Genomic DNA, 72089 nt, shown 5'->3' on the forward strand with positions numbered 1-72089 from the left:
ACAAGGACCGCTCAGCGAGGCCCAAAGCAAGCAAAATATGTGCTATGAAGCTTGCTCAGAGAGCAAGAGGAAGGAGCAAGGAAAATTGAGGCCAAAAATTTGCTAAGTGTTGATATAGAGTGGACCTCGCCAGGCGAGGTCCAGAACAGGGAAGTCCCTCGCCATGGAGCTCGCTCGGCGAGTAGTGTTCAAGAAAGGGAAAATTTCACTAAGTCTAAAAATCATCAAGGCCTTGCCCAGCGAAACCCATGCCAAGCAATGTGCTCGTCGTGAAGCTTGCTTGGCGAGCTCTCTCTGTCGCAGGAAATATTTACTAAAGTCCTAAACGGGTTTGGATGGGTCTTGGAGGATTAATCTCAACACTATAAGTAGACCCTCTGCATGGTTTTTTCATAACTTTGGAAAGCCGGAGTTATTGGGTTTTACCTTTTCTTCTCCTTACTACTTTTTATATTTCCTTGGATGATTTTTTGTATTTCTTTCATGTCTAATGGAGGTAAACTTCATGTACTAGGGTTGTGGTATAACCATGATTATTGACGTTTGATTAGTATTTCCATCTTAGTAGTAATTTATTCAATTCCGATTGTTTCTTTACTTATATTCTTAATTGCTTGATTGTTTGGGCAACAGTTAAGTTCTATACGCTATTTAATATACATGCTTGAAAGAGATGTTAGATTAGAGAAGAAGTGAAGAGAGTGTGATCTAATTATCCCTAGACTAGGGCTAGGATTTGTGTCTAGAAAAGACGTATACATAGGCGCCGCGTTCAATTAAATACCATAAACAAAGTCCATTCTTAACAGGTCAATTCCATAGAAATATAAGTGGCGAACTGTTTCGAATAAGCAAGTAGTAGTTCGAGAGAATACTACGAGAGAACAATTCGATTAATAACAACCATGAATAAAACTGCTAGGATGAAATAATTGGATGACTCAATAGGATTGGTGAACCAACAACAACCCTGGAACATTCATCTCATTAATAGCATAAAAACCCGCTCTTCCTTGTTTGAAGTTCATTATTTATTTTCTATTATTATAATTATAACCTTCGGATTTCATCTCTAGTTTAGATAATTAACATTAATTTAATTTAGCTGGCGGTTAATCATAAGTCCATGTGGGTTCGACATCTGATTTCTGAAATCACTATATTACCTGTACAACCATGTGCGCTTCCGTGTGCATTTGGGAGCAACAAAATGTAGCAGTCTTTAAATACAAGAAAGGGTAATATTAACCTCATCCTTTGGATATTTCAAGAGAACAATAGTTAAATGATAGACAACACTACAAAATCACTACATCAATATAACCTGTTGAAGAAAGAGTAAGGGCAAGACCTCGTTTATTTGAGTAAACTAACTCAAATAGTACATTACAAAGACTCTCACAGAATATCAGTATATTTATGCTTAGGCCTGTTACATACATAAGACTGCAACTAGTTCAGAAAAAACTAGGAACAGAGCCCGACAAAATCCATGCCTAATTTGCACAATTAAGGCAAATATATTCTACAAGTCCGACAAAATTGTCATTATCATAATAGTGTACATCCATAATGTGCGCATCGTATCACTCTCCATCTATTGCAAGAGAGAGAGTGTTCTATAAGCCTTTAAATCTAACTTGAAGAAACTATTCAAATATCGAGATGTTGCGGAACAGCATAGTAGTAGAGTTGAAGTACGTCAATTATCAAAAGCTCCCGAGCTCTTCATAGAAAATCCTTCCTCACTTGGCTCTCAATACATCTTAAGCCAACAACGGACTCAACTGCATATTAAAAAGATCTGCAAGGGATCCACGTACATCCATCTGAAGTAGAACAAGACCGTTAGCAATTGGAATAACGGAAAAAAGGAGACAGTTATAATCAAAATTTGAAACTTATACTTGTGGTAGCACTTCACGACTCTATTATATTATGGGGTCTCAAAGACTGAATTAGCTGCCAACCCTAAGCTGAAAAACTTTATCCTTCTCTAATAATGGGCTGGTTCTATCCCGGCCAAGCAGCTAAAGTGGGGAACCTAGGTGGGAATAGTGAAAGAAAGAGAACGGGAAGCATTTTTCGATCTCAACCATCCAAGTCAAACCATACCTTTTACGGCATGTGTGTAAAAAGGAAACTGAGTAATCACTGGCATGAACATGACACTTAGTTAAAAGTGGGGAGTGGGAGGGAGGGAGGGTAAACCAGTCACACTTAGAAAGAAATGGCAATTATATGGAAGAGAGAATTGATTCACCTCTTCTATATATTAACATTTTAGGGAAGAGATTACCTGGTCACAGCATACAAGTTTAGTAATCAGAGGATAGAACTCTCTAAGGTGACTCCTGAATATTTGGCTGTTCATAGAGCACATACCCCTCAGCACCTGAAAGACAGTTCGGACAAAATGATGCATGAGAACCCCCACTGCAGTTCCTAAATCTCAGATAAACGACCAGAAAATGAATGTATAGAACACAGAAAAGTGACACAACCCAACACGAAGCCAAAAGTGCCATCAACGCATCAGTACCTCGTGAGTTTAAAAAAATAATGATGTAGTAGAGCAGTTGTTGCAAAGGGTCATAAGGAGAAAAGAAATCAGAATGAAACTAAAAGAGTTTCAAGTAGCATACTGAAACTTCAGTATTATTTTTGATTAGGAAGTCAGGAACAGGGTGATTCAACCAAAAGTGATCTCTGTTTTAACAATAGAACACTTTTCTGTTAGTCAAAAATGAGCAATTCGTCCAAAAGGATACAGGTACCATGAGAGACCGCGGGATTTTAAGGTTAAAATACCCCAACATCAAAAGAAATTATGCTAACAAAGACTGATGGTCAATTGGGTATAACATAATTAGTAATGTGAGCAAATCATTCAGCTTTGGTATGAGAACCAGCATCTTCCAAGTTTGTGTTGATTGGTGACTCGATCCCTTAGCAACGAGCACAAAGTTGTACATCATAAACTAAACCTTGTTGGCTTAAAAATAATGCCAAAAGCAGTGCAGCCATGTGCTGCCGTCATGGCACACATTTTCTTGTTAAATAGCGTGACCTCCTCATCCAAACGCTTAAACTGTTCGACGGGGGACACTTTCATCTATTTAATATTTCTCGAAACACCTTATCAATTTTTTATTTGATCAAGCGTGCAGAAATGCTTTTGTTAATGGTGGCGTAAGACTTGGAACCTAAAACTAAAACCGATATCTGAACTGATACCACATTGATTTATGTGACCACCTCATCTAAAAGTTTAAACTATTATGGAGGACACTCTTCTAATTACTCAATTATATCTTAACAGTATGTATCCTCTACAAATTTTAAGGGGAAGAAAAAGAGGCTTACTAGAAGTGAGCTACTAAAAATTATTTCGATGATTAATTGAAAGCAGCTTCTTTTATAACCAAGAAATCTCTGAGAACTAGTGGGTGCACAGTCCGAATATGCTTTTGTCTGTGACAGGGTTTGAACCCGTGACGTGCACCTGGCTCACACATCACGTGAACCAAAGCCCTGAGGGCACACTAGTTAAAAGCAGTTAAAAGACTATAAATAAAAAGATGGAAACTTCAAGAAATCATGCAGTCCCTACCTTAACAATGATTGGAGAACGCAGCTCCAGAACTCGATGAACATCCATATTAGCACTCTCCGCCGTGCAGGATTGGAACTCAGATGCCTCCTTCAGGACCTGTCCACAAAACGACACCAGTTTCTCTTCTGCAATTTGTTGAAACTTATCTTCTTCAGTTGATTCTTCCTTTATAGAATTGATCCCAGTTGTCGTCTTCTGTAAGATATCAAGATAGATGGAAGTCCCTGCTAATTCCTGGCGGAGAAGATTAAATGGTGGCCTGTCCAACAATAACCTAAATCAAACACAAGCTGGTAGCAATTTGAAAAATATAGGTTTAAAAGGAGGAGAGAAATGAATCTGTTGAAATAACAGAGGAAACGATCCCAACCTTTCAGCAGGTATTTGGCGCATCCGCAATCTGAGATTGGAATAAGAATTATATGATGCAGCAAACTCTAACACAGAGAACAAGATGTCCATGATAGTTATCTTGTGTGTTGGCTTCAACTTGGTCCAGTATTTCTTCTGCATGTTTGAAACACATCAAAAAGGAGATATAGGAAGAGCAGAAAAATATTTTCAAAATATCACTTTAAAGTTTGTATGATGGTTAGACTTGCAAGTGAAGCTGAAATCTTAAATCCAGAGACTCACTCCAAAACAAACTATAGGTAATAGCTACAGCTTCCCATAGGACACTCCAACAAGCTCAGAGTGTAGTTTGCACATCATCTAATTTTATTTTATTTTGAATAAGGTAACATTCGTATTCCATCCAAAGGTATGAGCACTTTTATGCTGATGTGAAACTTTACAGGTAAAGCCACCAAAAACAGTGGCCAGGAGGTAATGACGCTAGTTACAATTTACACATTGCCTAGAAAATCTACCAAATCACCTACTTCCCCCACTATATCTTTACACCAAAAATAAAAGAGACTAAGACATTTCATTTTAACTATCTGTATGGTGTTAGCTTTGTCTTCAAATTGTCTTGAGCTTCTTTCCTTCCAAATTGACCACCAAATAAAAGCTGGAATGAACTCCTTTGCCTTTCTTCCAATTTCTTTCCAGTTGCATAGTAGGATTCCAGTTTTCACATCATATAATTGCAAGATAAGAGAAGGCTTACAGTTGCTCTTCCTATTCATGTTTTGTCAAAACTCTTAGGTAGTCACTCTGTTCAAAGCTCTTCTAAGAGCCCGTTTGGATTGGCTTATAAGTTGGCTTATAAGCTGTTTTCAGCTTTTTTGAGTGTTTGGCTGGCCAGCTTAAAGTTATTTTGTGCTTAAAATAAGCTCAAAAAAATAATTGGGCCCATTTGACTTAGCTTATCTAAAGCAGCTTATAAGCTGAAAACAGCTTATAAGCCAAAAAAAATAAGTTGGACTACCCCAACTTATTTTTTTCAGCTTATAAGCTGCAAACAGCTTATAGAAATAAGCTCATCCAAACACCCTCTAAGTTGCATGCTTTTAAGTTTCTTGTTCCTTCCACTATTTCAATTGCTACTAGCAGAATTTGGGATGACAATATCAAATTTAATGATTTACCAGATTGTTTGAATGTAAAATGTCTTATCTGAATCAGTTTACGTAGTTAATGAAATAAATGATACATTGCTATCAGAAGGTTAATCAAGGTCCTAACGAGTGATCAATAAACTAAACTTTTTTCCACATCCAGACAACTAAACTCAATTTCACCCTAAAACTAGGAAATTGTGCTTTCATCATTCCTCGGGAAAAAAAGGACAAAATCTGAAAACTAATCTAACTAGAAAACCTTTACAATTCCATATACAATCAACTTTTGCCATGTAAAACAGGGTAATAGCATGTGCGCAAGCTAGCTAGCCCGGACACCACGGTTATCACTTATCACAAGAAGAAATGGGGTAACACTCTTACATCATTCCAATGTCAATCCCAAAAATAATACATGATCAAAATTTGGTTATCCCTATGTTACTCGGACTCTTCACTTTCGGTGCCGCACTCGTGTCAACACGACATGGGTGTGGGTGTGGGTGTGGGTGTGGGATCCGTACCCGATCTGGTCAACCGAGTTTGGATACTTTGACCAAAATCGAAGGAAAAATTGGGGACAGATTCAATGATTTCTTTAATCAAAACGCAAGCTAAGGTGAAATTGAAGAAAATGGATACCTTGTATCTAGAAATTTCTATGTCACTCCTTTTCCTTTTATCTCCTTCCTGGATTCTCCCCTTGATCAATATTTTTTCCTCAAGTTTTCCACATAATATCTCATAATTTAGGTTTTACAACTCTATTTTTAGATATTTGAATTTTTTTTTTAGCTGAATCCCCGCACCCGTATCCATAACTGGATTCGTATCCCCAAATCTTAAAATTTAGATCATGAAGGATCCGACCTCTAGATCCTCACCCGTGTCGTACACCCGCACCCGAGTCCGAGCAACTTAGATCCCATATGCATTTGGTTATATCTGAAAGAAAAAAATGGAAAAAGTACTCTTGATGTATTATATATCTATAGGTCCAGGCACTTTTTTGCTAACTTTTAGCATAATTTGAAGAATCTGCAGAAGATGCCACACCCATTTGATACAGGCACTTCAAGTCAAGTGAAGGAGCCATTTTAATTAGTATAAGATCATTTCCATTTAGGTATTGCCATTTTTCAGACTCCTCAAGATTAAGGATCTGTTCGATTCAGAGATGATTTATTCTCTAATTTCTTCAATAGTTCCAATTGAACACAAACCTCTATGGTTCCATATATTCGACAAAGAAGAAAAATCATTTTTATCACATTTTCTCATTTTTTGGAGAATTAGAAAACACTGTATCATTATACTTCACAAGAATTTTTCCATCCCTGTGCATTTTGACTTCCCCTGTGAAATTCGAAAATTTTATCCTTAGCTATTCACAAGTGGTCAGATTTCCAACAAAAATATAGTAAAACAGAAAATCAATATGTCTGTGCTTATCAAAATACCTAAAAGAGCTAACTGTTACAAATGAGGTACAATTATATATTGAGGGCAAATTCGAACATGGAAACTACAATTTTGAATCACGTAAGCCCCCTTTGTCATCTATAAGGCCATAATACAGAAATGACACCTAACGTTCTCTGAGCCATATAATTGTTCAGGGAAAAAAAATAAGGGCAGTAGACGACTGGTAAAGAGTAGGATACTTTACCAGATTATTGTCAACTAAGCATCAAAACATATGCCTTATCAATACCAGAAGCTATTGCAACAGCTCCAATGATTTTCTATTGGAGCACTGGACAGAGAAACTTAGCACTGCAAGTTAAAAAGCACAAGCAATACCTGAATGCTATCAATTGCACTGAGAAGTAGCAACTGTGTGATGCATTTGCTCCTAATAGTGGCCAATATTGAACTTTCATCCTCATCTTTTGCCTCAGGCTCCGCATCGTCAGCTAATAACTATACATTAGATAGAAGAGCAAGCAGAAGAAATAAATCAAAATAATAGAAAACGGTACTCAGTGGAAGTACTAAAATAGGCAACACAGCCAGTTAACTTTGCAGCTCAATAACAAATGTAACAAGATATTCACCCATTACTTTATTGAAACATCGATGATACAAGAAAGTATATCAATAAGACATCCATTATTGGAAGCATTCTCTTTTAAAAATTTGCGAAAAGAAAAAGAAATCACCTTTTGCTGGATAGTTTTGAAACGTCAGCATCATCCTCTTTTTGATAAGAAAGGATATCAATGTTAAGAATTCTCTGTTTCAAACGAATATTGTAGTTTGACTAGAAAACTAATTTTGATCAACGCAGTATATGGACAAAAGCCCTTTTGTATTATAAGAGATATTAATGAGGAAATGATGACTTATTTGCCGAATTACATAAAATTGCACTATTAACCATCAGATGATACGTCATCTTGGTATCGCATGTGAGCTTCGCATTAACAGAGACATGTTTGCATGTCCATTAACATAACAACCAAACAAAAAATGAACTGTGTACCTAATACGTTCTTTAATGTATAAAAAAAGGATTTCTTATTTGAGAATTATATTATGTTGTAGGCTCCATTGTTCACCAAATTTTGACAAATACATTTTTCCTGGGACATTTCCAATTTACATACCACAGTGAGGACAGCACACCAACCAAAAATGAGGCAATACCTTTGACGGTGAAGTTGGTAAATTATCAGAAGCCTGAATCTTTGGTTTAGAGGTGAAACTTCTGATGAAGCGGTTGTCCATCATATTTCCCATAATTTTCTGACCTATTGTTTGACTACGGTCAAGACCTTCCGGAACAGTAGGTTTGTCAAATCTCCCAGATGGTGAGGGCATACCTATAAAGACATTTCTCTATAATTATTTGCGAGCAAAACTCAACAGAAAAGAATAAAATGGTTGAATTTCCTCAACGGCAACCTCCAGTTTCCTCCAAATCAGCAGGGCGCTCCGATCCATGATTATCGTCCAGCACGTCTGATGAATGGCCACCAACAGTTGGAGATGACAAGCCACCAGCATTTCCATTTTCAGCAACATTATGCTGATTATATCCGACAACTCAATATTAGCGAAAATTTGGGATTCATTACACGCAGTAATGATCTTATTTCTTACCAGTGCAGTGTGATGCTTTGAGTTCTCAAAACCCAAATCATTGAGAAGCTCAAGGGGTTGAGTTGCGTATGAAGCATTTCTGAGACATACAACATATCAACTATATCATGAGAACAAATAGTCAACCAGAAAGAACAACGAAAGAACAGACGACTTAATAAAATTAGAATCGTACCTTATGCTTTCCAGCAAGGTGTCCCAATCATTGTAGCTAAATTGGTGCCCACCAACTTCAATAAGATGCACCAATGCACCAAGAGAAATTGCAACTACAGACTGATCAGATTTTTGGGCACAATCTAAAAGCAAACCCAGCAGTGGGGGCAGCATGAAACACACATTCTACAACCAAAATGCTCAGGAATTAGAAATTTTCAGATCTCAGAAAATAGAGTTAGCATAAAAATCACATGATCAATTCCACAATTCTTCCTCATAAGAAGAAAAAGGGCATGATAATTTTATATCATACATTCTCTATTGTGGAAGAACCAAATATAAAACATAACCTGCTGTGGAAGGCTTCTAGTAAATGAAATTGTTAGTTAAACTTCTATAAATCTTAATAAGACCACAGATTGTAATAAATTACAGATGACCGTTCACTATTGGAAATGAACTGCATTACAGAGGATTTGTATGCACAATACATGTAGCACTATACTTTCAACAAGACACTCCTAATCAAATTCCAATATTGGGAATGAACTGCAAAATAGAGCAGAGTCAGCGGCAACAATTGTGAGTTCCAATTCAGAAGTTCAACAAACTGGCATTTTAGGTGACATAACATACTACAAGTGGACCATGTGCTCAAAGTGATCTAGGGCTACCATGAGAAAACCGTGATGGGCCACAGGAGAGACCAAGGCCTGCAAAACTAACCAGCATAGATAAATGAGTTGGGAAGTAAAATGTGTTGACTAGGCACCATACTTCAGCCCAGGACTGTTGCTCTTGCAACCATGATGTATGGGCCAAGACCGCAACACTATGCTTCTGCTGGAGTTACAGGACTGTTGCTCTTGCAATCATGAAGTATGGGCCAAGACCACAACACTATGCTTCTGCTGGAGTTATTTTTCTCATAAAGGTTCTACATAGACATTAAAATTTCTAGATTTTGGATATGAGTTGTGCTATAGGGAGATACCAAAAGCAGTAGATACAAAGGCCTTTGAAGACCACAAGAGGGAGCTTGAGTACGACTAAAGCAGTCTAAATTTGGTCAGTACATGCTACCCCCAAAAAATTAGTCATCTATCGGTTAGCGAGCTCCACTAGACTATTGTCATCTAAAAGCATAAGGATGAGGGAAGTAAAAAAGCTATTAGCAAAAGCTAGGGCCATGAGAAGTGGAGAAAAAAATGCAAAAACTAGCACGCCAAAGAAAAGAGAAATAAGGGCTTAAACTAGATGAAGTGTGTTAAAGATGATTCTTAACAAGTATTGACAAAAGATAATGAGCTCAAAGAGAGATGGAGAGGCTATTTTGATCAACACTCAAATAACGAGAATAACTTTAAAAATCTCCATACAAATAAAAAATTTAGCTACACTCATAGAATTAGGTTGGTCGAAGCAATATATGCCCTGAAAAGTAGGAGGATCATAAAAGTCTGTGGTCCAGACGGCATCCTCATACAGGCCGGACGTGTCTTGGAAAGGTTAAGAGTAGAATGAGTTACCAAGCTTCAATACTATAATAAGAAGTGGTAGAATGCCCGATGGGTAGACAAAGAGTACTCTGATTCAACATATAAAAACAAAGGAGATATCCAAAGGAACTATTGTGGCATTAAACTTGTGAGCTACACGATGAAACTTTGGAAAGGAGTAATAAAGTACTTTGATTGACAAACTAGCTTTATTTCATAGACCATTAGCACACTGGGTAGCCTAGTGCAGTTGCAAATGTAACTACTCCCAATGCTGGTGAATCAGGCGACAAGCTTATCAAGCAATTCAAATAATTGATTACACCATAAAGCAAACATTAAAATTGGAGAAAGCTGGACAAAAGATACAATGCAAGTGCACGGTTATGATAGTCAAAAGGTATTAGATATTGTACAAATACTAAAGCATACTGGGAAGAGATGAAACAACGCAGACAGAATAGCGGAAATACCCCCACATAGTAAGATCTGGGGAGATGAGAAACAAGTCAGAAGATCACACGAAAAGAACAATCATACCCGTTAATCACACATAAGCAAGTCATTAAGCAAATAATTACTCATACAGAAGGTTAGGAATTGAACTTAAACACTTTGTTTTTTCAATTATTTGGACTTGAACAATTTGAATGGATCAAATCAGGAAAATTTAGCCTTCAGAAGTAGCAGCTAGTTAACACAGTCTTTATCAACCACTTCTTATACCTTGTAAAATGTGTTGAACAGGTTGCACAGCAATTGGAGTGAATGAATGCTACTTTCACGTGGCCATTCATCAGGAGAGGTCAGATTCTCTTTCCCAGCATGTCTGACATGATCAAAAATGGGAAATAGGACGCGGTGAAAAATGTTCTCCCAAAACGTGGATGAAAATTTGCCACCTCTCTCGTTCAGCAAATCGAATAAAACCTCAAGTGCACAGTTTCTAACCTCTGGTCTAGGATCAGAGGTCAGATCAGATAGACCAGCCAGCATTGGGAACCAAAAATGCTCCGTGACATCACAAGTCACATCTTCAGCGGTGTCAACTGGCTTCAAAGCACCACCAGGTATAAGGCCCTGAAATTCATTTCACACTGAATAAGATCAGCAGAAACTTATGCAATTTCTTTAGAGAATAACAGATCCTTAGATATGCAACTGAGCACCAAATAGCCAGCATGCGGATGGTTATCGAAAGTAAGAGAAGATATCTACATATGACACCTGAAAATAGTCACCTAAGTATCGCATATATCCCATTTGTCAGAATTAGATATACCTTGTTCATATAAAATTGCTAGATTATCTGAGGCACTCCATTATAGTGATTCTTACAACTTATTTTCAAATTCAAGGTTAATTTTCACAATTTCTTGGGTCCCAATACATGGAAAATCAACTGTCATAACCATAAATGAATTCATAGGAGGACAAATTGAAGATGAAATAATGAATGAAAATGACAAGGAGGGGAAGCCTCCTCAACTAAGTGAGATCAAAATGACAAGGAGGGGAAGCCTCCTCAACTAAGTGAGATCCCAGGCAACAAACCTCTGCAAGACGATCCTCGCATATACGAAGTAGTGCAATTGCCTTCAAGCTGATTCTGTGAGAAGTCTTGTTATTGGCAAATCTGATTAAGCAATTGACACAGTCCATGAAGCAATCTCCAACTACTTGATCAAAGTGCTCCAAGATAACTACAAGATTATTTCAATGTTAACACTACAACTAAGTCTTCCGCAATGGAATCTGAAAAGTGAGAAACATACAGAAGCAACAAAGCGATCCGTACCCTGTTCAACATTCTCAAAAGCACTTTCAACAATCGGCTCTAGGTCATCATCTGCGGCAGCTGTAAATATCATGAACACACTTCGCCAACCAGACTTAATACTTCCCACCTTCGACTTTATCATCTGCTACCGTGCAGGAATCAGTATATTTCCCCCAAAAAAATGCAACTCAAGAAAAAGATAAGATGCATACGTACTTGCACAATGCAATCCACAATAAGTCTCCTTATAGTTTCACTTCGACTGCTTCGCATAAGAACGACAAACGGTTTTAAAATATCATTCTGGAAGGTAAAATTGGCGAGCTCGGCACGCTCCAAATACTTCATACCAAGTTGCCGAAGAGAATCTATGGCATACATAGCAACTTTCTCTTCAGGATGGCTCCCAGCAAAAATAAAATGAGTAGCCAGAACAGACCATATTCTTGCCCAAACCTGGAATGTCATTACAGACAGCATATTAGGGAAATGAAAGGCAGTTATCATCAATGAATTAATTCACTGGGACTAACAAAAATATGCACCACCTCATACTAGTTATCAATGATAAGCTGATTCCTATTGTGCTAGAAGAGATGCAGCCCCATAGCTAAATGAACTTCAAAGAATTAGTAATACTAGTCACCCAATTAGCTATTGGAGGTGGAAACGCACCCACTTAGGTGATAAGGTTCTTTATGTGATCAAACAAATCACTAATATGGAGAAAAGGAAGTATCAGAGAAATCCATAGAAAATTTGTCACAATACACAGAATAAATTAATATAAATACTATTCATCCAATATTGGAGGTGGAGACACCCACTTAGGTGATAACGTTCTTTATGTGATCAAATAAATCAACAATATTGAGAAAAGCAAGTATCAGAGAAATCCATAGAAACATTCGTCAGAATACACAGAACAAATTGTTCTACTAAAAATCTTTCTCAAAATATGTTCTACTAATGTACCAATTGTTTAGAAACGAAAATTGATGATATACCCAGTGATATCAATAATAGCCAAAAGAAAACACTAATAAATTGAAAGAGCATAATGCCTCATTCAAGATTCAATAATAACTTTTATTTCAGATAACTTTACGCTTATTAAAAAAAGCTCCTCCGTATCATTTTTAGTTTACTTCTTTGATCCTTTAATCAAAGGAATTGCTTCAATTTCAAGTAAATTCCTAGCTAATTGTTTCAAGTTCCCATTGCCTCTACAAAACATCTTAAGAAGTGCATAGCATAAGAGTAAATTTGGCGCCATTTTAAATTTCTAAAATAAAACAGTAAATTAAACCAAATAAGAAATATGGATTGAAATTATTGATGGCCTATATTTGAGTGAGCTCCACTTTGGCACAAACATAAATGTCCTGCAAACCTGCAGGATAAAAAAACCCGAAGACACATGCAAACATCATACAATTCAAATATATATTCATTTTGAAATAAAATCTCCAGTAGGCACCGGAGTAGATCTACACTTCAAAAAAAACACTAGACATGAAAACAAATGCCTTGGGACACCTATTGAATTAGACCTTCTAAGACTAAAAAGAGTAAAACGACATTCAAAGAATAGAAGAGAACTCTTCATTGATGAGTTTATAAAATCGTTAACTTTCTTAGTTTTCCCTCTTAGTAAATCAAGTGCAAAGAGAAAATAATTCCACATGCACAATGAATTAAATATTTGTAATACATTAAGTTTGTAATTAGTATGATTATCCCTTGAGCCACAATTTAAATTTCACAAGAATTATTTGTCATAAGTGTTGTGTTGTGTAGCACTAGGCAACAAGAGGTAAAGAGATGGATAACTAAATAATACAACCAAATCATCTATCAGGTCAATGACAAAAATTTGCCCAACACTAGTATCAAATTAATGAGTGGAGCAATTACCATTCGTATGCGAGCCATGTTGTAATAGCTGATCTCAACAAGTTTTTGCAAGCTGAAAACACGTGCAGGATATTGTCTTAATTCCTCAGCTGAGACTTTACACAAACCACTGAAAAATTCAACGACTGATTCACTGGGCAGTTTAACACTATTCACAAACACTTGCTCAGTAGGTTTTCCAGTCAACTCTCTAAGAGATTGAAGCAGAGCATCTCTGGAAATTTGATTCGATCCTTGCATAACTGTTGCAGCCATTGAAGGATTAGTTACTATAAACTCAAGCCGGGAAATGCACTCAAGCACCGCAATCCATGTATCCTGCAGAGCTTCAGCATCTGAATCACATATAGCCAGCAGAGTTCGAAGTGCTTCCACATTTTTACTTTTCATATCCCTTGGTACATGTAAAAGATTAAGTCTGCAGAGAAATTGCGAAAGTTGTTTCAATCTCTAATCAGGAAAGCATAAATTTATCCTCATACATAACCAAACCCACTCCACCTGACCCCTGCCCCAGAATCTAAAGAGAAAAGAGCTAACTTTTCCAGAATTAACTGCTAACTTTGTCCAAGCTGCTTTAATTATCAAAATAGTTTATCACACTGAATAAGAGAAATTAACGGAAACGTCCAAGAGATTACCTAAGAAGAGTTGTCAAAAATGCATATCGCATGGTGTCCATTCCGAGAACATGTGTGATGTGTATTCCAGCTTTAAATCCTTCCATGCAAACACTGACCCGTGCTTTGTTATCTCCTTCCTCCATAAGAACTGCTAAAGTGGCAAGCAGTGGCCATCCTAGAGCTTCAATCATTGGACGCACAAGTTTGATATTGTGTGAAGTATAAAAGACTCCTCTTTTTCTTCCTTGATTTCGGAAAATAGCCTGTGTCTGCTTGATGATAGCCTCGCTCTCCGATTTTGGGTCAATTGAAGATCTCGTTCTAGGCAGTGCAAGATTGAGAATATTGACAAGGCGTCCTCTCTCCTCAGCTTCAGGTTTCTGCTTGCTACTTTTTGCGAGGCCAACAGGATCATCTTTCATCTTTATCTCCTCTTTAACAATTGAATCATAGATCTCCTCCAGCAGTTCCTTTGGAGCACAATCTTCTGCTTCATCAGTGGAATTCATACGTACAAAATCATCCTTTGACATTTTTGGCCAGACCATTGGGTTGTGAGCATCCGTATTCAGCATTATAACTGCATATGCTAGAACATATGCTGTGTCTGCATTCTTGAATAGACCAGGATTGTCCGCACAGTAACTGTTAAAAGAAATAGCGCTCAGCCCAAGCAATAGATATTGTTATGAATGATGGATTTGGATTACCAATGCAAGTAACCCATCCACCACGTGTTTCAGAAACACCTATTACAGAAAACCAAGTGGCTAAGGATATACCAATTTCTAGTCCTCATCTAGATTGAATAGCTTTGATCATTGGCACTTAGTTTTCTCAGACTTTTTGGCTATTCAATATGTCATAAATTAAGATATATAATAAAAATAGTTCTAATCATTGGCCCTTATGCCGCAAATGACAACCTCAACATGAACTATTTCTAGTAACAACAAGCTCTTTTTTTTTTGATATAAGAAACAAGCTTTGCTATTAATGGCAAACGGGATCCCACAAGTAGAAAAAGGTTCAATTAAGCACAAACGCAATTCGAGTAACCTTTTAAGTGAAAAGGAGCAGATTTCCACTTCTAAAGTTAATGTACACTCTTTTCCAAACATATTATTACATTCACAATGGTTATTTGCCTGAGGGTTAAAACCAATCTTATCTGTATGTATTTTTCGCATACCCTAACCCACAAGCAGGGACAAATTCCCACTGCTCAGCAAATGTGTGCATAATGCATTCACAGAAGGACGACATCTCAATGATATTGGGAGCTTTAAATGAATGCCTACCGCTCTGCAAACTTTTCCATTATGCGATCTATCTTCTGAGCTTCCCCAGGAAGTCTGAACCCTTTAAGAAATTCACGAATTGCCAAATCAAATTTCATTCCAGAAAAATTCATAGAGTCAACATAAGCATGCATGACAGCCACAGGAAACTCCTCATGCTGACCCAAGTAGTCACCAATCATAGCCTGAAATTCCAGTACAGTTAGAATTTCTCTACAAGTCAATTTAGAGAGGCAAAAGAAGAATAATAAGGGCATAAATGATACTTTACCTTGTCCAAGCTAGGAGAACTTTTGAGAAATTGAGCAACTGAAGTTGGTGAGTTTTCAACCAGCCCATTTGATATTAGATGTTCAATTCCCTTCGTAGGTTTTCGATTGAACTGCATTATTTCGAATAAACCAAACATTAGCAATCCAGCCCAAGCACATACCAGTATATAAAAGGCAGCAGCAGGCAGATACTTTATCCAAATAGATAGTAAAACAGAAGCATCAAAAGCTGATAATTTCCTAATTTTCAATGAGAATGGGCCAAGAAGACATACTTCAGAAATAGCTGCTTCAATAGTAGATTTGTGGGCCTTCAATTTCTCAAAATTACTGGGTAAATCATCCATCTTATCAGGGTCTCCTTTTAAAGTTTCTTCTTCAGAGGACTGATTCCTCTTGCTCAGCCTTTCTGACTCTGTCCAACACTTCTCCCATTCGACAAGAGATTTTAGCACATTTACAAGACACTATAAAGGCCAGATAAGCACAAAAGAAAGTGTTAGGGTGAAGTATAATATTAAAATTCCAACAAAAGCTCAAGAAAAAGGTATTCTAAAGAGATGCCTGAAGAGAAGATGCTTTGATTGACGCTATCTGGGACGTGGCAACTGAGTTTGGCTCAGCATTTTGAGTCCCTTGTGCAATTTTGGATAATGTGGTCACCTATACGAGAGAACAAATAGAGGTAGGACATTTGGTCATACATAACCAAGAAATTGCAAAGCCAACCTCTTGCAGAGATAGAGAGAGAGAGAGAGAGAGAGAGAGAGAGAGAGAGAGAGAGAGAGAGACCATTCGTTCAAACAAGTTAGGTGCTTGAAGATCACAATCATAGTTCACATAAAGGTCAACAAGCATCTGGGAATTCTTGCAGACTTTCTCTAGCATCCTGCAAAGACAGTGATGACAATGATTGAAATGTTTTTGTACTAGTTTGCATGAATTCGGTTATTGACACAAGAACAAGGTAATCCATCGATGCAACTTTGTTTGATAATAGCATGAGATTTTCTTTTTATTTCTCCGTTCTTAAAAAAAAGACCTTAACTTGGATAGCTCTAATACATTTAATGCTAGTGGGGTTCCATAATTTCTTTTAGGACAGTGGTGTACAGGTAAGCTTGCACGCATCTCGACTATTCCACCGGGTACCTGCTAACTCCTACCAGCGCAAGTACCGGATAACTCTGCCCACCAAAGCTTAGGCAGATGCAAAGAAATTGCCTATTGTTTTTTGCCTCCATTGGGATTCGAACTTGAGAACTCACGGTTATTCTCCCATTTCATTGACCATTAGACCACATCCTTAGTTGTTGATGCCATCATATTTTCAACTTTCATAATCATGATTACACCCCAAAAGACAAACTTGTACAAAAAGGTAATACAGTCCCATTGAATTGAGAAAAGCTGGTTTGTGACAGATATCATATCCAAGGTAAACTTTCCATTCTAATAAGTAAAACAAAAAGGACATATCATAAAAGCACGCTATGTTAGGGTTTACATTATTTTTTTTTATGACAAGGGAACCCGCAGCCGCTACCCTTCGTATGCGCACAGGGTAAACCCTGCTCCTGTGCAATAGCCTACAAACCACAAAGGAGAGATAACCCGCACTAGGCAAGCCCCGTGCGACGAGCTCGACCCAGAAGGTGAATCCTCTGTTGTGGGCCAATGCGTATAAGCTTGGCTTTCTTAACGTGGCTGATTTGACGACACAGTACATGGATGTCACAAATCTATTGGCATAGAATATGGAATCTTTTCTACGTAAGTTGTAGTAGGCAGGGGGTTTCGAACCTGAGACCTCCATTGTGGAAGTCCCATGCTTAACCAACTGAGCCACCCTTGCAGGTTATATAGAAATAGAAATTTAGAGATCTGTTTCAATTTCGCACTTGTGGGATTACACTGGGTTTGTTGTTGTTGTAGAGATCTGATTCAATTTTTATATTTAGGTTGGTTTTTCAGGATATTATATCGGTTTTTACACGTTCATATGTTGTATTATATAGTTCCAAGTTGGGGATTCGGTTTTATTCGTTTTTGATAAGTTGGAGTGGTTATTAGGAATTAAGCATTTATAGGCCTTTTATAATGTTTAGATATAGGGCTTAAGTTTCTTTTCCACAAAAATTTTGTAAGTCAGTGTGTTAACTTAGCAATCTTTTCAACTCAAAATATTTTAGGAAGTTCAACTAAATTATTAAGAATGGGTCTTTAAAGAGATGTCCATATACAAGAAGTATACTGTAGACCAAAAAGTACAAAACCAATAAAAAGATATCATTTTCTACGAACGAAACCCAATCATCTATGCATAAAGGGGGTGCCAAAAAGAAGTAGGGATAAGAGGCTAATTGCTCAATTGCACAAAGCTCATCTGATGTTTCTTATTAGACATAATGCTTGGCAGCTTGTTGATTTTTATAAGCTTAATTTATAGAGAGGAAAAAAAAAGGAATAGATTTCCAAATAAAGATGTATGAATTATTGCCAGACAACCAGAATTCAGTTTATTCATATTCACAGATCAGCTCATCTACACTGCTAGATATATCTGTGAGCACCAATATACTTAAAACAGAGATCATGAAGGTGAAAGAATTCTCCACTCTGTCAAAGGCTCCTGTCCTGCTCCCCCCAAACTATCCACAAGGGAGCATGCGAAGGCAGCTACCAGATTAGGCCTCTCTATTCGTATGAAGTCAAGATTGTCTTTCTCCAAAATAACATTAAGGAGGAGGTCAATATAGAGCAACCATCTACTTTTCAGAGAGTATGTTCTAGCATGTCAATGCAGATGGTATTATGATTTGAAACAGTCTCTACTAATTTAGATTGGATGTTTCAATTCTGTAGTTCAGCAGTTTGGATCAGTCAATAGTAAGTCAGAACATTCTGTTTTATATCAATGCTCTACACAAGGTTGGTCTCTATAAATTATTTGTGTCGATGAGAGTTAATCACAGGAGATGACCAAGAAAGAATTGTGACACTAAGGCACTTCACTCACTTCCAGATAAGGACATAGGAACAACTTACGTACTTTTTGGACATATAGGCTGTTCATAAATCAGGTGTGTTGTACATACTTGATCTTGCAAAGGCCTATGATCATGTGAATTAACAATTCCTAGACTCCATTATCTTACAGATGGGATTTGGGAAAAATGGAGAAAATGGGTCAAGTTTTGCATCTTTTCAGTGAGATATTCTGTTTTGGTGAATGGCAACCCGAATGGCTTTTTTGGGATTTCGAGGGGTCTGAAACAAGAGGACCCTCTATCACCAATGTTGCTCATTTTAGTAATGGAAGCTTTCAGCAGGATGATGGACAGGCTGTCTTGGGAGGATAGGTAAAGGGTTTCAATGTTGCGGTTAGGGGTGTAGGGACAGTCTCGGTTTCAGGCTTGTTGTTTGCAGATGATACCTTGATTTTTTGTGCTACAGATGAGACCCAACCGGATTATTTTTTTTTTGATGACAAGGGAACCAGCAGCCGCTACGCTTCGAGTGCCCACAGGGTAAACCCTGCTCCTGTGAGATAGCCCAACCGGATTATTTTGGGCCAAGTTCTTACTTGGTTCCAGGTGGTGTTAGGACTTCAAATTAATTTGAGCAAGTGTGAGATTATTCCCGTTTGGGAGGTGAATGACACTAGCTCGCTCGCTCAGGCTGGAGCTCTCCCGACTACCTATCTTGGATAACCATCAACGGAGGGTTGAGAACAGATTAGCAAGGTGGCAGAAAAAATATTTGTCCAAAGACGGGAAGAAAGTGCTTATTAAGAGCACTTTATCGAGCATTCAAACTTATTGTGGAAGAGCAGGAGAAGGAGGAAAAGACTCAGGGCATGGAATGTGGTTCCTCTCGCGTTAATGCGGGCAGTGGCATACGTAGGATCTTTTTTAAGCAGTATCGACATCTAAAGAGGTGAACAAATGAACAAACCACTATAACATCATGTTAAAATATATCTAAATCGTATTAATAAAATATAACTCACATAAATTGTTATTACTCTCCTTGACAAGTTTTCATATTTGAAATGTTTTATTCAAATAGGTTGACCATAAGAAATAGTACTCCGTACCAAATACATTTCTTTTTATATAATACACCAAATAACCACTCAAAAGTCCATCATCCGTTCGATTAGATAAATCCGTTTTAATCAACTTCATATCCAAGAAAGATCTCTTAAATGTAGAGTAGAAATTGGCAAAAGTAAAGTAAATTTTACAAGCGGGAACAAAAGAAGATGAGTATATGCTTCTTGTCCCTACTAGTTTTTTATAGAAAGATCACCAAATCCCTTAAAATTGGAAAACCTTTAATCATGATCACACACATTAAGTTAAAATATTAATTTAAATAAACCTCAAACACATTCATGGAATTAAATTCACAAAGAAAAACAGTGGATGTCATCGAAAAAATTCTATTTAGAAATTAAAAAAAACCTAAAAAATAAGAAAAGAACTTCAAAAAAATAGCAGCAAATAGCACGCCTTCCTAGAGTTGCAAAAGAGAATGGATAAATTTTTCCCAAAGTTAGAATTTAAGAAAAACCTGTTCCACATTGGTTTTAAGCAAATTATTGTCTAAATTGTCATGGAAATTGATCCTAGGTGGCTGGTAAGTTTGGTTTTTCGAAGTAAGGAGGGATCAATCCTCTCTCACAAGTCACGACCTGTATTTTTAACAGAGAAAATAGGGAGGAACTTAAATAAAAATTAAAAATCAAATAACTCTGCATCTGGAATTGAACTCAGGATTTCGATGCAGAAAAGCAAGGCGCTATACCAGCAAGCTAGGTTGCTAATTATGTCATGTGAGTCACTTATACAGGTTATATGGGTTTCCGCATATTATAAATATATATTTCGTAAAATTTCCGGACGAAGGGGTGTCAACGTGGGTCACCCCCTGAATGTGGGTTGTCCGGAGAGAGAAAAATAGGAGAGCTTTTGAGGGGGTAGAGTCGAGTTTTTCTTAGAGGAGTTGAGGAGTAGTCTATGATCCTTATTTACTTTTGGTGCATGCATAGAGTTCCTTGTTGTATAGAAGATTGGGTGGAGTTAGTAGAGAATCATATCTTTCTGTAGGTTCTTTACTTTTTGGTATACCCCTTGTATACGGACAGCTTTTTCATCATGTTTATGAATGAAAATACATTTACTTGATCAATATAAATCAGGTGTGATCATCTCATCTAGGAAATATGCTCCCGATATGTCAATTGACTCACCTACGGACCCTAATGTCAAGCTACTTTCGGAACAAGAACCGTAGTACATCTAAGCTGCTATGGCAGATTAGTTGGTAAGTTGAACTATTACATCCCCAAATATTTTTCTTTCTTTTTCTTTTAATTTAGTGTTGGCAGTCAACTTTGGCAACATCATCCTGATAGTTCGTAGGATGAAATATACGCATCCTTCAAATGTATCAAAGTCAAGGACTACATAAAGATTGAGAATACTGAGTATTCTGGGTGTAGTTCGGTGGGACTCTATCTCTTGGAAAAAGTAAAAGGCATGGTGAGGTTGATAAATCAAGTGCAAAAGCTATATAGAGAAGCTATTCTCATTTAAGCAAAAATCATACCTCGGAACACTCGTTTTTGCATTCAGGTCTGTGCCATCCAGTGGACGTAGGACAATTAAGGGAAAGAAGATACCAATTTCACCCTGAAATCAATTTTATAATTTGCAACCTCTCAAATTTTGAAATAGATCCCTCAATCTCAATAGGAAGTGTAAACACTGTGTACCTTGAGACATTCCCTGAATCGCAATGCTAGGACCGAGAAAATTCCTGTAGCATACTGCCAAATTATGTGGACAATTATTAGCGAGTTAAACATCACAAGAGTTTCAGAAGAATATCAATCACATGAGTGTATAGCTTCAGAAAGCAAAATTGATAACCTGAAATATGGTAGGTGACTGTGAAACTGATGCTCTTAGTAAAACATATGAAAGATAAGCCTTGACGGAGTCCATAAACTGAAAGTTTTTCGTGAATGAGTCGCTAAGTCCCTCCAAAAGACCCTGTGGTTCAATTATGCAAAAAAAAGTTTTTTGATAAATAAGCAAAGTTTCATTGGTCGAAACCAGCATTAAGAAAATGCTAGTGCAAAATACAGCTAAGGTTTTACATGATTGCAGTGTGCTGATAAAATCAAGTATAGCGTCAACTTCATTTTACAAATGCCATAAGCTAAGACTATGCCAAAATAATTTAGTAGAAGACGAGGATTCCTGTCAATTGCACCTAAGAGGTCAGAGATTTACACTCAAAAGAATCCTGATGATGAGGAAAAAGACAAGCAAAAAGAGAATATGCCAACTGGTATACAAGAAAATGCTTAAAAGATATCCAGCAAAAGTATTTAGGGCTAGAAAAGCATTTTGAAGCTCGCTCATACCATCTGAACCAAATGAAACCAATCCGAAAGCCTTTCCAATCATACTTGATTTCAAAAACTAAAAACCAAATAGTCTTGACGAATTTACAGCAATTCCTAGTTCTATTCACGCATAATTTTTTTAAGATAAGTCAGCCAGCATATCCAGGTTACCTATGTAGATCAAAGAACTGAATATATGAGTTTTTTTTTTCACTTTTTTGGACTACAAACTAATACTCCCTCCGTTTCAATTTATGTGAACCCATTTGACTGGGCACGGAGTTTAAGAAAGAAGAGAAGACTTTTAAATTTGTGGTGTTAAATGAGTCACATATATTTTGTGTCGCTATAAATCATTGGCTCATTGCATAAAGGTATATTGTTTCCAAATATACAAAGGGGTCATTCTTTTTGGCACGGACTAATAAGGAAATAGGTTCACATAAATTGAAAGGGAGGGAATATAATATAAAGAAAACTCCCATTCTTCAAACAAGAAAACAACCTCAGAAATAATGTTAAGCCTCTTTCATTTTACAACTTCAAACCTTCACTTCACACTTGTTAAGTTTGAAGTTCATCTCCTTGCTGCTCTGGTTCAGCTTCAGAACCAGACAACTTCAACTTTCTGTGATTTTCTTTTAGGGTAGGATTTACTAGCCTTGGATTGGTTATGGGGAATGGCAGAATCAATCTATCAGTCTGGCTTTGGTTTCATATTAGCTAAAAAAGAAAACAAAAAAAAAGAAGTTGAACCGACATTAATATTCCAAGTTCCAACAACCGATTGTGTTAGATAAATACTCCCTCCGGTTCAAAAAGAGTGTCCACTTAGCCATTTGCACGCCCCTTAAGAAAATACTAACTCCTAGGCAAAAATAGGTAATTTGACTAAACTACCCCTAATTAAATAGGTATTGGGATTTGGTCACTTAACACTTAATAAGGGCAAATCTGAAAAAATAAGGTTAATTCTTTCTTGATTTGGTAAGTGGACACTCTTTTTGAACCAAAAAATAAAGGCTAAGTGGACACTCTTTTTGAACCAAAGGGAGTAATATTTTCTTAAAGATTTTAGTGTTCCTAGTCGCATAACTACAGTAAGTTGACTAGTTATCTCTGGTCTGTCTCCAGTGAGCTTCAGATTGCAAATGCTGTTTCTACAAGTTTTTTAGGTAGTGCTTGTTCTGAAAAATTGAAAAACTGTGTTTGCAACTCAGTTTTTCAATTCTTCAATACAAAATAGCACGTTAACTTAAAACTAGTAAACCCAACGTGAAATGTGCTCAGAAATAATAATAGCCCATCATCGAGACTGAAGTGAGCTATAGAAATGACTACCAACAATATGGGGAAAAGGTTTTAAAAAAAAAAAAAAAAGCTAAAGAAGCATATTTGGTGATTAAATCTGAGTATATGCCTCCCTAACACCCTATGCAGATACCACATCGGCAAAACAGAGGAGAAATATTGCATATATAAGGAAGAACGCCTCAGACCCAATGACGCGTTTGAAACAGTGCAAGCCTAGGCCAGAAGCAGCAACCTATATCATCAGTGAGTTGGGTTATTGCATATGGTATCACAGAGTCACTTTGTTTGCAATCTTGGGCAATGGAATTGTGGGGCAAACCAATTCCAATCGAGCCTAGGAAAACCCTACATCATTGAGAACATGGTGGGGCAAGCCTCAGTGATGACGCAGTGCCCGTAAAAAGGGGCGGATGTAACGTCCCAAGAAAATCCTATGCCAGCAAAACATGAGAGAGATGCTAGTATATAATGGTTTTCACTTACAAAAGTTTAACTTTTTTTTCCAAGTAAAATTCATACATAAATATAACGTAACTTCAAATTCAAATATTCGTTTCTCATCTTCGACCAAATATTGTCCAAACGGGCCCTTAAGCTTGAAACACTAGATGCTTGATTGGGTTGAGTTCATATTGTATTGTATTGTTAAATCCACTGTTATTTAACAACGAAAAGACTCATCTTACATACCAACCAATTTGGTGTGGCTAGATTGCTACATTAGTTCTATTTCACATTTTGCACTTACTATTATTTAATAATTCATTTTGCCCCCTTTACTTTACATTTTTTTTTTTTTTTTATCAGTCTTTTTTTTTTAAAACGAAACAGTATCAAGGTGATACTGTTAAAAGTACACAAGAAAACACTGGACTTGGTTACATTAAATAGCTAAGTTGTCTAGCAAGTCTAGCAAATTATGCAAATCCAACACTACATTCCCTTCTCTCCAAAAGTACAAGAAATGCAAACAATTATATTTCACTGACTGCAACTGACTCCTCTTTTCTTCGAAGCATCTCATATTTCTGTCCTTCCATAACGTCCAAATTATGCATAGAGGAATGTAAACCCAGATATTCTTTAAGGCTGAATCTGGGCAAACAAACTCCCAACCTTCAAGCACCTCTCGGAACTTCTGAGGGTTTACCCAGTGTGCGCTATACATAGTGAGAAACATAGACCACAACTGCCAAGAAAATTCACAATGCAAAAAAATGTGGTCCACAGATTCGCATACTCTTTCACACAAGAAGCATCTACCACATAGAAACCATCTCCTTTTCATCAAGTTTTCTGGAGTCAGGCATGCTCCATGTGCCACTTGCCTGCCAAAACAAGCAACTTTAACCGGTACAGAAGTTTTCCAAATCAATTTCCAGGGCGAATTATGAGCCTGCATGGTCTGGTCAGCATTGAGAATTTTATAGAAAGACTTGACTGAAAAAGAACCATTTTTATTTGCTTTCCAATATTGGCAATCATCCTTTTCCAACAGTAACACTACTAATTGCATCTTTTGGATAAAGTCATCTACTCCCTGCATCTCCCAATCAAAAAGATTCCTTCTGAAACTAAAAATTCCAACCTGAATCAATGAAAATATCTGCTAACACCACTTTAGCATTTAGAGACAATCTGTACCATTTAGGAAATTGGTCTTTCAACAAACCAGAGCCCTCTCAATTATCTTTCCAGAGCCTGATTCTTTTCCCATTCCCCACCTTCAATCCAACATACTTCTTGAATTCCTCCCAGAGGTTGACAATCTGCCCCATATAGCTACTCCATAAGGGGTTGTAACTAATTTAGGTGCCCAGAAACCCCCTCTTCCATATTTAACCTCAATTAAAGATTTCCATGGAGCTTCTCTCCCATCATTTAATCTCCATAGCCACTTACATAAAAGACTCTGATTATGAGCTTTAAGATTTCTAACTCTCAAACCCCCTCCTTCTTATGTTTAATCACAGTGCTCCACTTTACCAAATGGTATTTCCTCTTTTCTGCATTACCTTCCCATAAGAACTTTCTTCTAAGACTATCTAGTTTCTTCTCCACACTAACTGGTATAGGAACCATGGACATAAGGTAAGTTGGGATACCATCCAGAACACTATTAATTAATGTTAACCTACCCCCAAAAGATAAATATTGTTGCTTCTAGGGAGCCAGCTTTTTTTCGCATTTCTCAGTAACTCCATTCCAAACAGAGATGTCTTTAAATTTTGCACCTAAGGGTAATCCCAAATAGCTGGGTGGGAATTTTTCAATCTTGCAGCTTAAAATTTCAGCCAACCCACTAATGTTATTGTCAGCATTCAGGGAAAAAAATTGAGCTCTTCATCAGATTAATTCTCAGCCCAGTCACTGCTTCGAAAGCCAGAAGAACCACCCTCAGATGCAGTACTTGTTCCCGATTAGCTTCACACATTAATAAAGCATCGTCAACGTATAGGATATGGGAGATTTCAACACCATTACCAGACTGGCCCTCCAATTTAAAGCCTTTCATCCAGCCATTCGTGACAGAAGTTTTAATCATGAGACTCAACACCTCCATTACCAGAAGAAATAGGTAAGGGGATAGTGGATCTCCTAGCCTTAGGCACCTTTGAGAATTAAAAAAACCAGTTGGATTTCCATTGATAAGGATTGAGAATTTGGCAGAAGAAATACAGAGAATTATCCATTGAATCCACTTCCCTCCAAAATTCATTTTTTCCAGTAACTTCAACAGGCAAGGCCAACTGACGTGGTCATAGGCCCTTCTCTATATCCAACTTGAAAACCACACCAGGCAGTTTCTTTCTCAAATAATAGTCTATGCATTCATTTGCCAAAAGCGCGGCATCTGAAATCTGCCTGCCCTTCAAAAAAGCATTCTGATTTACAGAAACAAGTTTACTGATCACTAACTTCAATCTTTCAGTCAACACTTTAGTTATCAACTTGTAGACACTGCCCAATAGACTAATAGGTCTGAAGTCTTCGATGCAATCAGCCCCTTCTTCTTTGGAATCAAAGCAATGAATGTAGAATTAAAACTTCTAATGAATTCTCCTTCATTGTAGAAAATCTGAAATATTTTCAACACATCTTCCTTTATTATGTGCCAACATTTCTTGAAAAAACACATGTTAAAGCCATCAGGACCTGGTGCCTTGTCCCCTTCCATCATCTTCAACACCCTGGTGACCTCTGCTTCTTCAAAAGGCCTTTCCAACCATTGTTTCTCCTCCTCACTGATGCTTGACAAATCTGGACACTCCCAAGAAGGTCTCCGATTCTCCTTTTCAGAGAAGAGGCCTTCATAAAACTCTAGAATGTGATTTCTGCTCAAGTTCTTCTCCTCTGTGATATCTCCATCTATTTCCAGCTTATGAATGCAATTGTATCTTCTATTTGAGTTTGCAACTTTGTGGAAAAATCGGGTGTTCTTATCTCCATGCTTGATCCATAGGAATCTGGACTTTATTTTTTTTTTTGATGAGATAAATGATTTCATTGCAGGCATCAAGCAGATGCATAGTAGTTACAAAAGTAGAATAGCAAAAGGGCCAGCTCTCCTTTATATAGCTAGTTAAGGGACAGGGAGCTAACAAAGTTCAGAAAGGTAACAGGGGAATCTAATGGAGATAAATAAACCCAGCTATACAAAAACATGAGGCATTTAGCTTTTAAAGATTGGTAGGTAGTTGATATCCCATCAAAGCATCTTCTATTCCTTTCATTCCAGATACTCCAACAGATGGCTGCAGGTATCATCTTCCAGATTCTCTTGATGGCACTATCAACTCTCCAGCAACTCCAGCTTACAAAAACATCCCTGATACTCTGAGGCATGACCCATTTGAGTCCAAAAAGTACTAAAACATATTCCATAAATTTGCAGCTATTGGACACTGTAGAAATAAGTGGTTGTGAGTTTCTGCTTCCTTCATGCACATATAACATCTGTTAGCCATCTGAAACGTCCTTCTAGCTAGATTGTCTTGAGTCAAGCAAGCTTCATGAAGTGCAGTCCAGCTAAAGCAGCTGATCTTAGGGGGCAGTTTGATCTTCCATATAAGCTTCCAAGGCCAATGAGCTGTAATTTCATTCTGTGGGCCTAGAAGTTTGTATGCTGCTTTAACTGAGAACTTTCCGTTCCTTGTTTCTCCCCAATTGAGTTGGTCTGGTGTTTCACTATTTATTGCAACACTATGAAGTGCTGCTAGTAAACTTACCAACTCCTCCATTTCCCAATCTTGTATGTTCCTTCTAAGGATGATGTTCCATGAATTCCTTTCTCTGTGTTGTTGAACTGTAGAGTTTGGGTCCCTTGATAACTGAAACATGTTGGGATAAGCAGCCATTAAAGGGATGTCGCCTAACCATTTGTCTCTCCAAAATCTGATATGCTGCCCATTCCCTGCTACTAAGTGTTGGTGTTGTGAGAACTCCTCCCATAACTTGCATATGCTTCTCCAGACACCAACCCCATATGGCTCTGTTGGGATATGAGAGCACCAGTGGTTTAGCGCTCCATGCTTGGCAATAATTACATCCTTCCAAAGGCTCTGCTCCTCCTGAGTGCATCTCCATAACCATTTCATTAGTAGGCTTTTGTTGTGCAGTGATAAGTCTCTAATGCCGAGGCCGCCCAACTTTTTTGGTAACAAGACTATTGGCCACTGCACCAAATGAAATTTATGGTCAGTGCTATTCCCTTTCCAAAGGAAATTCCTTCTAGTTTTGTCCAATTGCTCCAAAGCCTTACTGGTTATAGGATGTAGTGACATACTGTAGGTTGGGATGCTATCAAGCACACTGTTAATCAATGTTAGTCTGCCCCCCATTGATAGGTACTGCATTTGCCAAGTAGCAAGTCTCTTTTCAAACTTCTCGATGACTCCACTCCAGATGCCCTCTGTCTTATATTTAGCCCCTAGTGGGAGTCCTAAGTATGTGGTTGGAAAAGTACCAGTTCTGCAACCCAGTATGTCTGCCAGTTCCTCAACATTTTGCACTTCATTTACAGGATAAATCACACTCTTGAGCATGTTTATATGAAGACCTGAAACTGCTTCAAATATTAGTAGAGTAAGGTTTAGATAGAGGATCTGCTCTCTGTCAGCCCCACAGAAGACCAAAGTGTCATCTGCATATAGCAAATGGGAGATGTTGACTGCTCTATCCCTTCCTATATCAAAACCAGTTAGCCATTGCAATTGCTTGGCTTTGTTCAACATTCTACTCAACCCTTCCATAGCTAGTATGAACAGAAAAGGTGAAAGGGGGTCACCTTGCCTCAGGCCTCTTTGTGAAGAGAAAAATCCTACTGGGCTTCGGTTGATTAGAACTGAATACTTCACAGTAGAAATGTTGAACTGAATCCATTTAATCCACCTATCACCAAACCTCATTTGTCTGAGCATAGATATGAGATAAGACCAATTCAATTGGTCAAAGGCTTTTTCGACATCTAATTTGCAAAGTAATCTAGCACTCCCTTGTTTCAATTGCCAACCAAGCACCTCATTAGCTATGAGTGAGGCATCTGTGATTTGTCTCCCCTTGATGAAGGCATTCTGCTGACTTGAAACCAGTTTCCCCATCACTCCCTTCAGTCTTCCTGCAAGAACTTTAGCAATGATCTTGTATATGCTTCCAATTAGACTGATAGGTCTGTAATCCCTAAGCTCCAATGCCCCTTTTTCTTAGGGATAAGTGCAATGAAGGAAGCATTACAAGACTTAACCATCCAGCAATGTTGATGGTACTGTTGCATAGCTGCTAACAAGTCTGTCTTAATAAAATCCCAAGAACTCTGGAAAAAGGCCATAGTATAACCATCACGCCCAGGGGCTTTGTCAGGGGCACATGATTTAATGACTGCTAGCACTTCCTCCTCTCCAAAAGCTGCTTCTAAGCTACTGCTTTCCTCTGCTGTGATGGAAGCAATTCCTTCGAAATTTACAGTAGGTCTCCAGTCTTCTTGCTCAGTGTACAATTTTTCAAAGAAGTCAAGTGTCTTCCTTTTTATTGTCTCCTTATCTTCGATGATCACATTGTCCACCAGAAGTCTATCTATGCAATTGGATCTCCTATTAGAATTAGCAATCTTCTGAAAAAATTTGGTGTTCTTGTCCCCTTCCTTGAGCCAAAGGCACCTAGATTTCTGCCTCCATGAGATCTCCTCTATCTTGGCCAGCTGTTGTATCTCAGCTTTCAGACTTGTCATTTGACTAGCCTCTGTCATGTTCAATTGTCTGCCTTCAGTGTTTTGCTCTAAGATCATCAATTCATCTAGTGCTTTGCCTTTCCTAGTCTCTAATTTACCAAACTCCTCCTTATTCCAAATAGTTATGTCCTTCTTCAGATTCTTCAGTTTTTGCATAAGGATGAAGTCAGGTCTCCCATTGGAATTGTAGCTTTGCCACCAGTTTTTCAGTTTGTCCAGAAAGCCATCAACTTCCAGCCACATGTTTTCAAATTTAAAGTAGGAGGGAGTGGCATCCCAGTCCCCACTTTCCAGCAAAATGGGACTGTGATCTGAAATTACTTTAGGCAATGCAATTTGTTTCACAGCTTTGAAAGAGTCATTCCATTCTGGGGATACGAGAAATCTATCAATTCTAGATGCTTGTTGATTGTTCTCTCCTCTTGACCATGTATATTGGGCTCCCTGCAATGGTAGGTCAATGATCTCTAAGTCATGGATTATGTCTGAGAATGTTTCCATGGCTCTTGATCTCCTAGTGCAATTTAGCCTTTCACTTTCAAATCGGCATACATTGAAGTCACCCCCTATGACCCATTGATGCTCCCAAAGTCCTCTTATCCCTGCTAATTCATCCCACATCTCTTCCCTCTCTTGATTAGTGTGTGGACCATAAACTCCAGTGAAGCACCACCTAAACTCTTCAAGTGAACTCTGCAGCATACATGAAATTGAGTAGCAGCCCAATTGTGCATCCATTTTCACCCATTTCCTTTTGTCCCAGATTACTAATATACCACCTTTTGTGCCAACTGCTTCAAGCTCTACCCAATCAGCCCATCTGTTTCCCATATCTGTTGTATCAGCCTATTGTTGCAGCCTTGGATTTTTGTCTCTTGCAAACATAATATGTCAACCTTCCAACTCTGAATAAGGGATTTGATGGTGTCTCTCTTCGCCTCCTCATTCAGCCCCCTAATGTTCCAACTAAGGACTTTCAAATTCATCCAGACAGTGAAGTGTACTGCCTGCCCCTGCTCCCACTGCATTGTTGCTCTTTTTTGTCATAATTAATCCCACAGATTAATCTTTTCCGTTCCCCTTCTCCTCTGCTTTTCTTCCCTTTCTCAGACCCCTGTTGCTTTAACTCCTGTTCTTGGATTTGTTTTTGTCTTCTTTGCTCCATCCTTTTAACTAATTCTAAGAGATCATGTTCAAACCCTATAGCGTTGACCCCAAATGCTTTGCATGCCTTTACCATTGTGATTTTTGTCCACTTTGATGTCTCAATAACAGTAGGTTTTTCTATAGCCAGTGGAATAGGGCCTTCGTACCAAGACAATGGTAATGCTTCACATATCGCTTGAGAGGGGAAATCTGTATCTGAGTTGGAGAACGCAACCAATTCCTCACCTGAGGTATGTAGTCGCAGTGGCCTGTTGATTCTTTCTTGGGGAATTCTTTCATCGTCTGCATCTGAATGCCTCTCCCCTGATGTTTGCTCTGCAGGATTTACTTGCATGGCAATTTCAAAATCACTGGAGTCTGAAGGGGCTGAAAGAGCACCGAATCTGTTGAAAGATGGGCTGGGCTTTTTAACCTGACAGATGGTTTTGAGTTTAAGAAGTTTGGCCTCATTTAAAGCTTTATTTTTTCCCCTCTTGCCATTTGGGCCTGTTTTGTAATAATTCTGATCAGCTTCTAGGCCCAGTTGTCTTTTAATTGGCCCTGGCCCACTCCCTATTAAACTATTGGACTCTTTGACTTTTGCCCTTTTATCTACTGGATAAAACAGACTGCCACTTTTTGAATAAAAGCTGTCCAACAGACTGCCACTTTTTGAATAAAAGCTGTCCAACAGACTGCCACTTTTTGAATTAAAGCTGTCCCTTTGTACCTCCTCATATGATACAGTGTTCGAGGTACCAACTTCTTCCGACGTCTTCCTTATCTCGGGAGCAGTGCCTTTTCCGGCGAGATTAACGACGGTGTGCAGATCTTCTAAAATTGAGAGTTCGAAACCCCAATCTTCTTTGAGCAATTCTATGGTCCTCGGAATTACCTTCATGTTCTTCTCCACACAGATACGAGCCCATAGCATGTGTGTTCTGTGTTTCGTGTCTTCATCTACTCCGACGTAACCTCCACACTTGTTCCCAATAAATTTGAATGTTTCTGTTGACCAGGCATGGAGTGGAATTCCGAAAACCTTTATCCATTTAAGTTCTGACTTTTTTGTGGTTAGCTTTGATCCGGCCACTGGCGTCCACCATTCGAGAGTCAGCCTCCTCCCTTTCCATCGCCTGCTTTAACCCTACTTGCCTCCAATCTGGATGGGAGCTCAAAGAGAAATTGGTTATGGTTAATGGGTGTGACTTTAAGTCCTGCAGTGACTTGCTACCTGCCCACAAACCATTTTTGGATGATATCTGCATTTGGGCTTGTATTGAATGGATCATTAAATTCTCCCACAAGACACCTCGAAAGGAAGTGCTCTGTTTCCCCCATCTCCCTGTTACTGGTTTTCCCTGCTTCAGAACTGATCGTGCTTGACCATTTTGGGATCCTTGCTGCCTCCATGTAGGATTTGGACTGCTCATCTGCTAAATGGAATCTTGGATCTACAAAAGGACCCAGATATATTTGTATCTTCCCTGCAATGTCATCCCATCCCTTGTTGTATCTGTCTTCTGGGATGATGACTGAAGCCCTTTTGTCTCCTAGAATAGTCTCTATTCTCACAAATCGACCATAACTGTTGAAGTTTTGCATCACTCTGAATGAGTACGCCTGTACTTTTCTTTCCCATCTTCTGCATTTGTTGCCTGGCTGCAAAAAGGCCTGCTTTAGGGCTTCACATATCCATCTGAGATTGCTTTCGTCTAACCTGATGCTGCTCCTGAACCTTCTGCTATTTTCTGTTAAGATGAACCAACTATCTCCACTGCTCGTTAATCTAAAAAACTTCCCACTCGAAGTAAAAGAAATGCCCTGCTCTATAACTTAGGCAATGATAAGTTTGTCATCTGAAAATTCTATGTCGGAGAGGAGAGTTGAGAAGTGAGAGAAGAGAGAGAGGGTGGTGTGTTTCCCAAGAGAGAACATTTTTTCTTGACAGCCTAGCATTATGCTTAAAGAAACAGATATCTGGACTTTATAACTATATCCTTTACCATATTCTGTCTTCATCATATTTATGCCCCACCTTTTCAATCAGCACTCCTCCTCCTTGCTACGATACAGGTAGTCTTTCTTGCCACTTTCTTCTTAGTGATCATCTTTTCCTTTTTAGTTTTGAATTGTTCATAAATACTGTATCTAAAGTAATTAAGGGCATTTTAGTAAACTTATCAGCTATTGTACAGAACAATATAGTCAAACCAAACAAGAAAATGATACTAAATGAGAACAAACACAACCTATCCAAACTTTATTTTAACAACATATTACAATAGAGTATAATAAAATGCAATATAAAATGATACATTAAGAAACCATAGGGAACAACAACTCAAACAGGCTGTAAAAGAAAGCTCACCTGAAGTAGCTCCAAGGACAAAATACGCGTCTTAACAGTAACTTCATCATTGTCTTCCTTTATGCCCATCTGCAAACTCGCTCCTATCAGTACAAAGTTCATCCTAAACCTTACATCAATGAACAGTCAAGCAAACCTTGCAAAGGGTTCGGAAAAGAAGTAAGGCATCATGCTCTCCAGGACTCATGCTTTCAAGCTCGATTCCTCTGGTTAAAGTTACAAATTGTCAAGAGATTTGTAAAATGTAGTTAAACATCACAAAAAAACATGTTTGATTTACGAGAATCATTTCCTCAACCGTAAATCCATACCTTGTGACCTTTTCACCATCTTCAAGATGCACAGCTTTCTCAAGAGCAGCTTCTAAACCCTGTATTCCAAGGAAAGCCCATTGTAGGTACATATCATAAGCTTTTGACAATACCGTAATCGTGTTAGTAATAGTAAAGTTTCAGGTAATATGTACACCTTGATATCACCACCACCAACAAAACTCTGAAGTTCCTCAACTGATGCAACAGATGTATCTTTAGCCTGATTAACATTAGGTGCATCGCCCCCTTCTGTTATTTCTTTATCTTCTGGCTCATTATGTGACACTTCCTCAACCTTTACGTTTGACCCATTAGTATCAGTAGTTTCTTGGTGTGCAACAGTTCCACGTGAACTAGAACCCTGAATTGCAAGAAGCTATTAAGGGTCTATAAAGTAGAATCCACTATTCCCCCTCTAGCGTCTCAAAGAAGAAACAAAAAACTTGGTTCGTCCACTTCACCTACCAGATCATTTTCCATCCGTCTGAATACAATACTAAGCATTTGTGTTAACATGGCCTTTGATGTTGCTTGGTTTATTGGACTTTTGCTAAACATACAAACAAGTAGGTATTAGCTTCATTTGATATTAAAGAGTAATCATGCTCAAATAAGCATTACACTGATACCTGTTAAGAGCAATATTGTAACAGACCCTGATAACTCCAAGCAATGATTCCCCGTGAACTGCATTTTGGACAAAGCATACAGAAAAATGTCTAAGGACTCCTGCTTGTCACTTGCAGAAAATCCTATTCCTACCAATTTTTGATGCGTAATATGATGTAAAAAGGAGACAAAAGGAGTGTACTATATACTCCTCCATCTCATTTTATATGAAGAATTTTGACAACAAGGAGTTTAAGATCTTAATTTAACCAATATATATTTTATAAGTAATAGTGGAGAAAATTTTACAAATAAAAATTGAATAATAACATCACATCAAAGTTAGATTTTATTCACTAAATAAATCTAAATTATCAAAAGTAATGAAAATTAAAGAGAAATACTATCAATAGTGAATGGTGTCGTAAAAAAATCTTGGGACACTGCAAAATTGAAAGATAATTGGGACAAAGGGAGTCTTAGTTTATATAAAATTGGACTTCTACAGATACAAATTTCCCATTTAGGAAACCAGTCAAGGAATCTGGGACGAACTCAAGATGGAAGGAGGGTCGAGTAAGTTGGGACAAGACTCAAGAGTAACCAAAAAAGAGGAGAAAGGAATCTCCCTTTCAAAAGTTGCATACCTCTAAACTTGGTGGATGCTACAGCGGTAAGAAGTACCTTCAAAACCTGAAGAGTCGTACTGCATAGAATTTCTCAAAAATTTATCACTCAGAAATATTGAGTTAAAATTATATCAAATAAAAGAGACACATAGCTAACAGGTGCATACAATTTCCTCGTAACTTAATATAAAGGGAATATACTTAAGATAAATTCAAAATAAGAGAGGTTTCTACCTATCGGGCGACAAATTATCAACACAACCGCAGACCCTGTTCAGGATGTCTGTAAACAGCGTCACATTTTTCCCGCCATCTAAGCCAAGATCTCCCTCTAGATGGTCGTATGCAATGAGTTTCTGCAGATATCAAGAGAGAGTTATCACTGATTTTTAGACACACTTTATGAGAATCTCTGAGCATCAGCAAGAATGTTCTTACACATTCAACACAAAGATATCTTTTTTTCAATATGCAACAGTTGGCATATTCACTTAAGTTATTCATGCTCATTCACGCATATTATGTAAAACAGGTACCAGAAAGACTGGTACAAATGACTCAACTATGAGGATAGCAACAAACAAATAGAGTTGAGGTACATGATGCATGTATAAATGAAATTAAATAGCTGTACTTCAATAGTAATCAGTCTCCTCCCCCTCTTTAAGCTCCAATGCACTTACCCAAGTTTATAACCTGGATGATGGCAACAAATTTCAAAAGAAGGAAGAAACTACAGACGCCTAACATAGATAATAAGATAAATAAATTTTTAAGTGTCAAGGCCCAAAAGAACGCTAAATGATAGCAGCAAGAGCCTACATGAAGACAATCTAAAGCAAGCTCCATGATTTTTCCATTCTTCGTCTCAAAAGCAAGCCGGAGTGGATTTAGCACGAGTTCTGCCTGTGCTTCGCTTAACGTATTGCCTGCCTGAGATAAAGCTGTCACTATAGTTCCACTTTGGCTTGCTGGCCCGCTTATCTGTTCCGTACCCTCACCACTAGGTGAAGCAGTAGTTGAGTTAACTGGCGCTGCTCCGTTTTCCGAGGCTCGAGTGTCGGTAGAACTGCATGAGAGGTGATTCCGTGAACCATTAATTTATAAGAAATATAGAGTAGGAAAACGAAGAAAAGAATAACAGAACTAGAGGCTCAGCCCAGTCAACTAATGGAATAGAAACAGTAACCAAAGTCGAAATACTTGACTGTAATCCGACTTCTACCAAAAATCATATAGCATTCTGAACAGTAGAGTACCCATTGCTCAGAGCCTAGCCAATAGAATTTGATAGAAGCTAAAGTAATTTTCAATGGCATGAAATTTGAAGGAAAAAAACCATATGAGCTGGGCTAATAATAGAAGGAAACTAAAGAAACATTGGAGTTGAAAGTTGGAGATAAAGTATATAAGAGCAAACGATGTGACAGTGCCTACCTCTGATCTACAGCTGAAGATGTTGCCGCATCACTCTCCGTGGATAAGCTTTGCTGAGTAGATGCTTTTGAATTGTCTGGAAAGCAGATTGAATCGCAATATTCAGTAAAATCACAAGAATCACTTCATTTTAACAAGGCGCAGAAGAAGAAAAAGGTTCCAACACAAGAAGCAGTTCAATAACCTATACTTTTTTTATGCAGTAAGTTGTTTCATTATTGGCATCAAGAAGATGCAATGGTACAAAAGAAGTGTTGTTAGCTAAAACACATTTGTCTATGCTAGAACAAGGAACTAATGAAGTCCATAAGGGACACTGGATGAGAAAAATATTGTGAGACTACGCTAACATAGTGAAATTGTTAGCTCCAACAATAAACCCAGTGTAATCCCACAAGTGGAGTCTGGGGAGGGTAGTTTGTACGCAGACCTTACCCCTACATTGTGAAGGCAGAGAAGTTGTTTCGAAGACCCTCGGAAGTAAAACTGTTAGCTGTAAACACAAATAACTAGTCTATGTGCAGGGAGCTAACAAAATCCAGAAGCAGTTCTCCGAAATTCTAAGTTACTCGGACTCTTCAAAAGTGTTGCCGCACCCGTGTCGGATCCTCCTAAAATACAGTACTTTTGAAGGATCCGACACGCACCCGACGATATTTTAGGAGAGTCCAAATAACATAGCTAAAATTTACAGAGGAAAGTTTACTAACAAATTTAACACTACAACATGCAGCAGAATCAGATCCAGACAAGCATAGAGATACGGTAGACAAATGAAACAAAAAAAATATTGATTTTTAATACATGGTCTATTTATGATCTTATAAGACCCTAGGGTGATTCCACGCCATCCCTCTGGAGTACAGATTTAGAATTTTTTATTTTATTTTTTTTATTTTTTTGAAACTGGTAAATATGTACTCCTCAGCATTAAGGATATGCTGGCTACCTTCAAAAAGAGATAAGCTAAAGACAGAAAGAGTAAAAGAAGTACTTACAGGGATCTAAAGAAATCTACAAACTGATCTATATCTTCTAGTCCTACTTCTTTACACCAAAATTATAAAAATACTATACAATTCCATTTGACTTTCTGAATGGAATTGGATCTATCTTCAAAACACCTCCCATTCCTTTCTTTCCAACTAGTCCACCAAATACAATATGGGATCATCCTCCACCACTTTTTCCGGCTCTTGCTGCCTCCTCTCCTCATCCAACAGCTCAGTAAATCTGCAGTATGCTCAGGCATAGTCCATTTAGTCTGTCAGGTTGAGGAATAACGACCAGAATTGTGCTGTGAATTTGCAACGAAGAAAAAGATGGTTATTGGTTTCATCTGTTTCATTGCACAGATAGCATCTGGATACTAATGGCTCCCTTTCTCTTCAAAACTCCATGTGTCAAACAAGATCTCTTTGCCACCAACCAAGTGAAGCATTTCACCTTTGTTGGGGCTGGGCACTTCCATATTTTTATCCAAAACTTTGGCTGCTCCCCATTCTGCGCCATAATCTCCTTTCTATAAGTCCTATTTACAGTGACCCATCACCATTGTGCCTCCATATCAAAGTATCTGGATCAGTGTTAGTGCCCTAGAAATAACCAACCATATTCAACAGATTAACCACCCTTTCAACTTCCCAGTCATTTAAAAATCTTCTAAAAGATAAGTCCCATCCCTGTGCACTCTATATTTCATTTATAGTAGTGACCTCTTGGTTGTTACGTAAGATAATCAAATCTGGATATACCTCCATCAGCGGAGTTCGTTCAATCCTAACATCTTTCCAAAACTTTGCTTTTCTCCCATCTCCTACTTTCAACTTCAAGTTCCTTTCCAGCCAGTGTTATCAAAAGAGAAAAGCGCAAAAAAGCTCTAAGGTCAACTGGGGCTTTAAGCGGAAAGTGCAAATGAAGCGCGGGCTTTAATGAAAAAAGGCGCAATGGTGCAAAAAGACAAATATATATATATATATGTTTAGACCAAGAATAATAATAACAAGCATGAGTGATAAATATATGGACAAAGAAAATGTAAAATCATTACGCTAAAGTGAAATATCAATTATCGCGTGTCACCTCTTCAAGAGAGGCTCATTGGCAAGGAAAAGTATGTCTTAGAGCCTTGATGATGACACTGAAGCGCACTTAAAGCGAGGCGAAGCGCTCAACATGTTTTGAGCCTCGCTTAAGGGCTTAAGCGCGCTTAAGCCTTTGACAACACTGTTTCCAGCTTGGGCCATAGAGCTCTTATGGTTTTCTAAACTCCCATACACTAAGTACCAGTGCTCACATTAGTACACCATGGGTTGAGTTCACCAAACTTGCATTTAATAACCTCCTTCCACAATGCATTTTCCTCACTATTGTACCCCCACAGTCATTTCATCAATAAGTTGTTATTCTGTGATCTCAAGTTTCTGCTGCCCAGCCAACCTCCCTGCATTGCTATCTGCCATTTCACCAAATTGTACCCTTTGCCTTCTTTATTCCCATGCCACAAGAATTCCCTTCAGAGTCTGTTCGAGTCAATACACTAGCTTTTGAGACATTTAGCCTGACTTGGGTCAATACACAAGCTGCTCGAAATAATATATTATTTGTAACAAACACTTCCAGCATCCAGACACATAACCAAACCATCAATTCCTCTACAACAGTAGACAAATTCGATCGGAACTTTGGTAACATCAGCTGACAAATCTAACATAAACTATTTTCTTTGTATATGTTGTTAGTATCGCAAAAAATATCCCACATTTCTCATATGACTCATGTGATCCTAAATTTTCCGAACACACTTCAAATCCAAGTCAGTTCAAGTCAACATGCATCATGATTAAACTATATCCTTCTTTTATTGTTGTTCTACATCTAAATCTTAGGCTGGGTACAATTCCTACTGTTGGCTGAGAAGAAACACAGATGCCAAATTGAAATTGCCCCACCCTATCTATACAGTCTTGTGTTTGGTGCATTGCAGTTATTTTATTATATTATTTGAATAATCACATGCCTTCGAATTAGGTTCCACAAACCATTTTAATTTATGCATCTACCTCTATATTTCCTTTCTACTCTTTCTTTGGAAAAAGATGCTTCTAAAACTTAATCCTATGAAAGATAAAATAACTTCTTGTATTCATTAAATTAACCTCTGTTACATCTTTTTGCACACCACTCTTGACTTATTATTGCTGCAAGCATCTCACCAGATCCTACCCTAAACTGCTTGCATCACTTGCTACAAAGTAGCTCTTCCATAGAGCCTTTCACTATTATTCATTCACAATGATTTAAAAGTAAAAACACCAAAAAGTGACAAGGCATATGGAACTTTAAGCAAAGGGGGGAAAAAGGCAAGAGCATGTTTGTTCAGAGTGACGGTAATAAAAGAAAATATAAAATCACTGGACATAAATGATTTAGTAGGCGTTTGGATATAGTTCCTATTTGCAAATAATGAAATATTATTTGCTAACCAATTTTTGTTTTACAATTTTTTTCATTATTTCAACTTCAACTTGAAGTAGAGAATTTTTTTTGATTGGTGAACAGTAACTTTTACTTTTAATAATACCGGCAATAAGGTGATGTTGGGCAAGCAAAGCAACATTCAAAAGTTGACCATCACAAGTCGTGCAATGAGCTAATGAAATCAATCAAGGCATTATAGTCAGCAACATTTACATATACCATGCTACACCAAAAACAAAGCAAAAGAATACATCTATGTTGGACACCAATAATTGTGATCTTTTTTTGTCCTCGAACAACCTATCACTCCTTTCTTTCCAAATAAACCACTAGACTGAAGCTGGAATTGTATTTCAGATGTAGTACAGAGATTTTGTGCACCTTTTCTATGTCATCTTTACAAAAAGTGCAGGACTAATATGGGCAGACACCAGTTTGGTTTTATGCTCAGTAGATCTACTATATTCTTGCTAAGAAGATTGATGAAGATTTATTGCGAACAGGAGAAAGATCTACACATGGTGTTTATTCACCTAGAGAAAGCATATGATAAAGGTCCTTAGGTGGGTAATGGAGAAGAAGGAAACTCATATTAAATATATAAATGTTATAAAGGACATGCATGAAGGAGTTGTCACTAACGTGAGATCATTAGCAGGAGATACAAAAGAGTTCCCCATAACAATAAGTCTACACCAGGGATCGACATTGAGCCCCTACTTGTTTACCCTAGTTAAGTACTTATGGATGAGGTAACCAACACAATACATGATAGAGTCCCCCGAGTGTACGCTATTTGTTGAGGATGTTGTGTTAATTGACGAACCCCTCAATTGTGTCAACCAAAACTTGAACTATGGGAAAGCACTTTAGACAGTAAAGGTTTTAGGATAAGCAGAAGTAAGACTAGATACATGTGTTTCAAGTTTAGTCAGCATTGTACAAAAAATTTAGATACCTAGGCTCGTTTCGAGAGAATGGAATAATAGATGAAGATGTTACTCATAGAATTAGAACCCGATGGTTGAAATGAAAAAGTGTTGCCAGGGTGCTATGTTATAGAAGGATGTCTACCGAAGCGAAAGGTAAGTCCTACAGAATAGTCCTAACAAAGTATTCAAACTAAAGACGTTCAGCTAATTTATCATTTCCTATCAATAGGTTTTCAACTATGTTACTTAGTTTTTATATGTTATTAGTAGTGATTCCATATCCATTATATGTTATTAGTAGTGATTCCATATCCACAGAGAGGAGAACTCAATTTATTGGTGTACAGTTATCATTCCATTTCAAATGGGTCCAACAGTCATATTCAAATTCATAAAAAATTTAGTGCTTCTTTTACTCAAAAACCTCGTCACTCAGCTCAAAGTTCACAACTTGGTAACATTATAAAAAATTCCACAACTCAAAATTGCACATCCGAATTCTTAAGATACTCAATATGCAGTTCAAGATCCCTACACCCACGTTGCAATTCATTTGGACTCTAGGTATTTAGGCTGCATTAAGGAGTAAAAGTACAACCCCAATTGCCCAAAGTACAAGTAAATATAACTTATTAAACCCCTGACTTTTCCCACAAAAAAGTTATCACAACTTGGCGAAGTTAGCGAGAAGCCCAGAACCAAAAATTCAACCAAAAAGCCAATATACAACTCAAGATTCCTGTAACCCACTTGGTAAAATAAAACCTCAAGTATTATGCTCCATTAACTTAGTGTACAGTTTTTATGAATTGGTATTCTTTTAGTGGCAATTGCAGGCTAGCCATAGTTCCTTAACTTGTCCTCCATTTTCCATTTACGGTGTGTTTGGTATGGAGGAAAATATATGTTTTCCAATTTTTCCATGTTTGGTTGGTCAAATTGTAGTGGAATACATTTCCTCTAGGAAAAATAAGATCCATAAAAAATGAGAAAAATGACTTCCCTAATGGAAGTAGGGAAAACAAGTTCCATAAGTGAAATTCCAAGTTCATTGTCTCCTTAGTGTTTTGCTACATTACAGACATATGTTCTTGGGGAAATATTTTCCTTTGTACCAAACACACCCTTAATCACTCATAGGGAGATCAGTAAAACAGAAAAGGACCCAAGCTACTACCAGATTCAAATGCAATAAATCAAAGATGAATAAAAATATGATGTGAGATGAAATCAAAGGGAAGATAGGATACATACCAATATAGGATTGGATAGCTGTTTGGAGAGAAGAAAACTTCTTATTAGAGGAAGACTCTTTGAGCATTGATTCCAACGCTCGAGTTATGAAACCTCCCGCAGCACCCCCAGCCATTGGATTTCGACTTCTTTCTTGAGATCTTTAAATCAACGGTGTCGATTTGAAAGTATCAATGCAATCCAATTCGATCGGAAGAAAGAAGAAATGTTGAGATGGATGTTGTCGCAGAGAGATCTAAAAAATGGAAGAAACACAACTGGGAAGGTCCCTTCCACCACCTCCGGATCTGTTTTAAACAACTAAAGTGCGAAAAAACACATTACCGTATTTTTTATTTACGCGACTGGCCCTCTCTTCTGCCTTTTTCATCAAAGACTGGTCCTCTCTTCATTTACTAATTTATTTATTTTTTAATCCTTTTTTCGCGAGCTTCACGTGTTAATTATTAGTAGCTCCTTTTTTCTACATGAACTATCAACATCGTTCAGGTAGAAAAAGGAAACAGCTGATAGTTAAGGTGTATTTTAATATATAGATGGTGATAGTTCACGTAGAAAAACGAAATAGTTGATAGTTGGGGTGTCAACTCGCGAAAAAGTGATAGTTCAGTGTGTTTTTTACCGTTATCACTTTAGTAATTCATTAAATCCAAGAATTTGTGTGGGTGTCCTCGGTGAACGTATTATTGATGTCCTAAGATGTCACATAGCCCCTCAAAGATAAGTACAGACATTTTCATATAAATCCACAAGGTTCTGCTAGACATTGCTTATAACTCATACAGTTGGAAGTGTTTTGAAACCTATAAAAGGTATAAGAAGAGACTTAGGACAAAATATAGTTGGAAGCTACACTACGAGCCATATTTTCAAGTGAGTTTGCATAAGGCCTCACTTCAAGCGAGTATATAACCCTCTTGTTAGTTGGGAATATGGAAAACTTATTGAATGAAAGTTGTAGCCATTTGAACTATTTCCATCCGTATATGGATCAGGTCAAACAGATCTCTGTACAAAAAGTTATGTACGTTTTACTGAAGAGTTGTTAGTGGTGCTCGTCCTCGGGCTCGCGACGCGAATAGACTGGCGTCCCAAGGCCATCTCGAGCGCGGACGGGCAGTTAAGTGAGGCCTATCGTGAGCGCCCACACACATAGGCAAGTCAACGCACGCTGCTGGGCACGCGACGCGTCCTCCATGGCGTGCGTCCCCTGCAACCTTTTTAAGTGTGTTTTTCCTGATTTTTCATTCTATTCTTCACTTCTTCAAACTCTAGCACGAATTTCCTCTCCTCTCCTCATCCTCCCACATCAAGGTAAGGTTTTTCCATGTATTCTAAGCTATTCTAACAATTATGCATGAATTCTAAGCGAAATCCTATGCTACAAACCTAGGGGTTTCAAGTGCAGGAATTGGAGTTCTTCATCAAAAGTTTGGACTTTTTTTTTGGATTTTGAAGCTAATAAGGTATGTAAGGCTAACTCCCTATGTGTGGGAACATCATTGTTATTCCCCACGCCACGTTCTTTCATGATTATTACTAATTCACGTCAGAAATAAAGTTATGCCCTAATTTCATGAAAAGCTTTAGAACGTCCATAATTTAAACGATATAGCTTCGCAGTTCGTTCATGCATGTCACTCCGAACATCATGAACTCAGTACGTAATCTATGTATGCTCATGTTTAATAATTCTTGAGTTTTAGTTATGAACCACGAAATGTCTATTAACAGTTAATACTCTAAATTCCATGAACAGTCTATGATTTCATGTCTCATGATAGTAATGTTCAGAATCCATGTTAGAACTACAGTTGTAATGACCCGTTCGGTCGTTATAGTATTTTTGACCCTTTTTGCCCCCGTTGACCCTTCCCCTAACCCTACTAGTACGATTTTAACCCGCGGGGATGGGTGGCACGATTCTCGAGGTCATTGGGCGAGTTTTAGTGTGACTTTTGAGAAATTGAGCTTTTACATAAAGGATGTTTGACCCAAAGTTGACTTTTGGGTAAACGGATCTTTTTTGGAATTTCGTCGATTCCAAGAGGTCCGGATGGTCGTTTGTAACTTGGTGGGATGTTTGCTTCCGTTCCCAAGGCACTTAGGAGCATTTTGGGTATTGGGTTGGAAAGTTAGCTCTAGGCTATTGGGGGTTGACTTAGTCAAATAGATCTCCGTTGGAAATTTTGAGGCCGCGGGTGAGTTCGTAGCGCGTTTTTATGTATGTATGCATATATTTTTTATATCTGTGAGGCCTCGGGTGATAGTCGTATTTCGAGTTGAAACTTGTGAAAAACCAAAATTTTCTGCTGTCTGGTGTCCGCTGTAGCGGCACCAGACTCGCTGTAGCGGTCCTGCTATGGACCGTCCGCCATAGCATGTGTGATGAGTTCGCGGCGAGTCACCACAGCGGACGGCCATCCGCTGCGGCGGACTCGCGATAGCGGAAGGTGAGCACCGTAGCGGATGAGTGGGTCTTGAGATGGGCCAGAGCGGACAGAGTCCCGCTGTGGCGGATACGCTGTAGCGGAAATATGACCGCTGCAACAAGTGCCGGGCAGATTGTCTTATTTTTTGCTAAGTTAAAGGTAAAGGTTTGATTGTTCGAGGCTCTTGTTCGGCATTCCAGGTAGGTTACGGCTTAACCTTCGGTTAGACTCCAATTAGTGAAACATATGTGGAAGTTAGATATTAACGGGGAAAGCATGCTAGGCCTTCGGCGATGGAGTTGGGATGGAACTCTACTAGGTTGGTTGCTGTTGATTGTGGCTTGTCGCCCTATTATTATGTTTAAGCTTGGTGCCTTATTTGCTGTGTTGTGATATGTGTTTGCATTCATTTCTCTCTTGTTGTGTCATTTATCATCGGAGAAAGGAAGGATGATGAGATTAGGCATAAGTCGTGATGTATACTTATGATGATACTCGGTTGAAATCCTAATTATGATTTACTGTTGATGATGATATCATGCATGGCATACATTCTCATTTCACCTGTATATTGATATTGAATTATGACTTGATACTGAAGATGATAAATGAGAAAATGCACTATATTGGTGACACAAGATCTAGTCACAAGGTGTATTTGTCATAATTGAAAGGAAGGGGTTGTTATATACTCTTTATGTTGATTGAGATGGTTTGTATGATTCATTCCATGGTTGAGCTGATTTTTTGAAGTCCTGTTATGGCTTATAGTACTGTGACTTGTACTTCATTGGCATTTGATTTCATTGATTAATCATGCTTATATTTGAGTGGTGCTTCTGATTGGGTTCTAGACTTGAACCATATTTCGAATACTCATCTTGCATACAATATATGTTTGTAAGGCACATCTGACTGGGGGTGAGGATGTGGCCTATCTTGTGATATATATATATATATAAGGCATATTTGACAGGGGATGAGGATGTGGCCTATTTGTGAACTCGTGATCCGAGGTATATTCCGGAGCGAGAGGTACATGGACTTCGCGGGCACCCCATTGGTCATGACTATTGTGCGATCAATGCCTTAGCATGTGTGTACATGGTATTTGGCCAGTGCATTGCATTGCATTGCACATCATTACATTTCATCCTACATCATCATATGGTTCCGTATTTCTGATCTGGCGTGATTTGTTTGTACTATTATTGTGGTATAGATCTGATTATAGACTGTAGTTGATTACGGATTAGTGACTCCACCTAGGCTCAGGACTTAGATTTGTGATTATTGATTTGACATTTTTGAGACCTGGCAGACTTGTGGTTTAGAAGCTTCACCTAGGCTTATGACTTGAAAGGCGAGTTCCTGTGTGACGTATGTGCGGGTGGAAGTTCTTTATGTATTGGGATAATGTGATTCGTGATTATGCTTGATTGCTTATCTGCCTACTTGTTGATTTCTTTCTTCATATATGCCAACTAATTGTTGTCGGCCTATGATACCTACCAGTACTTGTTGTTTGTGCTAATGCTACTCTTGTTGTGCCCTTCTTTGAGTGCAGATTTTTTTACTAGTTCCCGTTTCCGTCTTCGAAAGTGATCCGAGTCTACTTGCCAGAGATTCCAGGGTGAGCATTTGGGCTAGATCCGCAACCCGGAGACTCTTCTTTTGTATTTAACTGTCTACTCTGTATTCTTGAGACAGTATTGATTTTTGAGATTTTTACTTCCTGTCAGACTTGTATCTACGTAATAGTGGCTTTTGTTCTAGTCCAGACTAGATTTTTGTGTTATTATTACTTCCGCACTTATTATTCTTATGATTTGAATCTGTTAGCTAAATCATTATTTATTTCCGCATAATTCTAATAAATGACTAAAATGATTTGGGAATGGTTCGCCTACCTGGGGGGAGAGTGTACGTGCCATCACGATTCACGAATTAGGTCGTGATAAGTTGGTATCAGAGACCTAGGTTACCAGCCTTACAAGTACAAGAGCATGTCCATAGAGTCTTGCAGATCGGTACGATAAGGTTCGTACTTATCTACGAGATTCTATAGGACATTTAGGAAACTTTCAATTCTTTCATTCTTTTGTACTACTTCATTCAAATTGGTATCTAGTCGATTCCAATTGGTATCTGAATTTCCTTGTCTTATTCTCCCGCGGATGGTGAGAACTCGTCCCTAATTTCTTAAGCGAGCGGTTCGATGTGACGTGGCGCGGTAAAGTGAGTAGTGTGTTATTATGATGTGGGTACGTGATCCAAGTTCAGTTTCCAGCTATGACTTGAGGTTTCAGTTGTGTGGTATAGGGGTTAAGCCTCGTTCATTGTAGGGGCTTTCTTGAGAAATGGGAGAGATGGTACAAGGGGTCACCTGGCCTCTCTGTTTTCAGCGTTGGGTTGCTCGGAAGAGGCAAAAGTGCACTAATGGCTAAACAAAAGTGATTTGTTCGATAATATGATTGGTTTTGGGAAAGCTTTCAACTTCGTCAAGGCATTATAATGGTGTGCGTGGCACGGGTGTATCAATGGCAGGTCAACGATTCATCAGAGGCAAGGTAGTAGATGTCGATATGCAGGGACGAGTGTAAGTTTGGTAAGGATCATCGGATTTGGGCAAAAGAATAGTGACCGTGTGTAATAAAGAAGAGAAGTTGAGGATAAGGACATGAAGGACTACTTTTGTGGAAAATGTGTAGCGAGGTAAGATTTCTTAGGGTATATTGGTATGACTACTTTTGCATTATGGGACGTAGGAGCAAGAAAGGGGATTTGGATAGGTCAATCTCCGCTATTAGGAAGGGAAAAATTGGTAACTGGCGTGCTCGTTAGAATAAGGTTGCATTTGGTATGAAAATGGATTTCGTATTCAGTCGTGAGAAATAGAGCTGGGCTTTGACGTGACTATATGGTAGTGGTTTGTGGGTTCTTCCAGGAGAGTGGTTATTGGTTCTAGATCGGAAAGCAAGGGGTTATTGGTTCTAGATCGGAAAGCAAGGTTACTTGTGACGAGTGGAGACTTAAGATATTGGGCAGCTGTGGTCCAGGTCTTTCAGTAAAGGGCGTGTTCATCGGGTCTTCGTGCTTGGACAAATTGTTAAGGGTGTTCCAGTTCGACAAGTAAGGCAAGGGGTAATTTTTCACGGGCGAGTAGCATTTAAAGACATTGCAGTGGTAATTCAATGATGAGGTTCGAATTAATTCGAGTTATAGAGGACATTTCAGAACTTGAATTACGGGAATTTGAGCAAAGGCACCTTAGCGGATTTACGTCATAGTATTAGTGGGACCGTGTATGTGATATGCTGGATTTAGAAAGTTTTCAGTTTTAGAGTTGGGTGAATTAAGGGAACTCTAATGTGTAGAGTGTGTGGTATACTACTATCTCCAGGATTGACTTGGCTAGTTTGCGAAACTTATGATTTTGCGGTATTCTATGGAGTGAGTTCGAGAAATGGTTTGACGATGACAGTGATTTGATTGGAATTGGGCAATTAAAGAGTAAAGGAAAGGTTTAGTTGATTGAGAATCGATAAGAAAGAGGTACATCTTTGGGATTACTTGGGTCTATATTGATTGTGGTGTTGTTGTTGTCTTGCATAATTCAGATGAGGTATGATTGTTGAGTAAGCTTAAGGAAGGAGGTCTACAGAAATGGACTAAGTGATATGATGAAAATTCGTGGGGTTTCGTGATCAGCGACTAGTGAGAAGCAAATTTCAAGTAATCGATATGTTAAGGTTTATGGAAGTGGCTTGTGTGGTACACAGTTGGGTATCTTCGTAACACTCTTCAGTGGATGAGCTAGTGTGGTTTAAGAGAAAGAAATTGTGGAAATCACTGTTATGTGAGGGCTAGAGTTATATTTTCGAGATGAGACTGTATTAGTGGTAGTGTATTATACTGCAAGTAATAGTGACTGGATATCTTGGGAAAGTACTTTTGAGATATTAAGGACTCGGGAGTAGTTGTGCGAACATTGCCTTTAGCATGCGTGTACATGGTATTTGGCAGTGCATTATTGTCACGACCCAACAGGAGGGCCGCGACGGACACCCGGTGCTAACCCACCCGGGCACCTCTTATCTTACTTTCATATTTACATCTAGGTGAGCCACATAGCTAAATCATACTTTTTCATCCATCAAACATACTAATCCTATTAGGCAACAGTACATTTATATCATCATTAGCAACTATGCCCATATCAATGTACATAAGCCGACAAGGCTAACAAAATGACATCCAAAATATAGGCCGATAAGGCCAAATACATCTAACCATATACACATGTCTACGAGCCTCTAAGAGAAGTATGTCATATCATATAGGCGGGACAGGACCCCGCCATACCCATAAATATGTACACAAAAGAATAAATACCAAAAGCTGTAGCTCCGAATGAAATGGAGCTCCGCTATGTAGTGCCTGAGTAATGAAGCTATGGATCAAGTCTGTTTCCCTGGCCACCAGCGGGCATGACGCAGCGTCCACAAGCAAAATGACGTCAGTACGAAGAATGTACTGAGTATGTAAAGCATGATCAACATCAATATGAAAGATAATAGAACATACGAAATAGCATAGATGGGAGATAATAGTATCATCGTCATATCACTTACTTGCTTTTCATAGGGACATTCCATTTCTATTGCGTATCCGTGTACATACATCCATATTCGTATCCATACTCATTTACATTTCGTATCCATTTTCGTATTCGTAGTCATATTTCCATTCATACTCATATTCATATCATATACATTGCATATACATAGCATACCCGACCATGAAGGTTCGGTGTTTCACATACCTGGCCCTACCAAGGCTCAGGGTCATACATACCTGGCCCTACCAAGGCTCAGGGTTATACATACCTGGCCCTACCAAGGCTTAGGCTTATCCGTACCCAATCGCAAAGGCGCGTGCGCATTATATATATATATATATATATATATATATATATTCTATATTCGACCCGGCCATATAAGCTCGGGGTCTTATAATAGCCATACATAGGCACATATACATATAAGCTCATATATATATATATATATATATATATATATATATATATATATTCTATATTCTACCCGGCCATATAAGCTCGGGGTTTTATAATAGCCATACATAGGCACATATACATATAAGCTCATAAGCGTCTTTATCATCATTACTATCGTCATTCATTACATCTATCCCTAGAGGATTACTCGTCATATAAGGAATTTAGTACAATCGTAACATATCGAGGATCATGAGCTTAGTAGCTTCTTAGAGATAGAATCATTGGAGGATATCATGGGCTCATAGAAGAATAGATATTTTGCCAAAGAACCATGCCTTATGAAAGAAGGGTTAGCCTTACATACCTCTTTGTTCAACTATTCTATCACTTGCACGTTCTCCTTCAATGCTCACGTTTCTACCTTCATTAGAGTTATACTAACATTAGAAATCGATAGCTTAGCTTACATGACTAAAGCTAGAGAAAATTGGACAAAGATCTCAGTTATTTATACAACTTCCTCCGTATCATATTTCAACTCCCAAACATCAATAATAACATTCTCAATATCATAACAATACTCTTTATTCACATACATTATCCTTCTCAATTCACTTCAATCATCCATATCCATGGTCATAGCACACTATTACATTCGCTCATATACAATGTCTATCCCATGTTCTCAATATCATTTATAACATGATTATAATCACAATACATCAAGAATCATGACTCAATCCAACTATTACTCAAAAGTGACACTATTCCCACATTCATGACCCATTTTCTATTTCCTTCTACAATCCAAGTGTTTCAACTTTCAAATACCTTAAACAACATACGGAAATACCATAAAACTTACCTTAGATGGTGTAGGAATGAACCTTGGGTGCAAACACTTCACTTGAGCAAAACCCTAGTTTCACCTTCACTGATTCCTTGTCTTGATGAACTTTAATGGGTTTCTTACACTTGATTCACTTGGTTTGATGAAGTTGAACACTAATACCTCTTGAATTCTTGTGGGAGAAATGTGGAGAGATGTTCTAGAGGGAAGGGGTGTGAAGGGAAATGAAATGAAATGAAACTTGGTCCCTTATTAAATATACAAAATCTGACCCGACCAACACTACGGACCAACATACAGTCCGTATAAATTATACCGACCGTATGTCCGGCCGTAGATTTGGTCCATAGAGGGGTGCTAACCTGGGCTGATTATACGGCTGAACATACGGTCCGTATGTTTTATACGGCTAGTATGTTTGGCCGTATAATGCCCAGTCTTTCGAAGTTCGTTCTCGTTGACTCGTTTGATCTCCAATCCTTATGGAACCTTCTTGACACTTGTTTATCACCTCATTAACAATCTAAGGGACGTTACAACTCTTCTCCAATGCGTCGTTAAATTGTCATTTACTTGTTACTCGTAAATCATTTCCGTTACACATCACATGCCTTGCCTTCTCTTGGCAACCTTTCTCGTCTAACCTAGAATGTCTTTGAAATCTTACTTAGGGTCATCAAATGTCATTCCTTACTTATTGCAACACCGTATACTTTGTGCTCTTCGTCAGTCTATTCGCTGTGCATCAACGAAAATTTTTTCGAGGTGTAACAATTGTATTGCATTGCACATCATTACATTTCATCCTACATCATCATATGGTTCCGTATTTCTGATCTGGCATGGTTTGTTTGGACTATTGTTGTGGTATAGATCTGATTATAGACTGGACTTGATTGTGGATTAGTGACTCCACCTAGGTTCAAGACTTAGATTTGTGATTATTGATTTGAGATTTTTGAGACCTGGCAGACTTGTGGTTTAGAAGCTTCACCTAGGCTTATGACTTGAAAGACGAGTTCCTGTATGACGTAAGTGCGGGTGGAAGTTCTTGATGTATTGGGATAATGTGATTCATGATTATGCTTGATTGCTTATCTGCCTACTTGATGGTTTCTTTCTTTATATATGCCAACTAATTGTTGTCGGCCTATGATACCTACCAGTACTTGTTGTTTGTACTAATGCTAATCTTGTTGTGCCCTTCTTTGAGTGCAGATTTTTTTTACTAGTTCCCGTTTCCATCTTCGAGAGTGATCTGAGTCTACTTGACAGAGATTCCAGGTTGAGCATTTGGGCTAGATCCGCAACTCGGAGACTTTTCTTTTTGTATTTAATCGTCTACTCGTATTCTGAGACAAGTATTGATTTTTGAGATTTGTACTTCCTGTCACACTTGTATCTGTGTAATAGTGGCTTTTGTACTAGTCCAGACTAGATTTTTGTGTTATTATTACTTCCGTACTTATTATTCTTATGATTTGAATTTGTTAGCTAAATCATTGTTTATTTCCGCATAATTCTTATAAATGGCTAAAATGATTTGGGAATGGTTCGCCTACCAATGGGGACAGTGTAGGTGCCATCACGATTCACGAATTGGGTCGTGATAACAATATGATTCCTATTTTTAGAATATGAATTATTGAACTCATGTATTTGGGCCCGAGGACACAAAGTTTTATGTTTATAATTGGGCCAGAGGCCACAGTAATGAATTCAGATAAACAGGTGACTTCCCCCATATGCTGTAAGGGGTGATTGTGTGTATGATCCTCATGTTCAATTTCTGTTATCCTTATGTTTCTGTTTCAATTCATCTTTCAGTATTCAGATATATCTTATGTTTGTGATTTGGGATGCCCTTTCGCCCGAGCACCCCACAACTATTCTCTCTTTCAGTTAGTTTTACATACGAGTGCTATTCCACAGTACTTACGTCCTTTTTGTCGGGGGCACTGTATTTCACAATACAGGTGCAGAGACTCAAGGTGACATGACTTCTCGTTAGGATTGCTCGTATCAGCTAGTTGGTGAGCCCTACTTCATATGGGGCATTATCTTTACTTCCAGTCAGTATTAAACAGTTGAGGTATGCCGAGGCCTTGTCCCGGTAAACACATAGTTTTGCTATTCTTGTCAGAGGCTTCATAGACTAGATTAGCAGTATAGTCAGCCTTTTTCAGATATTGTGATATCCATGGTGGCTACATTTTATATTCTCAGACTATTCAGTATTTCTATCTAAAGACAATATTCAGATATCAACTATCCTTATTTATAAGATTCAGTCAGACTTTCAGTAGCTCAAAGATGTTTATAAATGTCACGACCCAGCCGGAGGGCCATGACGGGTACCCGGTACTAGCCTACCGAGCACCTCTAGTCTAACATTCCATAACCATTTCTAAGTGGGCCATACAGACAGCTCATGAATATCATGCTTAGTACAACCATCAACAACCATGTTCATAAGCATAAGCCAACGGGACTACCAAGATATTATACAAAGAATCAGAACTGAAGAAGCTATTGAACATCTAACAACATACATATGTCTACGAGCCTCTAAGTAGAATACATGAATCCATAAGACGGGGCAGAATTTCGCCATGCCCAAGTTTATATGTACAAAGGAGTAGTACCAAAAGACTACAGCTCCGGAACAACTGGAGCGCTTCTGAGATGCCACTGATGGAGATCCAAGGGATCAGACCCGTCTATCTGTCTACCTGCGGGCATGAACGCAACATCTACAGAAAGGACGTCAGTACGAACAGTGTACTGAGTATGTAAGACAAGAGTAACCACATAATAAGAGATACAGAACATAACATGAGATAAGGATAACCTGTATGTCTGATTGCCTCTTAAGGCGAATATCATGCATGCTTAGCCTTTTCATAAAAACATTTCTCATACTTATATAACATAATAGTGCTGCGGAACGTATAGCCCGATCCATAAATATATTATACTGCTGCGGAACGTGCAGCCCGATCCAATATATATATATATATATATATATGTATGTTCTCATACTTATATAACATAATAGTGCTGCGGAACGTATAGCCCGATCCATAAATATATTATACTGCTGCGGAACGTGCAGCCCGATCCAATATATATATATATATATATATATTGTTGCGGAACATGCAGCCCGATCCATACCCATATATCCCACGTCCGGGCATCCCGCGACCGTGACGATGTCATAATATACCAACTGATCAGGTGGCTATGCGTATATAATGCCTCACCTTTCCCCATATCCCCTATATATATATATATATATATATATATATATATATACATATATATATATATATATACATATGTATATATATATGTACATATATATGTAAATGTATATATACAGATATATGTAGATATATATATATATATATATATATAAGTAGCATACATGAGAGCCCAAATAAAAGTTACCACTTTATCGGAGTGACGTAAGGTCTGTAACCTCCAATTTATATTATGGAACAATCATCATCGCTTTACCTCTCCTTGAAGGAACAATGATTATAAAGTGAGATCAACAACAATGAATAAAATCAAGGAAATCATGAAATAAGCTCAATAATCTCATCATAGCATTAAAATCATAAACTTTGAAACTTCTAGAAATAGGATCATCATCATCATCATCATTATCATCGTGAAAACATAATCATCTTTAGCGTCATAAGAAAATTTAAGAATCATGAATATCTAGCTTGTGGGAATAAGGACGTCATGGAAAATATGTATGAGTCCACAAGAAATGAGTCATCATTGTCATCATGGTCATCATAGAAAACGTCTTGTCTTTAACATCATAAAAACCTTGAGAACCAGGAACTTCTAGCTTTTCGGGAACAAGAATGTTATGGAAGACATGTATGGAGTCGTAACATAGGAATCATGCCTTTAGAAAGAAAGGGACTAGCCTTAACATACCTTTTTGTCTCCTACTACTTACGCTTATCCTCCCGAGCTCGCAAATCTACATTTGAGAGAATTCATACTATCGTTAGACTTATCGTCGTATACTTATATTAAGCTTTCAAATTAAACTACTTCATATCCTGCTGAAAATCGGGCAGCATCTCCCCTGTTTATATGCCTAGCCCGAAATTACAATCCAACAACCAATAGTAACTACAACAATACCAACATCAACAACAACATTATCAATACCAATATGCTTCATAAAACATCCCTCACGTTTTTTTCCAAATTTCTCAACTAACCAACTCGTTATACGATTATTTAATAACTTTATCTCCGTAAATAAACCTAAATCAGTATCAATAAAGGAAGATTCATACCTTACTTTCACTAGAACCACAATATTTTCACTTTTCACCTTGAGTTCAAGCCAAGACTCGCCGCAATACGTTTTTATAATCGCAACTGTACGCTGTCTGAGCCTAAAACCGGGGAATATACTTGATTTGGGCTTAAAATTTGATGTTTGGAAGTTAGGGGAAATTTGGACAGGTTTTGGGGGTGTTTGGATAAGAAATGAGGGGTAAGCCCCCTTTTATTAAGTTCGAGAGTCTGCCTGGACCGACCTAAAAATTGCTCAGTGCGTTCGCTCTGAGTTGATCCTTGGTCCTCTGCGCGTTCGCGCCACCTCCAGGTGCATTCACACAGAGTTAATTTCTACCCTGGCAGTCCATCTTAAAGGGCTCATAACATTTGATTCCGATGTCGGATCGATGCGCGGTTTGTTGCGTTGGAAACTAGACTTCCCGAACTTTATTTTAGGCTTTTGTTTCACTCCAAAACTCCTAATATACTAAAAGATTTTCTTTCTCCAAGTTAGACCAAAATTATCGTACCAAATCTTACCCAACTTTTCTCCAGAGTTCCGAAAACTCAATCTCCTTGATTCACTTGTTCTCCAACCCTTCCATGACCTATTACATGAGCTTAAACCCTCATAATCATAAGATGAGCGCATATGATCTCATATCTCCTCGACAATAACTCCAGTGTCCACAATTGGACAGCTAACACCTAGCGAATCTCAACGTACAAAAACCACGAGGTGTAACAATAAAATTATATTCCGCACAGTCATGTTGGTTCGCTCGGTCCAGCAGCTCAGGCACAGGGTGTAGGTCCTCCTAGGCCCTGGTTCGGGGCGTGACAGCCAACCCCAACAACTGAAATACAATAAGTAAATAAGCGGAAGAAATAAGAGAAAAGCCGAATATTCAAATACTAAGTCTTTATAATAGAAAATGCGGAAAACATAATCCAAAATCCGAATCTACCCAACATAGGTGATAAGTAAAGAACCTCTAATAATAAAAGTACAACTCTGAAACTATGAATACAATGTCTGAATGCTAAAGAAAAATTAAAAGGAGAGGTGTTGCAGCATAGCGAGCAGCTCACCACGACTTTCGGAACAAGCTCAACACGAACTCACTCAACCCTGCGAAATCCACTGGCTGGGAGTCGAATTTGCACCACAAAAAGTGTCGTCTGATTACAGGAAACATGTTTACTCAGTATGTCTCATAGACCGATAACTAAAGAAGTAGTGACAAAGTAAAGTAGAAAATCCCCTTTTTACCTTACCAATTCTTGGTCTCATAACTGAATCATCACTAATACAGAGTATAAAAGTACCACTTAAGTCACTTACTCAAATAAACAAGTAATCAGGTAGTCAAAGAACTTGATATGAAGTCAATCACATAAACAAGTAAGGAAGGTAATGAAAATGCAAATGCAATGCAGTATGCTCCGTATACACATAGAGCTTCCGGGATTGTATGGAAGATGTGACCCATGGGGGACCGCTAAGTCCATATAGCACCCGGGATTATCAGATCTCCCAGATCACATCGGGTCCAGGCCTCCCAAGACCTAATTATGCTCCTGCGATAAGAGGCCAAATATCATGCAATATAAACACCCCGTTGCAGGCGTGCAACCTAATCCAATCATAAACATATGCATGATTCAATATATAAAAGAATGAATAACTCAACATTTGGACTTAATAGCCAATAATTCAAATAAGTTCATCAACCATCAGACTTATTAACCACCAATTCTAATATGTTTGCCAACACGTTTATCAAGAGTGTGCGAGTTTTTTAAGAGTACCAAAATAGTTAAATCAAGTATACACACATAGCACATAACAATTAGTGCCCATATGCTTTGGAATTCTCGGGTCACGGCTCGTATCTACAAAGTATATCACTACCCAACACATAACACCGATACTCATACCAATGCCCGGCACATCACTGGCAAGAGAACCCCCCACCCGTTAGGCCCTGTTGGCATAAAGCCATATGTGAAGTTTTGATGATTGATAAAGCAAAGACTTGGAACAAGAAAACCAGCTTACAAGGCATGGTGAAAATTGAGATAAAGCAGAGGTTTCAGACAATGTAAAAGGTCTGAAAAGGCAAGCAACACACGACAGTTAGAACAGGCCCATAGATATGTTCCATTGTAAAGAAGCTACAAGAAACAAGCATAATTCCATGTCTCATCAGAGTCAACAGATGCAGTGGAGGAATGAAGTCAGGTCATCAGGTGCAGTTGATGAATGACCTAGAGGATATCATGAGCCACTAGTTGATGAATGGTAAACGCAGAAGTGATAACAACCTCAAAATCTGGTCTGGACTAGTACAAGAGCCACTATTACGTAGATACAAGTCTGATAGAAAGTACAAACCTCAAATATCAATACCATCTCAGGAATACAAAGTCGACAGTTAAATATAAGGAAGAGTATCCGAGTTGCAGATCTAGTCTAAAAGCTCACCTTGGAATCTTTGTCTTGTAGACTCGGATCACCCTCGATGACTGGAAATGAAAGTAGTAATAAACTCTGCACTCAAAAGAAGAGTACATCAACAGTAGCATCTATACAAACAACACGTACTGAGTAAGCATCATAGGCCGACTAAGTTTAGTTCACGCATATAAGCATAAAAACAAAAAGACAAGCAGATAGACATATAATACTCAATCCAAGGTCACAAAATATCCATTAACTGAATCACAACCTAAGATGAAGCTGGTAAACCACAGGTCTGTCGAGTCTCCATAATCTCAATCGATAATCGCGAATCCAAGTCCTGAACCTGGGCACAGTCACTACTTTGCAATCTGACCCAGTCCATAATCCGATCCATGCCACCACAATGATACTAACAGACCATACCAAATAAGAAATAAGAGCTATATGATGATGCAAAATAAAATGTAATGATGTGCAATGCAATACACTGGCAGAATACCTCAAACCTGTACACATGCTAATGGTATTGTTTTCCTAATAGTCATGACCTATGGGGGACCCGTGAAGTGCATGTACCCCTTGCTCCAGAATAGACCTCGGATCACGAGTTCACAAATAGGCTACACCTCACCCCCCGTCAAATGCGCCTTATATACATATATCAGGATAGGCTACATCTTCACCCCTTGTCAGATGTGCCTTTGTACATATGTTTTATGCAAAATGAGTATTCAAAATTTGGTTTAAGTTTAGAACCCCAAGATGAAATATCAACTCAAAGTAAGCATGATCAATCAATGAAATCAAATGCCAATGAAAGTGCAAGTCACAATGCCATAACCATATCAGGACATAGAATAATCAGCTCAACCCTGGGATGAATTATACAAATCCTCTCGATCAATATAAGAGCCTATGACACCCTTTACTTCCAGATATAGCAAGTACACCTCACAACTAAGTCTGGCGTCCCCAAAGTGTTCCATTGTCTTTCATAGTTGCCATAAGTCTTTCATCAATCATTTCCGAACCATTTCTATCATGTATGAATGTATGAATGCAGGAATGATAAATCAAAGGCAATGAATGTAAATGAATATGCTATGCAGATCACAAACACCATAAGTAATATCAAATCTTGCATAATATTGTTACCATCTGTAAATCATAATCAAGATCTCATTCGTGCCTTATCACAAGGACACATCCAATTCAAGTCTAATAAAGATCACATCCTAGAAGGTGATTACCCATCCTTCCAGATGATTAAACAACAATATAATCAACAACCCGTCAATTATTCTAGGGTTTAACAATTCTAGGGGTCTAGTCTTTTCATTTAACATTAAAGAACCTTAACTAGTATAAGAACTTAAAGATGATAAGGGAATGAACAATGAAAAGGGTTAAGACTTACCTTCAAAAGAGAACTTCACCTTAGCCTTAGAAAATCGCCTCTCACTTTCTTGGGAACTGTTTTTGGTGTTATGTGGTGAATGACTCGGAATTCAGTAATACAAAAGTGGGTTGCTGTCTCCCATCGACCACTGCAACGGTCACTATATTCGCTATAGCGGTCTGACCCACTGCTACGGCGGACCTTATTAACTTCCTAACCCAGCGGCGCCGACCGTCGCTCCACTGTGGCGGACTCGCTGCAGCGGCCTCCCGCCCGCTTCGGCGGTCGCATCCGACCAGTAACCTCTGGTTTTTCACCCAAAATCCCAACATCAATCCGAGGCCCTATAGACATAAACCAAACATGCACACATAAGTAAAAATAAGCTACGGACTCACCTGTGATCTTGCAATTCCCAACGGAGGTCTAATTTACTAAGTCACCCCCAACGAAAATAAAACCAATTTTCAAATAATGCAGAACATACAATCAAATGCCTCAGTTTTTAGAATTCTAACTCTTTAAGTTTTCATTAGACTTACTCCTAGTCTTAGAAATGAATCGGCAAGGGTAAAATGGTCAAAACGGTCCTAACGACCTAGCGGGTAGTTATATCAGATACCAATTAAACAATTGTTCGTCCTCGAACGAAGAAGGGGAGTACAAAAGTAGACGGTAACGAAGGAACCTGTATTATAATTACTCGGAGGCCTCTATGGCAAGAAGCGCGCCAAAACATTGCCTGTTCACCTTATCAATCAAACTTCTTTAATTTAGCTCAAAGATCCAATTTCCCATATCTCCCATACTCGAATTTCTTTGACAACGGATCCCCGAATATAAGAAATATTTTTACTGGAGTTCTCAGATTCGATATAACCATACCTTTGAAAGCAACCACTGGGTCCCACAACATTTCTCAAAAATAACACGAACCTTTAGATATAGACACAATCATAATACTTCCTCAAATCATTACTAAGCCCCGACATAAACCATTAAAACTGTCCGAATAACTGACCCCTGGAAGTAAATGCACATCGTCCCGAATACCATTCATAGTCACTCGAACCGACCCAAACTTTTCTAAACCAATCACAGTCGTATCACCCATCTGGGGTGACTAATTCTAGTCCTTTAATATTCTAGAAATGCCTACTGGAGCTATCCGATTAGTAATACCCACAACGTAACACACTACCAAGAAAACGGTCTCATCCCCAAAATATAACTCTAGTCTTAATGTTGTAGGGATTTCCAGATTTTCTTTCCATTAAATCACACTAGCTCCTTCATGGAATAGTGCTACGAAATTACCTAACTGGGTGCCACAAAAGCCACTTCCCATAAGCCTTAACATGCCGGTTACTCAAAATTTTCTTCTCACTAGTCTGTAATTACGAAACCTCACGAAACTATGTCATATCACTTAGTCCATTTTTGTAGACTTCTTTCCTTACGTGTACTCAATAACCACAACCTACCTGAAATATGCAAGAAAACGACATCACAATCCATACTGACCCAAGTAATTTCGAAGATTTGCCTCATCCTTACCGATTCTCGATCAACTATACCTTTTCTTGACTTTTCCATTCCAGTTCCAATCAAATCACAATCATCGTCACCGTCTAACCATTCTCGAACCCACTCAATAGAATACCGCAAAATCATAAGTCTTGCCAACTAACCGAGTCAATCCTGGAGATAGTAGCATGTCACACACTCTACACCCTAGAGTTCCCTTAACGCATTTAACTCTAAAACAGACCATCCTAGTAATGTCCCCACGTACCTCTACCAAGTGCCTTTGCTCAAATTACCTTAGCTCAAATTCTGAAATGTTCTCTACAACTCGAATTAATTCAAACCTCATCATTAATTTACCACTTCGATGCCTTAATTGTAGAACCGGAATACCCTTAACCATTCCCACGATTATCCTTTTCATTTAATTAACTCAACCGAGTAGTAACACCAGTAGTAATAGGAACTAGCCGAAACTAACACAACAGGTACAAGCTCCTAACCCTAATCCAATATTAGATGCAACACTCGATAACTCCTTGAGTACTAGAACTTCACACTTGTCCAACACTAGAGTCATTCTTATTAATCAACAATCGGCTCCATTGGCCTACGACGTAACCGAACTTACCAAGTCAACACTGACCATTATGTATATTTTACCATGCATGATCGCAACATAACTCTCAAATCAACTAGCTATTGATTTCGCAATATCCTTACCATTCCTCTAAACATGAAGACCTGGTGAACATACCCTTTACTAAAGAACCAGAACCACAACTGCCCAACATCTTAAGTCTCTACTCGTCACAAGTAACCTTGCTTTTTGATCTAGAACCAATACCCACTTCCCTAAAAGAACCCACAAACCGCTACCATATAACCGCGTCGGAGTCCAACCGAACTTCTCACGACCAAATACGAAATCCACTCTCGTACCATTTGCAATTTTATCCTGACAAACACGTCAGATACCAATTTTTTCCTTCCTAATAGCGGAGATTAATCTATCCAAATCCTTTTCCTAACGCGTCCGTCCTATTAACACGAAAGGTACTTATACCAAAATACCCTAAGAAATCTCACTCGTTACGCATTTCCCATAAAAGTCATCCTTTATGTCCTTATTCTCAACTTCTCTTCTTTCTTACACATGGTCACTATACTTTTGCCCAATCCGATGATCCTTACCGAACTTATACTCGTTCCCGCATATCGACATCTAATACCATACCACTGAAGAATCGTTGACCTATCATTGGTACACCTGTGCCACACACACCATCATAATGCCTTGTCGAAGTTGAAACTTTTCCCAAAACCAATCATATCATCAAACAAATCACTCTTGTTAAGCCATAAATGCACTTTTGCCACTTTCGAGCAACCCAACGCTGAAAACATGAAGATCATTTGACCCTTTGTACCATCTTTCCCATTTCTCAAGAAACCCCCAGACTAAACGAGTCTAACCACGATCCCACACAATTGAAACCTCAAGCTATTGCTAAAAACTGAACTTGGTCTCTCAGGACGGCACATTTCATACCATACCACAACATGTCATAGACAAACCTTTCGCGTAAGAGTTTAGGGACGAGTTCCCACCATTTGTGGGAGAATAAGATAAGGAAATTCAGATACCAATTGGACTCGACTAGAAACCACTTTGAACAAAGTAGCACGAAAAAATGAAAGAATTGAAAGTTTCCTAAATGTCCTATAGCCTCTCACAGATAGGTACGGAGCTCATCGTACCGATCCGCAAGACTCTACTAGACATGCTCTTGTACTTATAGACCGGGTAACCCAGGCTCAATACCAACTTGTCGAGACCCAATTCGTGAATCGTGATGGCACCTACACTGTCCCCCCAGGTAGGCGAACCATTCCCAAATCATTTTAGTCATTTATAAGAATTATGCGAAAATAAATAATAATTAAGCTAACAAATTCAAATTATATGAATAAAAAATGCGGAAGGGATAGCAACCCCAAAATCTGGTCTGGACTAGTACAAGAGCCACTAATACATAGATACAAGTTTGATAGAAAGTACAAACCTCAAATATCAATACCGCCTCAGGAATACAAAATAGGCAGTTAAATACAAGAAAGTCTCTGGGTTGCGGATCTAGTCCAAAATCTCACTCTTGAATCTCTGTCACGTAGACTCAGATGACCCTCGATGATTGGAACTGGAACTAGTAATAAACTCTGCTCTCAAAAGTAGAGTACAACAAGAATAACATTAGTACAAACAACACATATTGAGTAAGCATCATAGGCCGACTAAGATTTGTTCACGTATACAAGCATAAAATCAATAAGATAAGCAGATAGGCACATAATATTCAATCCAAGGTCACAAAATATCCCATAACTGAATCACAACCTAAGATGAAGCTGTGAAACCACAGGTCTTTTGAGTCTCCATAATCTCAATCGATAATCGCGAATCCAAGTCTTGAACCTGGGCAGAGTCACTAATCCGCAATTCGACCCAGTCCATAATTCGATCCATGCCACCACAATGATACTAACAGACCATACCAAATAAGAAATAAGAGCTATATGATGATGCAAAATAGAATGTAATGATGTGCCATGCAATGCACTGGCCAAATACCTCAAACCTGTACACACATGCTAATGGTATTGTTTGCCCAATAGTCATGACCCATGGGGGACTCGCGAAGTGCAGGTACCCCTTGCTCCTGAACAGACCTCGGATCACGAGTTCACAAACAAGCCATATCCTCACCCCCTGTCAAATGCGCCTTATATACATATATCAGGATAGGCCACATCCTCACCCCCAGTCAGATATGCCTTTATACATATGTTGTATGCAAAATGAGTATTCAAAATTTGGTTCAACTCTAGAACCTCAAGATGAAACATCAACTCAAAGTATGATCCATCAATGAAATCAAATGCCAATGAAAGGGCCAGTCATAATGCCATAACCATATTAGGACATAGAATAATCAGCTCAACCCTGGGATGAATTATACAAATCCTCTCGATCAACATAAGAGCCTATGACACCCTTTACTTCCAGATATAGCAAGTACACCTCACAACTAAGTCTGGCGTCCCCAAAGTGTTCCAGTTTCTTTCATAGTTGCCATAAGTCTTTCATCAATCATTTCCGAACCATTTCCATCTTGTATGAATGTATGAATACAAGAATGATAAATCAGAGCAATGAATGTAAATGAATATGCTATGAAGATCACAAATACCATAAGTTGTATCAAATCTTGTATAATATTGTTACCATCAGTAAATCATAATCAAGATCTCATTCGTGCCTTATCACAAGGACACATCCAATTCAAGTCTAATCTCATTATCTGATCACAATATGAATCTCAACGTATTTCCAATTCAACAGTCCATATGGAACGTGATCAATCCATAATATTAAGGTCAATGAATATAAGGCACCATGCCACAAGTCCTAACTAGACTCAGATAAATCACTCAACAATAGCAAGGATATGCAACCATCTCAATCAACCAGAAGAGTATATATTGATTCCGTCTTTCTCATATCACAGCAAATAAACCTCAGGTTTCAGTACATAAAATAATGGCGACAATCCTAATTAGAAATCATACCAAAAATCCTAATCAGAAACCATACCAACCTAGATAATAATCTAACCAAATACCGTGTCCGAAGACCTAATCATGTTGTCTCCCATCAATTCTATATAATATATATGTTTCGCTAATCAAAGTCTAACTAAAGTAAGCCGTAACCTACCTCAAATGTAGAACAGGAGCCACGAACTACTCCACATGAGTGTTCTGTTTCTGAAGCTTCTCAGAACGGTCAAAGTCTAGAATTATAATACTAAGTAAGCAATTGACTTTTAATAAATATAGGGACAATATTGGGAAGAGGACCCAATTACTTCTACCCTTTTCGAATTGTGAAACCTTCATTAAATGGTAAATTTATCATAATCTTAATCCCAACAATCATAATCTTCCAATTTATGGGTTTCTAATCAATTTAATCCTTCCAAAACAGAATTTAGTCCAAAGTTTCCCTTTTTATTAGAACCCTAAGTCTCACTACACAATTCCCAACACAATTAACAAATTTTCCATCCTAGAAGGTGATTACCCTCCTTCCTAGATGATTAAACAATAATAAAATCAACAACCCGTCAATTATTCTAGGGTTTAACAATTCTAGGGTTCTAGTCTTTTCATTCACCATTAAAAAACCTTAACTAGCATAAGGACTTAAAGATGATAATAGAATGAGGAATGAAAAGGGTTAAGACTTACCTTCAAAGGAGAACTTTACCCTAACCTTAGAAAATCACCTCTCACTTTCTTGGGAACTTTTTTTGGTGTTATATCGTGAATGACTCGAAATTTAGTCATATAAAAGTGGGTTTCTGTCTCCCGTTGACCGCTGCAGCTGTCACTATGTTTGCTGCAGCGGTCTGACCCACTGCTGTGGCAAACCTCATTAACTCCCCAACCCCGCGGCGGCGACTGTCCCCCAGCTGTAGCGGACTCGCTGCAGCAGCCTCCCACCCACTGCGGCGATCGCATCCAACCAGTAACCTCGGGTTTTTCACCCAAAATCTAAACATCAATCCAAGGCCCTACAGACACAAACCAAACATGCACACATAAGTAAAAATGCGCTACGGACTCAACCGTGGCCTTGGAATTCCCAACGGAGGTCTAATTTACTAAGTCATCCCACAACGAAAATAAAACCAGTTTCCAAACAATGCACAACATACAATCAAATGCCTCAGTTTTTAGAATTCTAACTCTTTAAGTTTTCATTAGACTTACACCTAGTCTTAGAAATGAACCGGCAAGGGTAAAATGGTCAAAACGCTCCTAATGACCTAGCAGGTCGTTACACGTACCACCCATCCCTGCGGGTCAAAGTTACTTACGACGGAGCTAGGGAAAGGGTCAACAGGGGTAAAAGGGTTAAAAGCCTAAATGACCAAACAGGTCATTTCATCAGATACCAATTGAATAACCGTTCATCCTCAAATGGAGAAGAAATGAGATGAAGGAAAGTTACCTGACTCGATAAAGAGCTGGGGATATCTACTACGCATATCAACCTCAGTCTCCCACATAGCTTCCTCAACTAAACAGTGTTTCCATTGTACCCTCACCGAAGTTATCACCTTTCACTTCAACTTTCGGACCTCCCTATCCAAGATGGCTACCGGCTCCTCCTCAAAGGACAGATTCTGATCGAATAGGACCGAGTCCCAATGGATGATATAAGACCCGTCCGAATGGTATTTCTTCAGCATGGACACATAAAACACTAGGTGAACACCAGAAAAACTCGTAGGTAACGCTAACTCATAAGCTACCTCCTCAATACGCCGAAGGATCTCAAATGGGCTAATGAACATCGGGCTTAGCTTGCCCTTCTTCCCGAATCTCATCACACCTTTAATGGGTGAAACCTTCAATAGATCCTGGTCACCAACCATAAACTCCAAATCACGAACCTTTCGACCCGCATACACCTTTTGCCTACTCTGAGCTGCAAGGAGCTTTTCTTGAATCAACTTCACTTTATCTAACAACTCTCTCAATAGATCGGTACCTCAAGGTCTCACCTTAGAAGCATCGAACCAACCAATCAGAGATCAGCATTTCCTCTCATATAAGATCTCTAAAGGAGCCATGTCAATACTCGAGACCTCGATTCTAGCCCCAAGGCTTCCTACTTAAGATCTGAGAGTGAGCCACCTGCTAGCCTGCAACCCTGGATCTTATCTTTTATCATTGTCTATTTCTATCCTTAGACAATATTTCGTATGTTCATATATTTGTATTGATTGCTAGACTGGTTATGATTAGAGGCTCTTGTACTGTACTTCAAATCCTTGGGAAAAGATATAATAGACTTAGTATTCCGCACTTTAAGGACTTATGGTACTGTTTAAGACTTATAAAATGTTTGTTTGTGTTATTTATGTCTATTTCGTAAATTAATTAAGTGTTGATTAAGGGGATGGTTCGCCCACCAGGGTGGTTAGTGTGGGTGCCATCATGACCTTGATTTGGGTCGTGACAAGTTGATATAAGAGCATATCCTCTAAAACCTGAATCGTCCACTCACTACAGGCATTGACTCAAGTGATGGAGTGTCAAATTCATAAGCTATATGTGTAATAATGGAACTTATCTCATAATTGATAATCTTATAAGAATTGTATGTAAAGGCTATCCCTTCTTTTATTGGCATGAATCCATAATAAGAGAGAGTCAAACGTGTCATATAAGAGAAGCGTATATCGTAGAGTTCTTATATCTATAGGCGCTTCACTTTTCGTATGTTCTATCTCGTCTTGTTGAGAGAGTTCCTATGCACTCCATGCTTACTCCATGTTGTTAGTGAGATAGCGGATCATATATATACTATTGTACGTTTCTACGATATACAGAGTTACACACACACACACACACACACACACACATATATATATATATATTGATGCCTAGCTTATCGGCTAGTGAGAGATGTTATGCCCGGCCTATACGGTCAAATAGAGCATCTTTATGCCTGGCCTATGCAGTCTGAGAGAGTATCCTTATGCCCGGCCTATATGGTTAGAGAGAGTATACTTATGCCCAGCCTATACGGTCGGAGAGCGTATCCTTATGCCTGGCCTATATGGTCGGAGAGAGTATCCTTATGGCTGGCCTATACGGACGGAGAGATTATCCTTATGCCTGGCCTATACGGTCGAAGAGATTATCCTTATGCCTGACTTGTATGGTCGGAGAGTGTATCCTTATGCCTGACCTATACGATCGGAGAGTGTATCCTTATGCCCTACCTATACGGTCAGAGAGAGTCTTTATGCCCGGCCTACACAGTCGGGGAGAGTATCCTTATGCCCGGCCTATACGGTCGGAGATAATATCCTTATGCCTAACCTATACAGTCGGAGGGAGTATCCTTATACCCGACCTTACGGTTGGATAGATACACTGAGCCTTATATGGCTAGACAGAGATATACAGAAATATATCAAGCCCTTGTAGCGTGTCATATTTTTTCCTATTCGTATTTGTACTTGCCTCATTTAAAAAAGGAAAGTGTCCCGGGGAAGTACGGTTGTCAATTGTACCGGGAAAAAGAAAAAAATATACTTCTACCTAATGGTACTCTAATGGATTTATTTTAAGAGTCGCCACCTAATTTTTAGGAAATTAGAAAAAATCGAGTCAAAAAGGGTTCATTTAAAAAAATTATTCTATGATTATTTTAAAAGAAACCTAATCTACGCAGAGTCTAGGTAAGGGTTCTAGTGATTCCCGGAGAAGGTGTTAAACACCCCGGTATTAAGGATCCGCTCAATCGTGGTTTACCTACGGGTTCTAATAATATGTTTATATAGATATAAATTGGTTTGCGATAGAAAATAGTTTTTTCTTAATACTTCCACAAATAAATTTTAGTCATTTTTGCAAAAAATAGCGCCTTTCAAGAATCAAAAGTGGTAGATTTTTTCCCAAAATTGAGCGTTTGAGATGTCGGACTAAAACACTTAGGCTAATACCCGAAGGCTCTTAGCCTAAGTAGGACCCTACGTAAGTCCACCCAAAAATAGGTTTTGAAAAATGTTTTAAGTGTGGAAAATATTTTTTATACAAAAAATAGTTTTGTGTGTAATACATAATTATATCAAGTCATTTATATTAAATTATTTATATTGGGTTATCCAATTTTATCCTAACTTTTATCCCATTTTTTATCCGTTTTATAAAAGTTTTTATACAAGTCTAAGAATATCAAAATCAGTCCATCAATTCCAAAACGCTCCATGTGTTTCATAGATGATCAATTCGGTCCTTAATTTCAAAAAATCGGCAGTTTTGGTCCCTTGGATCAATTCAGTCCCAAATTTACATCAATGCCTCCGATTTAGTCTTAAATTTTGTAGCAAATTCATTTTTTGGCGACTTTTAAATACGTGATAATCCTATAAGGGCTCCAATTGATATAATAATTGCGCAGATAATAATTTAAGATACGTAATTAAAAAAGATAGAGAGTTTGGGCCGACCAAGCCCAAAAGGAAAGTATATGTGCAATTGGGTTCGCCTTAAATCCAACGTATGCTCCTTTTCGCTCCCAAAGAGTGGTTGACTCGATCTAGATACGTTAGCGGGCCCCAACCAACGGGTTTTGGGTGGACAAGAAAACAAGGGTATACATGGCATTAGAATACATCCACAAATTAAACTAAGTACAAAATCAAAAAGGCTAAAATAATCATTTTTTGCTTGAGTAGTAAAGTCTTGTGCTATGAATCCATAAGCAGGTAAAGAGTACAGTGTTGAGCTGCCAAAGAAGTAATAACCCCTAAAGAAGCTAGAGCAAGGCCTAATTGAAAATGAAGCGAATTGTTGATTGTGGCATAAAGACCCTTATGTCCACGCCCCAATCGTCCCCCCGGAGGAATATGTGCATTTAAAAGATCTTTCATACTGTGCCCAATCTCTTTATTGGGCCTTGTCCGTTAATAATGACTAACAACACTAACTAATCAATGTGGCCCAGACATGCAACAGGCCCAAAATAGATAATGACAATAGCTCAGGTATGAGTAGTGCAAGTAACAGGCCCAAACAACAAATAACAGGCCCAATTTCTTTTCTTTCTCAAAATCTTTCTAAGTGTCAAAGGGTGATATATATGGTATACTACTAGTATACCAACTGGTTTTCTTCGAATTTTTCTAAGTGTTAAAGCCATAGTATACATGATATAGTAGCTAGTATACTACTCAATTTTGGTCTTAAATTTTCTAAATGCCAAGGGTGTGATATACACAATATACTATTAGTATACCACTGAAAATGAAGAGCAAAACCTTCACAAGGGCATACCCTCCACATATACTCTATATACACTGCATATTCTATTAAAATTAGCTATAAAATACCACATACAAATCACATAAAAAGCTTCAAATTCGTAATCCCCACCATCTTATGGTTAAATACTCAGCTATCAGTAGAAGTTACACAAACAGGCAGTCAACTCCTTACAACATACAACCTTAATGTTAATTCTCAACATGTTTAGAGCAAGAATGACTCAGAAAAGTTCAGTGATCAAGAGGAAAGCAGATAAATAGTTTCAAGCAATGTAGAGGCTGCTAATGCAAGGTATAACAAATGTTTGAGACTCAAAAGATAGCAGTGGCACAGTTAGGAAGAGCATGACAGGTTAAACATGAATGTAGGATCAAACTAAATCTAACTAGGGTGTAATGGATTAGTCAAGACAAAATCAATAAGTCCTTAAGAGGGTGAAGCTAACATAGGTGCAAACATAGTTCAAATTGCAGTCATAGCAAATCACGAATGATAGGGGACTTATGTGAGAGCAATTACAGGTTCAAAGAGTCCTAAGCTGTGGCTATAATGGGTTCATGATACTGTCCTAGGCTCAAAATACCATACTAAACATGTCATGGTCACAAGCAAGCAGGCAGAGGTGGGAAATCATGTGTATGGGCCACAGAAATTCACAAGCCAGCTACAGAGACAGGTACAAGTAAGCAGGTACTATATCTGTTCTTGTAAAAGTAGTTTTGATTTTAGTTTTAGCATGGTATTGAGTGTCAAAGTTCAGAACCAAACATAGCATAATTAAAGAAGGCAAGGCACACTTTTTAGATGATAAAACGAGTAGGGTTGATAGTGGAAAAGCAAGGAAGTGAAGCAGTACAAGATTGAGGTAAAGGAAACAGAAACCAGGCCAAGGGCCATACTTATAGCCTTTGTTTTTTAAACTTCTAGGGGGATATTCAGCAATCAAAGAAGACAGAGTGATGAATTGACCAATCATGAGTTTATTTTTTAGCTAGCAAGAACTGAATCAATGCCAGGAACCATTCCTAAGCTAGTCTGCACTCATCCAAAGGTCATAGTAGCAAGTAATAGATCCAAAGCCATTTTCAGGCTAGTTTTAGTTTAAATAGGTCAAGGTATCAGGTAATGCAAGCCACAAGTTCATCAATACTCCCAGGCTTCCAAGTTTAGCCAAAGTCCAACATGATAACAGAGTGGTCTCAGCTAGTCACAAAAATCCTCTCAACACATAGTGAGTCTTATGGGGGGCACTAATAGAGTCTCAAAAGATGGTCTAACTTATCTCATTTCCAGAACTACACAAATAAGTTAGAAACACAGATGGAAATCCAAACAGGATCCAACAAGCCCTTACATGAGCAAAAGGGAGCATGATACTATCTTATGTCTTTCAACAATGTATCAGACATGGTTCAGTGTCAAACAAGCAAATAGGGAACAAGAATAAACATGAGGCAATCTCAAAATTTTCAAATGAACAGCAAAGGGAGGGATATCACAAAAACAAAGACCAACCCTAATCTTATTAAAACATCTTTTAGTCTTGTTATAATCTTCATACACTTAGTCCTTTAGGTGATCATGTTAAACAAAAAGAACCAAACAAACTGTAAGCCATACCAATGTAAAGAGTCACATAAGATAAGTCACTTGGACACTACAAATAAATAGCATAGGAAATATACCAGGTATTCAGAGGCAAAGCAAAACAATCACCTATTGATCAATCCCCAGCCCTCTTACTCCAATTTTAAGACAAGCAAACAGGTTCTATAACTTTCATATCTCATATCAATATTAACAGTTCTCAAAACAAGATCACTAAATGTATCCAGGACTCAAAGCACTAAAAATTCTTCATGAATTAGCAGGACAAGTTACAAGTTACTCAAATTCTCATTTTTTAACCAGTTATCCAACTTGGATGATCCTAGAAATCACTAAACAGGTTTAAAGAGAGCATTTTTTCTTTTCAAACACTTAGCAAGGTTCAGAGGTAGTAAGACAATACAAACCAGAACAAAGCAGTCATAGGACACCCAAGTTCTTCTTTTATACCTTTTTAAAATCATTTAGGAAATGAGAAATTTAGGTCCATTTTAGGGGCTCTCAGGGTTAGCAAGGTTCCCTATTTTCATAGCAACATCCAAAGTCAAAATAATCAGTCTTTAGGAAAATCTTCAACAGACCAGTTTTAGAAGAGTTTGAAAGTCAGTTTTGCAAGTCTCTTCGACAGATCTCAAGGGCAATGGCCTAAGTAAGGCTAATAGGGGACATGGTCTTGTCTAGAAAGGATTTTTCAAGTCAAATTTCTCACATTACAAGTCACACAATCAAAGGCGATCACAAACAAAATATTCGGTAGTTCAAAGGGAACTAGAAGAAACTCATAGAGGATACATGACACCTATTCTGGAATTATCAAAAGCAAATGGTGGTCAACACAATCCAGGCAATAGACAAAAAGGCTAAATGGACAATGCACATATTGAAGCTCATTCTAAAACAAGGAGGGGAGGTAAACTGAACTAACAAAGGAAGAATCATGATTTCTAAATCATTTCTCATCTCAAATCCTAATTTTTCGTAATATTCAACTTTATAGTACTAAATGTTTAAAATTGTGATCTAACTAATTAGACTTAAAAGAATACACATTATGAAATAATTAAGTTTAACACATTTAAGACATATAAAGAAGGAAAAGGAAACTTCTTCAAATTCCAGAATCACATTCAACTTTAACACTGATTTGAACTCTCTTATACTTATTTCTGGAAAGAACACAATTCAATTTTCCAACTTTTTATAATTTAAATGACCTCAAACAAAACAAATATTGAAACAAAGGGTATTTCTGGACTAGTTTATTACTTAAGTTTTCAAAATCTTCAAACCAGAACACATATGAGACTGCATAAACTTATAGGACTATAGTGTCAATTTCAGGATCTCAAAAATTCCATAACCCACATAAGATAAACTTATACTCCTATTAAACTTCTCAGACACTGTTAAGAATCATCAAAGGTATCTAATCTTTCATTTTGGATTCTAACCTATACTTATACAGTTTTTGAAATCTTAAAATCTATAAACTACATTCCAAAATAACCTGTGCCTTTTAAAATCATTTTTTTGACAGAACAGGAAGCTTTACAAATCACAATCAGGCTTAAGGTCTTATAACTTCACTAAGTATCAAATTTTAATAGTTTTAGTGGTAAAAAATGAATCACAAGTTCTGTTTTTCA

At 38.2% G+C, this 72089-nt stretch overlaps 1 protein-coding gene across 1 annotated transcript; it reads right to left on the reverse strand.

Moving 5' to 3' along the window:
- Positions 1-1239: 1239 nt before the first annotated feature.
- On the reverse strand, positions 1240-42227 carry LOC132031477 (brefeldin A-inhibited guanine nucleotide-exchange protein 5). Its single transcript, XM_059421458.1, has 34 exons — positions 41914-42227; positions 36248-36323; positions 35633-35879; positions 35045-35166; positions 34829-34887; positions 34202-34259; positions 34038-34122; positions 33727-33933; positions 33570-33628; positions 33395-33464; positions 33259-33327; positions 21720-21842; positions 21563-21616; positions 21397-21479; positions 16573-16669; positions 16345-16443; positions 16056-16247; positions 15780-15890; positions 15509-15693; positions 14226-14852; positions 13585-14002; positions 11884-12123; positions 11686-11809; positions 11442-11590; positions 10614-10967; positions 8405-8571; positions 8230-8308; positions 8032-8155; positions 7774-7949; positions 6928-7047; positions 3987-4123; positions 3614-3875; positions 2300-2395; positions 1240-1829 (listed from the first exon to the last, which is right to left on the reverse strand). The coding sequence occupies exons 1-34, from the start codon at positions 42026-42028 to the stop codon at positions 1767-1769; spliced, it is 5247 nt and encodes a 1748-aa protein (XP_059277441.1). The 5' UTR covers positions 42029-42227; the 3' UTR covers positions 1240-1766.
- Between the last annotated feature and the right edge of the window lie 29862 nt (positions 42228-72089).

Source organism: Lycium ferocissimum, chromosome 9 (assembly GCF_029784015.1).
Source record: "Lycium ferocissimum isolate CSIRO_LF1 chromosome 9, AGI_CSIRO_Lferr_CH_V1, whole genome shotgun sequence".
Classification (NCBI taxonomy): domain Eukaryota; kingdom Viridiplantae; phylum Streptophyta; class Magnoliopsida; order Solanales; family Solanaceae; genus Lycium; species Lycium ferocissimum.

Bases quoted from the DNA above. Each gene is read 5' to 3' on its own strand.
- LOC132031477 (XM_059421458.1), bottom strand. From the start codon at position 42,028: ATGGCTGGGGGTGCTGCGGGAGGTTTCATAACTCGAGCGTTGGAATCA. The intron at 36,324-41,913 runs GTATGTATCCTA...TCTGCTTTCCAG, and splicing joins AGCTATCCAATCCTATATTG to ACAATTCAAAAGCATCTACT. The intron at 33,465-33,569 runs GTATGGATTTAC...AACTTTAACCAG, and splicing joins GATGGTGAAAAGGTCACAAG to AGGAATCGAGCTTGAAAGCA.